Below are 71,943 nucleotides of genomic sequence, written 5' to 3'. Positions count from 1 at the left end.
GGCCAGAGGGCTCTAGTTTGGTCTCATCTGACCAAAGGACATGCTTCTAGTATCAGAATCTGTCTCAGTCTGGCTTGAAGGTGTCTCCTCTGCAGAAGTGGACTTTTTCTCTATCCATTCCTGTGCAGGGCTCTAGTGATGGTCTTCTTTGAGACTACAGTTCCTGACTTGGCCAAGTCCTTCACTAGTGTCTTGAATGTGTGTTTAGACACACCTCTCTCTAGTTTTCTTTCCAGTCTTTGAAATCTCTCTCTCTCTCTCTTGAAAGCTGCGTTAAAATTCCTTGCTCACTTGGGAAATACTTTGGGAAAACAGTTTGTCTTAAGGGGGCTGATAATTTCATCCTCATCTGTGTATTTAATGTAATGCATATTTAGTAAAGGCTGTCTGCCTCTGCTGTGGAAGGCCTGTTTGTTGTTGCAAACTGTGTCAAGTGCCTCTCTCTCAGGGGCCCAGCTGGTGTCTTGTTAAAGTTAAAGATAGGGGTCTTGTGTTTCTGTGTTGTCCTACATCTGGAAACAAAACCAAACAAAAACAACCCCCCAAAGACTGGATGGATAACATCCCGCCGTCTCCCTGGGTGCCAGAAAGTGAAACGTCAAAGATGCTGTGGGTCTCTAATGCTTCATCAATCATGCAGATTCAGCTCTGCCCTAACCAGGTCAAACAAGTGCTTGTTAATTTGTGCATGTGTGTATGTGTGAGCACGTAAAGGTCTGCATGACTTAAGGAAGCTTAAATAATTCACCAGGTGGGGCAAGGTGCCTGAAGAATCTCAAATGGCCCCTTTGCACTCAGTGTGATGGAAAACACTCAAATCTGATCAGTCGGATTTGTTTTCACACACAGGAGCACACACTCACACAGGAGGAGGAAGTGGTGTTGGGTTACTTATGAGTTTTCTTTGGGTACAAGTCTGGGAGACACAATTGAACGATCATATCAGTGATATTCAGTCGGCTACACCGTCAATAATCCGTCTTTCTTTCTGCTACTACAGATCCTCCTGTTCCATCGTTGAAGCATGCAGGAGGTCAACCCCAACCATGGCCTCTTCACCCCCACCCTAAGGTACAGGTCCTGAAGTCCCACTTCCCTCCTCCTCCACCTCCTCGTTCTCACCTCCCTTTTTTCCACACCCGGCACGCAGAGGAGAGCGCTGAGAGGCCACGCTTGGTCACTATCGTCCGTCCCTGTGGTCAGAGTACACTACGAAAGGTGAATTTAATATTTGGTATCTTAAAATGGACCCATGTGATGATTTATTTCTTTACTTGATGGGTAGATAATTTTCTTATACTCCAATAAAATAGTCAGTATTTGGTTGAGAGCTTTACTCTGAAGTTATACACAGTTCATTCATAAAGTATTCAGACACTCCACCTTTTTCAGTTTTCTTATGTTGCAGCCCGATGCTGCGTTCATTAAAGTTCATTTTTCCTCATTAATCTACACTCAGTATCCCATCATGACAAAGGGGACACAGAATTTTAGATTTCTTTTTCAAATTTATTAAAAATATAAACTGAAATATTTAGTTGAAGCACCTTTTGTTGCAATTTCAATATGAAGCAACAAGCTTTGCACACATGGATTTGGGGATTTTCTGCCAACCTTGCAAATCCTCTCAAACTCTGTCAGGTTGGATGTGGACTGTAAAGGTTTCTCCAGAGATGTTAACTAGGGTTCAAGTCAGGGCTCTGGCTGGGCCCCTCTAGGACAGTCACAGAATTGTCCCTAAGCCACCCCTGTGTTGTCTTGGCTGTGGTCCTAGGGTCATTGTCATGTTGGAAGGTGAACCTTTGGCCCAGTCTTCAGAGAAACACCCCCACAGCATGATGCTGCCACCACCATGCTTCACTATTGGGATGGTATTGGGCAACAGTTGAGCAGTGCCTGGTTTCCTCTGAACATAACATTTAGAATTGAGGCCAAACAGTTCAGTCTTTGTTTCATCAGAGCAGAGAATCTTGTTTCTCACAGCCTGAGAGTCCTTCAAGTGCTTTTTTAATGAACTCCAAGCAGGCTTTCATGTGTTCTGCACTGAGGAGAGGCTTCCATCTAGCCACTCTGCTTTAAAACCTAGATCAGTGGAGAGCTGCAGTGATGGAGAGCTGCAGTGATGGAGAGCTGCAATGATGGCTGTCCTTCTGGAACTTTGTCCCATCTCCACACAGGATCTCTGGAGCTCAGTCAGAGTGACCATCAGGTTCTTGGTCTCCTCTCTTACTAAGGCCCTTTTCTTCTCATTGTTCAGTTGGCCAGGTGACCAGGTCTTGGCAGAGTCCTGGTTGTGCCAGACTTCTTCCATTTGAGAATTCTGGAGGCCACTGTGCTCTTGGGAACCTTCAGTGCAGCAGAAATGTTTTTGCAGCCTTCCCCAGATCTGTGCCTGTCAACAACCCTGTCTCTGAGCTCTGCAGTGTTGCTGCACCGGGCCTGAATACTGATGTCAATGTGAGATTTCAGTTTTTTTTCTTTTTCATAGGTTTGCAAAAAATTCTTAAATTCTGTTTTCATGTTGTCACGATGGGTTACTAAATGAAGATTAATGAGGGGAAAGATGAATTTAAAAGACAGTAGCATCAGGCTGCAACATGACAGAACAGAAAAAAGTGAAGGGGTCTAAATACTTTATAGATGAGCTGTATATTTTTTACATGTCTAATAATTTTATTGAATTTTTACTAATTTACTTATGAGTAGGGCTGTCAAGAATAATTGCATTAATCATGATGATTAAGATCTGCAATTAGTACATTAGTTTAAATTTTGTTTAAGTGCATGCTTTATTGTCTCTTTCAACACTCTTTAATTGATGTACATCAGCATCTCCCTGCAGCTACAGTGATGTTAAATAAGTCCACCACTGCTCCTTAATGTCTCATTTCACTTTAAAAACTCAAACAGATCAGTGGACAAGTCAGAAGTCGTCAAATATTTACTTTTTTACTTTCCCCTCATTTCCTGTCAATGCATATCAAGTTCCTTTTTTCTGTGGTTAAACTCACATTATAATCCTAAGTTGACCTATGAAAGCAGGTCTGTATCCAAACAGGAAGTCTTTAGTTTAAGCCAGTAGAAACAAATCAAAAATGGCACAAAAACAGTTTCAAATGCTAAATAGTGGAATTTTAAAATGTAATACTTTTTTTTTGTAGTCACGTGATTTTGATGATGTGGACATTTCCATTGGGGGGCAGGAAGCGTGGGACAGCCATTAGGAATGAATGGGAATGGTGAAAAGTTTGTACTTTACAGCTCTAAATTGACCTGCACTCTGCAGTTATCATCAGAAAATTCTACATACATTAAGTATCATCCCAACTCTTCACTAAAAGTTACCTGATGAGTAACACGAGCAATATCACAAACTACTCAGTCCTGCAGACCCACTTGGGGTGTCTAGCAAGATGAAGGGAGTCAAGAGTCCAGAGGAGTCTAGTACTGAGCTAAGAGGCTAGCTGAGCTTCTTTAACATATAAAAAATTCCTAATTTTTTCAAGAATTTGTTTTTAATTAAAATGGTGATTTGCTATCAACTGGGCTGAATGATTTGCTAAAATAATCTAATTGTGTTTTTTTTCCCAATATTGCAATTGCAATTTAATATGCGATTCTTATTAGGCTCCTCAACTTATGCAGTTTCAACAAATTCAAGCAATAAATCATTCTATACCATAACCTACAATCAGTCAGGAACACTCATCATACATTTAACCATTTTATTGCAAAATGGATATGGATTTTGACTTGGCGGAGAAGGCTCTGCTTTAAAGACACTCCCTGGGTTAGTCAAGCAGCATGCTCTGACTTTTCATGGCTAGAAACCCCCATATGAATAGATACATAAATGACAATGTGCATTGAAAACAAAGAAGTTATTTTAGAAACAATTAATCCACAGTAGCATGAATCTAAATATGACGGTGCAAGAAGCTCTATACTATAAAGGAGGCGGCTGAGGTGGGGGAGGAGAAGCTGGCTGTAAGCTGACCGCAGCTGAGGGTATGAACTAATAACAAGCTTCATCAATATTAGACAGAATTAACTGGTTATTTCTGCTCTTATTGCAAATTTGATACCTATTGCTTTATTGAATGGGATTATCATTTTAATGTCACTCATTTTGACTAAAACAAAAACATACGTAAAACACAAAAAGGAGGATTCTTGTAAACCATTTTTTAAAAAACTGACACTTAAATTATTGCATAATGTACACAAAATCTCTGCTTCTACAAAAATGAATGTATTAAACTGCTATTTTGACAAATTTTAAGTTAAAGTAATATTGCAACTTCTGCGATTTGTAAATTTCAGCAGGCCATACTGCGAGTTAATCTAATTTGCGATTAACTGCCTAGCCCTACTATCAGCAGAATAAAGCTTGTAGGGTGAGAGACCGAGTAATGATGAGCCATTCATGAACGAGCCTGTTCTACTGACCGCTCTTTTACGTTAGCCACTGTAGCTAGCTCCTGTTTGAGTGCCAGTTTCCTTTCCTCCTTCCTATGATGCTATTTAATCCACATTTTAAAAGCCAAACTGGTACCAAATGATGAGCCATTTGGGAGCCAAACAACCAGTTCTACTGAGCTTGGCCAAATGATCTGGATCTCTAAAGAGCTGCTGAAGAAACATGGGTAAGATCAAAGTTTAATGAGCTAAACTATGAAGAAACTATTCTGAACCAAACTGGACTGCTTTGTGAAAACGGACCATTCAGAGTTGTGTGACATCTCTCACCCAGGCTTCAGAAGGAGACTTTTTAAATTCCTGCTTGCTGCCATGTCTCTAGGTGTTTTTTTTTTTTATTTAAATTTTTGCCTGAATTCTTCACTACTTTCAGGATACAAATGTAGCTTAAGAATGAGAAATAATTTCAGTTTTGCAGTATAAATGCTTGGCATTGTCATAAACACCTCTAAATATGGCCTTTTGATGGAGTTTTTCTATGCAGAAATCACTACTTGCCCCCCATCGAGAGTTCTCTGCTTCTACCTGATGTCATCTGCAAAGAACCTATAAAAAGTATGTGATTAATCGCAATTAACAACAGAAATTCTGAGATTAATCAAGATTTTAATCCTTTGACAACCCTACTTATAAGAAATGTTTGGCCATTCATTAACTGAGGTTTCTCAGCATGACAAAAGACAATAGGTAGTGGGATTTTCATAGTTTGGCCTTTATTGACTATTTATGAAAACATTTTTACCACCCAAAAACCTAAATAAAGGGTTCTTATCAGAAAGGGCTTCTTACTTAAAAGAGAGGTTAAAATTTATGGGAAAGAATTGCACAAGAGTGAGAATAACTTTCTCCTTTTTCAAGGTAACAGTCCTCTTGAACCGCAGAGGTGTGGTATCCTTTGAGCAGCTGCTATTGGATATCTCTGAGGCGTTGGGGTTCCCTCGCTGGCACCGAGCCAGAGTCACACGCCTCTACACCACCCACGCACGAGAGGTGAGCTTCAAACGAGAGACACTAAAACATGCTAGTTAGCCTCCGGGGTAAAAGATCCACTCAGAGGCTCCTAATTCACCACCTTCATGTTACTCTCTCTCCTTCTTCTTTGCATGCTGGGATGGTCCCTTGGGGCGAAGTGTTAGGAACGTGAAACATGTATGCACAAACTACAGTAATTAAAGCTGTTGACCCCCGTCATGACAGGACCTCTAGATTACGTAAAGAAGCAGGACACACCCTCGGGCCCTCTTCTGACAGTTAATGATGTGCTTTGGGGTGCTCCCATGCAAATGTTCCGTTAAATTTGCTCAAACAAGTCACCACATGGCACACCTGGGGCTTCAGAGGCTCCTGAAGTTATTTGGCCCCCAGAGCTAAGTCCTATTGTCCCATTGAAGATTTAGGACTGTCATTTTCCTGTTTTGCATGCAAATACTCTCCAAAGCTCTACAAATCAAACTAACAAGCTGGGACAACTACCAAGAATGGTCGTTTCTTCTAGCTTTAACACTTGACAAGCAACAGTGTCATAATCAGTTTCAACTGAAGGCAAATATTTTATTTTTAATAACAGTGAGTTCTGGTTATATTCCAAGCAATATATGTTGGTTTCAGTTTCTTAAATGTATGAATTTGCTGCATTTTATCGTTTGGTTATAAGTCTTTGGAATTTGAATGGTTGGTTTAACTTAGAGGAGTTTTAAGCTTGTTATAAAATAACATTAACTACTCTTTATGAGCTGTAAAAGCTCACAAGACGATCAGCAGAACATCATCGTTTCATTATAGTTATTTTAAAAACCAAAACTGTTGCCAGGGGTGGGTTTCAGACAGTCATTAACATCAAGCCAGAAAAATTGGCTTTTTTTTTTTTAACAACAATTCATGAGCGAAATGTCTGACTGTGAAAGAGAGCAGGAAAGAATGTACAGAGCATATGCATGTGGCAAAATCAGTAATGAGATGGGCAGATTTGTCCACTGGGGGTGCCAAAATCCTATAAATAATATGCAGCTTAAAAGACGACTGTAGCTTAGTAGGTAGAGTTGGTTGAAGGTTCGATCCCCAACTTCTGCACTCACATGTTGATGTCACCTTGGACAACATACTCTATATGGACAAAAGTATTTGGCCACACCTGTTTATTATTGACAGCAGGTTTTCATTCAGACTTGTTGCCACAGGTGTATAAAATCATCACCTAGCCATACAATCTCAAACATTTATGATCCTAAATGGGCTGTTCTGAGGAGTTCAGTGATTTCAAGCGTGGTACTGTGATGGATGCCACCTTTGCAAAAAGATGGTTTGTGAAATTTCATACCTGCTGGATATTCCACAGTCAACTGTAAGTGATATTCTTAGGAAGTGGAAGTGTTTAGGAACACCAGCAATTCAGCCATGAAGCAGAAGACCACGACAAATCACAGAGTGGGGTCAACCACTGCTACGGGGCGTGGTAGGTTAAAGTCACCAACACTCTACTGATTCCATAGCTGAAGAGTTTTGTGCAGCAGGATCTTCATGAATGGGTTTCCATGGCTGAGCAGCTGCATGCAAGCCTCATATCACCAAGTCCAATGCCAAGCGCCAGATGGAGTGGTGAATAGCACTCTGACACTGGACTGTGGAGCAGTGGAAATGTGTTCTGTGGAGTGACCAATCCCACTTCTCTGTTTGGCAGTCAGATGGGCATGTCTAGGGTTGGTGGATGCTGGGAGCTTTACCAGTCTGACTGCACTGTTCCATCTGTGAAATTTGGCAGAGGAGGAATAATGGTAGGGGGCTGTTTTTAGGGTTTGGACTAGATCCCTTATCTCAAGTGAAGGCTAATCTTAAGATATGACTACCAAGACATTTTGGACAATGCTATGCTTCCACCTGTGTGTCAACAATTTGGGGAATGCCATTTTCTATTCCAACATGACTGTGCCCCAGTATTCAAAGCAAGGACTATAAAGAAATGGTTTGATGAGTTCAGTGTGGAAGAACTTGACTGACCCCACTGAGCACCTTTGGGATGAACTGGGACAGAGACTGTGAGCCAGGCCTTCTGGTCCATGACCTCATAATGGCTCTACAGAATGAATGGGCACAAATTCCCACAGAAACACTCCAAAATCTTGTGTAAGGCCTTCCAAGAAGAGTAGAGGCTGTCATAGGTGCAAAAGGGGGCCAACTCCATGTTGAAGTACATGGATTTGAATCCAATTCCATTACAGTCCCTGCTTTTAAAGGTTTAAAACAGACTTCTGTTCCTTGAAAACATTTCCAAACTCAGGTTGTTCATGACTCAGTCTGATTATTCATTCATATCATACAGATTTGATTATTGCTGGACTTCCAAGAAAAGATATTAAGCACTTTCTTTAGTTGCTTTTATTGTATGTTTTTATCTTCTGTGAAGGACATTGAGTTTACCATTGCATGAAATGGGCTATATGAACAAAACTGATATGTACTGAATTCCTTCTCTTATTTTACAGGTTAGGGGAGTCTGTGATTTCTTTAGAGGTGACGTGGCCTTCCTGGCTCTGGGTAAAGCTCGTCCTGATCTGATAAGTGTCCAAGAGGCTCTTGAGGAGTTGTTTCCAGAGCATTCTGACTTCTGCGCTGACGCACTGAGAGCCTGGGAGAAAAGACTGCGTCCAGCACCTGATAAAGCAGCCAAGGCCGACAGCGGCTACAGTGAGGGGACTGACAGCAGTGAGACACAAACAAAACAGGAGTCGGGCCACGACACGAACATACACGTCAAAAATAAAACTAATACAGACGCAAATACAAAACTGTCTCATCATGTAGAGACACAGCAGCCTGAGAAGAGTCAGAAAAAGAACTCTAGTAGGAAACCTGCTCACAGACCAAACCACCTGCAGAAACTATGTGTGAGAGGAGGGGTCAGGACGAGAGCGCCTTCTGTCATTGGTCCATTCAAACATGAGGTAATTCTGAGAGAAGCAGACATACTAGCTCCTAATCTGTGTGAAAACTGCTTAGCAAGGAGAGCCAAACATCAGGCGCCAGAGCGGCTCAACGGAAAGGTCCCTCTTCCTCCTCTGTCCAGGAAGCAGAAAGGAAGTTGTCATACAGAACAGGAAGTGAGAAAAGTGTATGTTCATATAAGCCCTTCTTCTACTCCTCCTCCTCCTCAGCCCATCGGCAAAGAGGAGAAAGTAATTCCTCAGTTACAACTCCTAAGTCCTCTTCCAAATGTGGGGGAGACCTTTAACCTTCCTTCAGACGGCAGTGATGTCACTCTCACTGATATCGAACGTTGCTACGAAATCGGACGCGTTGTTGGAGACGGCAACTTTGCAGTGGTGCGGGAATGCCACCGTCGTGACAACGGGCAACCCCTTGCTGTGAAGATCATCGAACGCTCCAAGCTGATTGGTCGGGAGCACATGATGCAAAATGAACTGAGTCTCCTAGGAAGCCTCTGTCACCCCCGCATAGTGCGGCTGTTCGCACACCACCACACTAGCTCTCACTCCTACCTGGTGATGGAGCTGGTGAGTGGGGGGGATCTGTTCGAGGCCATTAGTGAGAGGGGGAAGTTTCCGGAAGCAGAGGCAGGAGTGATGGTGTCGGACGTGAGCGAGGCCTTGAACTTCATTCACTGCAAAAGTATCGTCCACAGAGACCTCAAACCAGAAAACCTGCTGGTGAGTGTCAGTGCGTGAAATTTATCTGGGAGTAGTTCAGCTTTAAAAGGGCTCTGGTTTTCTTTGGTTGGTAAAATTACATCTTTTTCATATCACCACTGGAGGGCGCCAAAGTTAGTTGTCTAAAAAAATTAGCCATACAGTAGCTTTACATTTAAAAAATTACTTACAATTCATTTCTAATTTAAACAATAATCTATAGCTAAAAGTGACTTTAAAGAAAGAACTTTTTTGGTCTTATTTCTTCCAGATTCACAAGATACACTATGCGGACAAAAGCATTTGGCCACACCTGTTAACTGAATTCAGGTGTTTCAGTTGGGGGGATTTTTCTGATTCTTTGGAGAATTGAGGACAGGCCAGGGGCACATATTTTTGTTAGAAAAGTGTATTTTGTATATGTCCCCTTTAAAAAGGCAAAATAGCCGTAGACCTCTAAGGGTTAAACTTCGAAAATAAAGGATGGCTGTGATCAGCCAGGATTGCCTGGGCCTTTTTCAGGGTCCTAACTGTGTACAACTGCGTTAGATCGCTAAGGGCCAACCCTGAAATTTTACCACAGATTCTTATAATGCCCTGCAATCTGTTACGATTTTTGATACAGAGGAACCCGTACTGAATGATAAAAAATAAAGTTAAAACATTCAATATAATAAGAGTAAAAATTCTTCATAAAAGTATTATCAAATTCTATCAAATGTTCAACAACTTAAATGTATTTCATGAAAAATTGACAGTTTGGAGTATAAATAGAACAAAAGAGATCTTACAGAAGGACAAATATGCATTTGTTTATTTTACTTCATTTTTTTCACAAAAAAATATGGAAATTTGGCTAATTTTTGAGGAATTTCCTAGTTATCTTGGGTAAACCAGCTTTGTAATCCAGGAAAAGGAGACAGATGAGTTGAAATCTTTAGAAAAAGACTAAAATTTACTCGCCATCACAAGAAAACCGTAAAAAAAAGTATAGATGTTCTGTATGTCCACTTGTGGCTTTTTTATATCTTAAACTTTTTGCATGTTTTTCCTGACACTCATTCATGACCTACTGGAAACAGCCATGCGACCCACTTTTGGGTCTTGACCCACCAATTAAGAACCACTGCTGATTGGGCACAAATTCTGACAGATATACTCCAAAATCTTTTACTTTCCGAAAAGAGTGGAGGCTGTTGGCTTTATTTTAAAGTACATGGCTTTGAATAAAATGTCATTACACTGCCTGTTGGTGTAATGGTCAGGTGGCTGAATACTTTTGTCCATATAGTATACTATTAGATGTGATTTATTCCTAGTTGTTCCTTAATTTATGACATAATGTTTAGTGTATTTATCCCACTCTAAGTCATAGTCTTTCCAGACCCTCTTATACTTCAGCTGATCATGTCACATATGACAGTGACACACATTCATCATTCATTGTATTAAAGTGAAGCGTTGTTATGAATGACTGAGCGAGCATTCATTGTGCTTTTAGAAAAAAATACTCCAGATGTGTAATATACAGTCTGTAGTTCCTTTTCTGATTTTGTGTCTTGTTCCCCTCAGATAGAGCGTGTCGGTGCTGACATCTGCAGGTTGAAGCTGGGAGACTTTGGTCTCGCCATGGTTGTTACTGAACCGGTCTTCACCATATGTGGGACTCCCACATATGTAGCCCCAGAGATTCTCTGTGAGTCAGGTCAGTGCAAAACATTTTCCCTTTTAAAGTCCTTATGATGAGATTTAAACTTATAAAACAGACTGAAATTAATGCTGCTGCCTCTGTATGACCTACAGTCAGTGAGTGACTAGAGTGCTTAATCTATAATGCTTTTATTAATTCCAGAACTTGTTGTTGTCACATGAAGTGACTGACAGCATGTACTTGAAACAGCCATTGTTTATCTTCCAAGACATTCCTGATGAGTGATATACAGTATTTGACTGCTTAATGAAATCAGAGAAAGTAAGATAAGATAAGAAAAAATTTTATTGTGAGACAGAAAGACAGAAACGAGCAATATTCTACAAAAGTAAGAAATACAATGTGCAAATGATACTTAAATACAATATAATCAAAATTCAAAACAATAATAACAGTAACAACAATACTATTTACATGTATACACCTACACTTGTGGAAGGACTAAGACCAGATTATAAATAAAAAAAACACACACAGTGTGTATGGTGTTGATGTGAAAGAGGGACCAAAAATTCAAGGGAAAAATAATAATAAAATAATAACAAATTTAAACAAATTCAAAATTGAGTAAATTAGTAAAGAAATAAAAGGTGCTACTTTAGCAGCGTTTCCACCAGGTGGTCCAGTTTGATTGGGTGTGGTTTGGTATTACTCCCAAAAATAGTTGGCGTTTCCACAGCAACCTGCACCCGCACTGGGGGGGAAGACTGTAGAGGTTGGTAATCAGTAGGGAGCAAGCAGGATGTCTCAGCCGTCATTTTAATAACTCCATTTTAATGATGTTCACCATGGTCAGTCTAGATCCTCAGCTGATAGAATCTGTTTATAGAAATGTGTTTATAGACACAACATGAAGCTGGGCTATCACAGCAGAAACAACAAGAATTCAGTAAATGATGAACATAAGAGTAACCTCATTCCATTCTCTTTCCTCTTATCTTAAAAGGAAAATTAGGACCGTAAATTAAAGTGTACAGTAAAATAATATCTAAGACAGTGGCTTCCACACTTTTTCTGTTGGGCCTTTCTTTGGCAGATATGAATACATTTACCCCCCTCCACCATACAAAGCAATGTGAAAAAATGTAAACATACAACAACATTATCAGTCATGATTGTCTCTTACAGACTTTAAAGGGAGTTTTAAAAATTGGACCCCCTGAAGAAGAACAATTTCCTGAAAGTTTTAAGCTTTATATCAAAGTCGCCCAATATTTTCGGTGACTGCTGTGGGCTTGTTTTGTGCTACAGATCTTCGTGAGTCAAGGTGCAGCTGTGAGTTTGTCACTCTGTTCATTTTCAGTGCCCTGGTTGATCTGTATGTTGTCTTGATTGAGGCAACAGCAGAAAAAACTATCTCACACAGGTGAGATGTTGCAAAATGGAGAAGTAAGCCCAGGGGTTCATTTGAAAAGTCAAAAAATACCTCCTAAGTCCTTTCCTGTTCACTTTCCCTTAACCCCAATGAAAAACGTTTCAGGGTTAAGGAAAGGTGGGAGTAAGAGGATAGGAAAGAAGAACAGCGGTGATTAGGGAATCCGACCGCATTTTCCCTAGGCAGTTGTTACAGATGTGTGTCATTCGTTTAAGACTACAATTTAACGTTGATAGTAATAATGAATAATAGTCAAATATTTTCATTTTTACGACTGTATTAAATTTTTTTTTTTTTAATTCCCTACGTATCCATTTTTCTTTAATTCTCTCGTCTCTGTTACTTTTATTAGTCTACTCTGGTTCTGTCTGTCTTTCACCTCATTATGTGAAAAGCTCTATAAACTGCTTCTTGTGTAATTATGATGATAAATACAATAATCACATTATGGCAACATGCCACCTTTATCGCTTGAATTGGTTGTAATTTAAAAAATTTTATCACATTTACTCTAATTTTTCAAACGGACCCCAGGGCTCTCCTGCCCCCTCTCCAGCCTGGCTGAGCAGTCACTGAAAGTAACAAAACCACCATTCATGTCAGTTATTTGGGACCTTTTCCAACTTTTGATCATGGAAACACAAATAAATTCATACTGTGCTGTACCAAACTGAACCAGACTGCTCGGTGGAAACAACCTGTTCACAGGGAGCCACCAAGTTGGTACAAACCTCAAGTTCCCCTACATGAATCTATCATGTTGCTAATTTAATTCTGTTGTGACTCAACAGGTTATGGTGTTGCAGTGGATGTTTGGGCTCTTGGTGTTATTCTTTACATCCTGTTGTGTGGATTCCCTCCATTCCGGAGTCGGGATCGAGACCAGGAAGAGCTGTTCCAGCTAATAAAACAGGGGCAAATCCACTTCCTGTCACCCTACTGGGACCCCATCTCAGAAGGTAAAGAGTACAGAAAGTGTCTGCATAAAGACTGCTTTAAGAAAGCCCATGCAGTCTGACTTATCCGACTTCTTGGGATATGGTAAACATTTTCAATGATGTAAACCTCTGCCCTGTTTGGAGTTAAGATGATGACTAAACAGGACGTTTTTTGGCACTTGATTGAAGATGTAGTGTTAAAATGACAAACTCAAGGCTTTAAAAGAATAGTCTAAGAACCAGTGGATGAAATCATGTTGGCAACTGTCCTCCTCATAAATACAGTTTATGCTGCTGATATGTTGCTTCTTCTCTTGTGTGTGCAGAAGCCAGAGGCCTGGTCCGAGCTCTGCTTCAGTCTGATCCCACAGTGAGGCTGACAGCTCAGCAGACCTTGCTACATCCCTGGGTAAAAGCTATGGTTTCAACCTGCAGGCAGGGGGAGCTCTCAGACAAAACTCAGAGGTGCAAAGCTGCTGCGGGAGCAGGACCAGACAGAGACCAGGGACATGTCCAGACCAATCCAGCAGAAGCTGACACAGAGGAAACACCAAGACGCAGCATCAGTGATGGAAAAATCCCACACGAAGAGATCAGCGAGAGACAGGCTGACATCAACGCAGGAAAAGGAGAAGAAATGCAACAAAAGACAAGTGCAGTTAACAAAATATCCTCTCAGTTCAAAGTGCACACGATGTCAGTGGTCACACCTGATCAACAGAGACCAGAGAGCCCTGCTGAAACACCTGATGGGGGGCACAGCAGACTGGAAAAGCAAGATGAAAGCCCCTGTGAAACTGGCCTGGGTGATGAACTCAGTAAACTCAGTGATCCTAAAGATCAAACTGAACCTTCGGCTGAGATTAAAGGACCTTCAAGTCCAACCAGTCAGGAACAAGAAAACAACAGAGACCTTTAAATGCAGTTCTACCTTAAAACATCAGAACAGTTTTTCTAGGTTCAGATCTCCATCTCTCCTCTCACAGACTATCATAGCACTGTTAACACCCCCGTCCACAACAATAGACCTGACCTCAGTGTCAATCATCTGTGAAACTGTGTGATTATATCAGGATTGTTACTTTCATTGTCCCAGACAATAGCACTGATTTCTCTGCAGTTGATTCTTTGAATGACCTGCAGGAGATGGGATTTACTCTCAAAAGGATCTGATTAATGAAGACAGATACATCTTATAAACTAGTGTATATAATCGATCCTGTGATCATGAAGTGATGTAACTACATAGGTCTGAGTCAGACTAGGAAAGTGAGAAGTAAAGGTCTGTGAAATAGCACTGATTAAGATGGAAACATCAGTCATTGTTCTTATGGTTTAGGCCCTGCTTACAGGAAAACGTTCTGCTTAAGTTTTCCGTCTTCATTTGCAAGTAGTTCCACATGCAGACGGCAATGTTTTTAAAACAATCTCTGTGCACACGAGATCGCAGAACACACCAAAAAGACTGTAGCATACATCCCAGGCCAGTAAAAGGCAGTATGATTTTGCAATTAACCAAAACACGCGCCTGTGTAGAGACCCTTCCTTCCACATGAATTTGTGATAGCCTTACTCACGCATGTCAGTTGACTTCAACCATTGTGTGCAGGTGCGTTTTCAGAAAAGTTTTGCCTGTCTACATGGAGACGGAGAGGAGGGTGTTTTTTAAACTTTTCACTCTGGAGCTCATTTCCAAATTATCCTGTTTTCATGTAGGCAGACAGAAAAAATGCTACAAAAATTCTGAATGTTCACCTTAAAATATTGTCGTGTAAACAGAGCCTTAGTGCAGTGGTTCCTAACCTGGGGTCTGGGCACCTTTGGGGGGGGTCAACAAAGATAGGGGGGCACAGGGCCCTGTTAGCACTGACGTTGTCAAAATTAGATTGCATATATATCTTTTTAAATCATGATTGGAATCATAATATACAATGGCCTATTAGAACAGCCCTATAAGATAAAAAAAATAGGGAGGATCTGTTAATGTTTTTTAGAAAAAAAAAGTTTATTATTCTTAAGGAGAAAATTATGCATATTTTATGGAGTATAAAGTCATATATTTACAAAAAGCCAAACTCAAAATTTCTGAGTTGAAAAAAATAAATTGACATCATGAACTCAAAAAAAAAAAAAGTTTTTAAATTCATATATTTTCAGCATTCTAAAGTCAAAAATTCATGAGAACCTAGACTGAAAACAGTGGTTGGATAACCCCCAGTTCACAGGAATGTCTCTTCTTAGTCCAGGTATTAATTTTAATGTGGCGATTCTGGGATAAAATCACAAGTACTTTCTCATTGATCAGTAAGAAGTTTTATTTGACCAGGCTTACAACGTCAGGACTTGTGTACAAACATGACTTTTTCTGGTATGATTTTCTTCCACAAAATTAGCTATTTTTGACTTTATAATATCAAAATTCAAAGTTTTGGTTCACATAAATGTACAACTTTTATTGTCAAGAATGTAGAGTTTAGAAAATTGATCCTCTTTATTTTTCTATTTTTTAGAGTGGCACCAATACGTCGATGTTATAATGGATGGTTGACAGATATTTTTTATCAAGAACAAGTGTATGAAGGTCTTTTGTTTTAGGATTCTGTCAATAAAAACAACTAAATTTGATGTTTTATTTTCTAAGTAGGTCCCGGGGGCTTAGCTTTCCTTAGATATTGATGGGGGTCCCTAAGAAATAAAAGTTGGAACCACTGTTTTAGTGTATTTGTAAATCCATACCTTAGTATAGAGTGTTTTGTTGTGGTTGTACTCATATTTACCACTAACCAAATAGATAATATGTAATCATCATGTCCAACTTTAGCTTTTAGTAGCTATATTTAATTAGTTGTGTAATGAGACTGACCCCCCTTTTATACTCTTAGAAGTCCCTTCCTAGAAATCTGTGCTTGTATAACCTCGCTTACATCATGTTAAAAACACAAACTAAAAATATCATCAACCTTTGTGGTAGTCCTAGTAAAAGTTTGCCATACTCACTCATCGCTTGTGTGCCATCTTTGTTTATTTCTAGTATTTTGTTGTGATGTAATAAAATTAATGCGGTCAAAGAGTGAGCACATACAGCTGCTGGCTAATCTATGTGCATAGCTGAGGGCAGTATGGCCCCCATGTCATTCCACACAGACCAAATAAGGTATATCTATCTGTCCAATGGGAGGGGTTAATCCTGTCCCCACAAGACAGCTGACACTCTGACATCCTGCCCCACCTTATTACACTGAAGCTCACACGCCCAGCCCCCCATCCTACACAACCCCTATATGTCTTAGAGCTTCATATAACTCATATAAGCTTACAGAAGCTTCAGAGCCTGTATCTTAATGGTCTTCGATCACCCTGTTTTTCTGGCTGAATTATTCATGCATCCTTATCACACAAATACCTGGTCCACTACAACCAGTTTAACCACTTCACATGCATGCTACAGCAGGGACCAGATCAAGGCAGAAGAAACAGAGCAGGGTGGTAGTTACAGGGGTCACTCATTACATTTACTCAAAGTGCTGCAATTCAGTCGCTTTTTTGTGTACTTTGAAGTTTTAAAATCACTACCTTTACAAGGTATATTTTGGGAGAAGTTTTGGACTTCATTAAATTTTAAAAAGAATCAAGCACTGAGTTAAAATAAAAAACTAAACGCCAAAAACAAGGAGGTCCAAGCTTTCTGACACAAGAAAATGGCCTGACATTGGTTTTCACAACAATGACAGTCAGCACATAGAGAGAATGATCCAACTTATTGATCCATATTATCGTGTAGTTACTGCACATTAAGGAAAGGTTACTGCACAAGCTGTTTGGATACAGACTGGCTTGTACGGGTAGATGGAAGATACAGAGAAAAACACTTTTGAGAAAACTGTGAATTCATCTCAGCTAGGAAGTGTTTGTGTCATGTGTCTGTGTGATGTGCATATTTGTGAGTTTGTGTGTGTTTACAGCTACTGTGAAGTAAAACTGTGTGAACTGTCAACCCATACATCTCTGAGTCATTTTTGACCGTCAAAGACAACAAACACTATTCATTTTCATAAAACACCCATAATTTTCTGTCGGGATTGACAATGTATAGTTGGGAACCATCCATATTATTCTAAGGCAAGGAAAAAGAAGGAACCTGTATCTACTTAAACAAAACATTTGAAACCGAATCAAAAATTACCAGAGGACAACATAAAGATAAAATGGAATACTTACTTTTACTTTTACTTCTGCTTAGGTACATTTTAACCAAAATAACTGCTTTTAACTGTGCTTTTACTTGAGTATAATAGTCTGGTACTTTTCCCTGGCAAGTTTTTTTTCCTGCGTTTTTTTAAAAGACGTAATAGATGCAGATAAACTCCGAATATGTATATGATACACGTCCTCTGTTGATGTGTGGCCCTAAATTTGTCGCATATCAGGTTTTGGTCACCCACCCTATACTGACCCGCAGGTGCTCACTACGCATGCGCTATTATAAACTCTTTAAATACCCCAAGTCATCTGCCACAATAAAACATTCCGCTGTCAACCAACACACCGCTGAGCTGTTGTAATTGCTGGCACACAGAGGAAGCTACAGATGCAGCAGTAATATTTACTTTTGAATACGTCACTTCTGTCACTGTCCAACGAGAACCTGGTTGAGTAATAACGTATCTGACCCGGAGTCGTAAAGGCTGTTCAGGGTGAAGTCGGGCGAGACGGACAGGAAAAAAACAAAGATGGCTGTGTAGGCAGAGAGACGAGTCCCGGCTGAAGTGTCTCCCACCGCTGTTTTAATCACCGACAGGTCCCGGGGGTGCATCGGACAGTCAGCTGGTACCGGAGCAGGGACGGTAGACGAGCAGCCGAGCTGAGCCGCCGGTGTACACCGTTTGTTTCTGCTGTCATTGCGAATAACGGCGTCGAGAGTACAAGAACAACAACAACAGCTGAGAGCCTCCTGAGTTGTTTTTGTTCTGCTGGGCAGCGCGAGAGGACTGCTGTGTTTTTGTCAACGTAGCTAGCCGCATATCCGCTAGCCTCACTGTAAGTCAACAAAACTAGTCCACGTTTAATTAAGTCATCATTACACTGTGCACATGATCTCGTTATTACACAATCATTGGCTTGTTGTGTTCATAAGTGGAGGGTAGCGTTAATTACATGAAGTTAGCCTGCTTTCCTTTCTGACAGTAGCGTTAGCCTAGCTAGCGTTAGCCAGCTGTCAGCTGACCGTTAGCTTGACAGGTTGTAAGCTAGCCCTGAGCTAACCTGCTTATATTTCGGCTCAGCCTGGTCGCAGCAGGTACATCTCAGAGATTTCTAGACAGCCGTCGCCATGTCTTCACTGGAGGAGAGAGACGTGGGCGTAGCGGCCGCCCCCGGCTCCTCCTCGGCCGGCCTGGGGGTCGGGGCCGTGGGGGCAGCAGTGGAGGCTGTCGCTGGGGTGGCAGCCATGCAGGAGGAGGTCGGAATGCGGCGAGAAGGGCCCGAGCCTGACCCGGACGAGCCCCCCAAGAAGAGAGTGAAAGTTCCCGAAGGAGAGTCAGGAAAGCTGGAGGAGAGATTGTACTCAGTGCTGTGCTGCACCGTGTGCCTAGACTTGCCCAAGGCGTCTGTATATCAGGTAAACGTGGTGACAATCACAATCCTTCCCTTTGTAACCCTCAATCCACCGTCCAACTACAGCAAAACAGCTCGACCCCCTCATATTTGAAAACCCCCATGTGTCCAAACCCACAACCCCAAAGTCAACCTGTTGAATATGCAGGCCATGTCCTTTAATTGTAGTAATAACAGGCCCCTGCTGTCTATGTGCAGCTGGCTGAGACTCAGGCACTCCCAGGCCCAGCAGTCAGCTGTTCTGGCTCATGTTAAGAATGTGAATCAACCTTAAAAAAACACTTTTTAAAAAGCCACATACCTCCAAACCCCACTCAAGATCTGATAAAGAACACATAGTCTGTCACCCTTCAACCAACCCCCACAGTCTCCCCAATGACCTCAAAACGTTCCTCTCAATGTCACATGAGCACATTTCTAACTAATCATTGTTAGATGGTCCTAAACATTTACACACCCTTCTGAAACATGATGCACATGTGTTTAAACAGTTTATAGCATCTATACTGTAAAATATCATAGATTAAAAACTATAAAGCCCAAAAAAGTGATTCCAAACCATAACACATTCCTAAATCTCCTTTTTCTCTGACCACCGTTTCAGCAAGATAATTTGTCCACCATTAACAGTTATAAACTTCCAGAGTCCTTAAATGGTCCCAGATTGCATTTATGAATGAAAGCATTTACTTTAACCCCCTCACCCCCACCCATCTGATACAAATCATACTCACATTTTTGTCACAAGATTCAACCAAACAGGGCATCTAATTGCAATTTTCTGCCCGACTCCTTTCCAGTTTTTACTGGCTCCAATGTTTTTGACATCTCCCCCATCCTACTTCCTAAGTAACATCCACAGTGATTATTTTCTCCTTTCCTTGCCTGATTGTCACCCTAAACTCTCTCTTCACTGCAGTGTACCAACGGACACCTGATGTGTGCAGGCTGTTTTATCCACCTCCTTGCTGATTCTCGTCTAAAAGAGGAACAGGCTACGTGTCCAAATTGCAGGTACAAAAAGCTTCCTGTGACCATTCAGTTTGCCAAGACCTACTCACATAGTGCCACATTTGATAAAATACCAACTCAAGGGGCTTTATATTGGAGACAGTTCACATATTAGTACAAATTGGGATAATTTCTTGCAGGTATTGTACCAACTTAAGTTTATGATGAATAGCAGAAAGAAATGGAAAGGCCCCACCAAGATTGTAATTAATAACAAACGTGCAGTATCAGCAGTGTTGTTGCCAGCCTTTTGGCTAACATTCACCTTTTTGGCCTGGCTCTGATTACATTTAGGAGCTGACTGAAAAAAGTTTGTTACCAAGTTACTGCTGTGGTCAAACAGTGCAAGCCAACTCTGTTCTTTTCTTCTCCTTTCTTTTGTAGCATCCCAAATTTTTAATGGTCCTGGCGTGGCAATTCACAGTCCAAAATAACTTTTCTAACAGTTAAGTTTAACCAAATTAGACCCAAGGCTGCCTAAAAAAAGGCCTTTAAAACCCAAGTATTTCTTTGTTGACAACCCTTAAAAACCAGAGGGCTTTCTGCAAATATGCACAGAATTTCAGAGTTTACCAAAATCTTTATTTCTTGGCCTCATTAGCAATAGAGACAGCAAATAAAACACATTTAAAAGCTTAAATTCTTGGCTTTTACCATAAATAATTGCATTTGCCCCAATGTTTGTTAACATTTTTCAAAGCCGTCAGTTAAATCATCCTCCTCTTCTTCAAAACATCTGTAAACCTTTGAGCAAGGCTAGCAGGCTCATATTCACATCATAATCCGGGTTTTCAATAGATTCATCATTCTGGAGGTCTAAGATACTGTAGTCGCCTCAGTGTCGCTCAAGTTGTCTCTACTCAACTTTAAAACCTTTCTTTTCATCAGCTTTCCTATGCTGTGGCCAAAAAGGCCAAAAACAAAATTATTTGCATTTTTAGTGAATCAGGTTGCACTTCGACAGATGCGTGTCTTAAAAAAACAATACAATCATCCAAAACACACTGATGTCTCTTCAGGTCTTAAAGGTATAAGAGGTGTTCTTTTTTAAAATGAGCATTACTTTTTCTGAAGCAACAATAACTAAAATAAAATTGGCCTCTGTGCTGCCTTAACAAAGGATGAGTATTTAGGTATAAATACAATCTGGTTGTTACTCCTTAAAAGTAGAATGGACCATGTTTTTTCTAGATCTCTATGGGCCTTTTCATAGTACTGGGCCTCAGCAGGGGAGGAGTTTAGTAAGTATATTTTGGGGGAAGTATTGTACATTAGTACTTGTTCTTCTGCTGAAGTAAATTTTAACTGAGGAATGTGTTTTTACTTGATTACGTCGTCTTGTACTTCTTCCACCGCTAGGCCTCCTTCTTGGTTGGTAGCTACAATTTTTACAGGTTTTGAGATACATTTCTTTTAGCCAGATCATTTAGTTTATATACATTTTAATCAAATTACATATAATTTGTCCTTTGGATTTTTTAAAAATGTTTTTGCTAATGAAGCTGATAGCAGTTAGAACTTTGGAAATTACAAGTTTGATTTTAATTAGCAGGAAAAACACAACCTTTTCATGAATCAGTTCTATGAATCCAGTCCAATCTAGGAGCTGAACATTGCCAGATCCACTCGGCTTCTTTGATGGCCACGTCTGGCCCCTGTATTTGAAACACAAGAACATCATCAAACCCCTAAAACCAGGCTGTTTCCTTTCACTTTTACCAAAGGGGTTGATAAAAGAAGTTTCAATTATGCAGAAATGTTTCTCTTTGTCCCAGGATTCATATGATTTGTGGCATTCAGTCATACAGAAAGAACTACACATAACACACTCATATTTGAATGTAAGTAAATAAGTAAATAACCAGAGGTGTAAAGTAACTAATTAAATTTATTCAAATTACTGTAATTGAGTAGTATTGTGATTATGATTCAGTGTGTGGTTATTTTTTTAAGTTCCTTATCTTATGAATTTTTCAGGGAACACAAGCATAAATCATGAAGTATTATACTCAACACAATATAAGATAGATTAAACATAAACAGTTTTTTTTTTCCGGTAGGTTACACCTCTATGTTAGGTTGAAATTGAATATATGAATTTACACATCCCTAGTTATCTACTTCAATCACAGTAGTAAACTGTCTGATTTTTTTTAACTCACAACATTGTGAACAGACATCTTGACAACAAAACACAATTGTATGAAAAGTAAGGACATTAAGATTCTGTGCAAACTAGTCTATAAAACTGATGCTTGAATGCTTGCATGGCATTGTAGAGCAAAACATCTCTGCTGCAAAAAGTGTGTTACACTGATGTTTTGACGCATTTCAGTTCAGAGAAAAATTGCACCTTCTGCGATTTGAAAATTGCAAAAAATCTGATTAATGTTCCTTCTTTTGTTGCTACTCAGTACTGAAATTTACAGACCATCACTTTTACTTTTACTTCAGTAAAAATTCACCAAAGTAACTGTACTTTGTACTTGTACTTGAGTACAACAGTCCTGGACTTTTTCAGGACATTAAACAGAATGCATTTTACTGAGATGGCAGACTCATTTATTAAAAGTTGTTATTTTATTCTGCAGTAAAAAAGAAGAAATGCTTTGCAGCAGGACTGATTAATAAGAAACATTAAGTATGGTAAAATTTGCCTTTAAATTCTCAGATTATATTGTATTGTCTTTAACACCTAATTATCCATTTAATGAAGTGAAAACGATGCACCTGTTGCAGTGTTTTTGGCAGCTTTAATTTATTACTAAGGGCGTCAAAAGCTGACAGTTTTAACTGTAATTAATAGCAGAGTTTCTGTAGTTAATCAAGATTAACCACACCCTTTCATCACATTTCAAAATGCCACAGTTTGGCATTTTAAATTATTATTTTTTTGTCATTTTGTTGTTTTTCTACTAGCTTAACCTAAGAGTAATTGACTTCCTGTTTGGATACAGACCTGGTCTTAGTGGTAGATCCAAGATTTTAACATGAATCGAACCACAAAAAAGGAATTTGTTGTGGGGTGAAAATGAAACAAGACATCATGAAAAGATTCAGATGGCTTCTGACATGTCCACTGAGCTGTCTGTGAGTTTTTAAAGTAAAATAAGACACAAAGGAGCAGTAGTGGCTTTATTTTACATCACTATGGCTGCAGGGAGATGCTGACGTAGCTTAAACAGAGTGCACTGAAAGGGGAAATTACTCGCTATTAAAACTAATTAGTGCACTAATTGCAGACCTTAATCTAATTAACTAGATTAATCCTGACAGCCCTACTTTTAACAAAACAGCAAAATGTCCTGTATAAATTGTATGAAATTTCCTGTAAGAATTACAGACAGTGATTGCAAAACAAAGCATAACGTAACTTTCCTGGTATGCATTGTTCTCAAACTTGTTTCCACATTCTGCTCGTACCACAGATGTTGTAAAATGACTGAGGTTTGATTGCTGTGTCTGTGTCTGTGTCTGTGTAGGTGTGAGATCAGCAAGAACCTGTGCTGCAGGAACCTGGCTGTGGAGAAGGCTGTCAGTGAGCTGCCGACAGAGTGTACCTTCTGCTTAAAACAGTTCCCCCGCTCCAGTTTAGAGAGACACCAGAAAGAGGAGTGCCAAGACAGGTATACAACACTCATCCCTCTTTCATCCTGCATAGGAAATTGTCCAATCAGCCGAGGATGTGAAATTAAATCAATAAAGAACCAGATTGAATCATTTTCATTCAAATTTCCAACGATCAAAGTAAAAAAAAAAAAAAAAAAACACTTTGAAGGTGGAGGTTCTGACAGGAACATGAAAGAGAAGTTGTGCAGAGCGGACATGCCCAAAGCGACCACATCAGCAGCAGCGTTTTATGTACGTGTGTGCGTGCGTGTGGTTGCCAGCATGGAGTCACACTGGGTTAATGTGTGGAAGATGGAGCCGCGTGTGACCGGCTACTTCAGAAAAAACAGCTGATGATGTGATTACAGGCTGTGTGTGACGCTCAGGCCAGTTTGATTTGCATGCATGAAACCCTGTGGGGTTGTTACTATAGAAACAGGTGACCCTGCTCAGGACAGAGGGGCCCACGCAATTGTTACCATGACAACAGCAGTCCCTTGGTGGTTTTGGTTGGGTCAGGCAGAGAAATGTGCTCTAGTAAGGATCTTAGAGCTCCTTATGTAAAAATGATGTTTAAAGTGATGTAACAGTGATGTAGGAGCTATTCTGAAAGTACAGGTGTGAGTCAGGAAACGCTTTCTTTAATTGTTTTATTTGGAGGGGTCAGCATCACCAAGACTTTTCATAACTGGACTTATAAATCATTCCAAAGACGTCAAAAACTATTAACTTAGTTCAACAAAGCTATAAGAGCAAAACAGCAAAAAATGAACCCCCTGACACAGAAAATCAAAAATAAATGGGGTGGAGATGAAACACATGAATCAGATATTTAATACAGGTACATCTAAAAATATTAGAATATAATGAAAAGTTCAATATTTTTTGTCACTCATTTCAGAAAGTGAAACCCATATATAGACTCATTACACATATAGTGAAATTTTCAAGCCTTCATTTCTTGAAATATTGATGATTATCCTTGTGGAGGGTGTCAACGACTGTCTTCTGGACATCTGTCAAGTGTGCAGTCTTCCCCATGATTGTGTAGCCTACTGACCCAGACTGAGAGACCATTTAAAGGCTCAGGAAACCTTTGCAGGTGTTTGGAGTTCATTAGCTGTTTAGGATGTGACACCATGATTTTCCAATATTGAACTTTTTCACAATATTCTAATTTTCTGAGACACTGAATTTTGGGTTTTCATTATCTGTAAGCCATAATCATCAACATTTCAAGAAATTAAGGCTTGAAATGTTTCACTCTATGTGTAATGAGTCTATATGATATATGGGTTTTACTTTCTGAAATGAGTGACAACAAATATTGAACTTCTTCATGATATTGTAATTTTTGAGATGTACCTGTATGGTCATTTTAGATGTCAGCCAGTCTGTATATCTTAAATACCATGAAAATACCAAACACCATCACCTGCTTGAAGAGTCTTGATTGTGCCAAACCAAGACTTTCGTTTGAACCCATGGCTTGGTTTTTGCTCTGTAGAGAGATGTGTGCCATTCCAAATCACGTCCAATCAATTTAATATGCCACAGGTGGATTTAAGTCGGGCGGTATCTTCATTTTAATACCATTAAACCCCAAATTTTACCGGGGTGTGTTCAAAGACCACACTATGTAAGCAACTGCCCACGTTCATGCACAAACATTTAATACTCTAACCAAATGCTTGGAGTTGAGAAAAAACAACATTGATTATGGGGGAGCTGGAAGTGATTTATAGTTGAAGCGATGTTTTCTTACCTTAAGCCTTATTCAGTCCAACGGTTCGTGACACGACAGGACAGTTTAAGAACGTCGCTGGCGAGAGTCACAGCAGTCTGAACTGAGCTGTTGCAGCTTGAATCACGCCGTCTGATGAAGTCGCCAGACACTCAGCTTGACAAGTCACGGAGAGCTGATTTTAGAACATTGCAAGCCGATAAATGTGAAAAAGGAGAATATAAATCTTATTTTGAAAGGCTGTAAATGCCAATTTTGTTAGATAAAGTCATGCTATTAATTTTGGAGCTGATTACATCTTTTTTTCAATGGTTATCATCATAATCATTTGTCATTAACGTTGTTGGGTGGCTGCAAAATTTCACAGCATATGTAAACACAAAAATGTTTTCGCAGCTCAGCCATATTTTTTTTTTTACATTTATTTTTGGGCTTTTTCGTGCCTTTTATTAGAGAGAGGATAGTGGATAGAGTTGGAAACAGGGAAGAGAGCGGGGAGAGACATGCAGGAAATAGTGCCACGGGCCGGATTCGAACCTGGGTCGCCTGCGTACATGGCGCCTTTACCACTCGACTACCGGCGCGCCCAGCTCAGCCTTGTTTTAATAAAGATGTCTACTGAGAATAATTAATTTTCCGTGGGCAGATGTAGCTCCTACAGAGTTTCTCATAGGTATTCTCATAGAGAATAAAAGGGCGGCTTGAAAAAGGAGAGCCTTTTCAAAACAATGTTCCAATTTCCCCTTTTCACATTTATCTGATTCTTGGAAATAATTTGGCCAAGATATATATATTTTTAAATTTTAACACAGAAACCTCAGCCTGTCAAACTTCTGTCTCCTCCATCAGCTGTGCTTCGTCCTTAAATACACACTACAGAGACAGGAGAGTTAAGGGACTGAGGTTTACGTGTGAAAACTCAAACAAAGATGAATATAATCATTTCCAGATATATTTGAAAAAAGGGAGATAAAAATAAAGTTTTGAAAAGGTACAGGTACAGAGAGTTACATCTCCTTTTCCCCTCTAACTCTCTCTGTCTAATAGCTCATACGCTTTCTTCCTCCCATCATTAAGATGAAATATGAAAATAATAATCCACAGCTGTTGTCATCCAGTATCTAAGAATGTGAAGTAATGTCCTACGTGTATCTAAACAGATAATGATCACCCTTTGTCATAATTTCGCTGTACAGGATGCTTATAAAAAATGACTGTACTTTAGAGGCTTCAAACACCAACAGTCACCTATTAACTTTATCTACGTTTCCTATAGAAAAGGGTAAAGATTAGTTTTAAGTGTTATTAAAAACTGTTGATGGTTTAATTGTTCTTGACGTTGCCTCTGCAGCAGCACCTGTGGTTACCAAAAGCCTAAACTTCATATTTTCTCATCACTAATCTACACACAGAAAGAAGGATTAAGGTGTTTTTAAACTTAGTGTCACTATGGATCACATTACAGCCAGTGGCGCCGTTCCGTAAACACACCAACAGCTGGATTAAGGAAACCAGTTAGCTTAGAAACTAGTGGGCAATAACACCGGAGGAATTTTGCATGCAGTTCATCTAAAAGACTGTAGCATCAGGCTGCAACATAAAAAATTGGAAAAAGTGAAGGGGGTCTGAATAATTTCTGAATGAGCTTTACATACCAGTTTGATTCTCTTTTACTTGGTTTACCAAAGACATGAAACGGTACCTTTTACAAAATTATCACCTCAGTTTTACCGTAGGAAAGTTTGCAGTTGTACTTTAAAAGGCATCATGACAGAACTAAACTGATTCATGTGTTCTTTTCTTTGAGCTGTGCTCTTCTCTATCATCAGCACTGTGTTAATTAGCCTCAGTTCACAGCCGGGGTTAATTAGCACCTTCTGATGTTATTAATACCTTCCACTCATGAAAAGACTTCATCATCTTCATCATCAGCACCTGTTTTGCTTTGTCTTTGAATCTAATTCACACTTGTCTCCATGTTTCCAGGGTGACGCAATGTAAGTACAAGAGAATTGGCTGTCCCTGGCAGGGTCCGTTCCACGAGCTGCCGGCACACGAGAGTGAGTGCTCCCATCCCACTAAGACTGGTATGGAGCTGATGGGCATACTGGGAGAGATGGACCAGAGCCACCGCAGAGACATGCAGCTCTACAACAGCATCTTCAGTCTTCTGTGCTACGAGAAGATCGGGTTTACAGGTAAAACTTTACAGATCAGTCCTTTAATTCTTCATCAGTTTCTGCTCCACTCTTTCTGCTCTCCCACAGTCAGCCTTTTCTCTCTGATTTAAATCTTGTCGTCCACTTGTGTCTACCCAGAGGTTCAGTTCAGGCCGTACCGCACTGATGACTTCATCACTCGGCTGTACTATGAAACCCCTCGCTTCACGGTCCTCAACCAGACGTGGGTGCTGAAGGCCCGCGTCAACGACTCTGAACGCAACCCCAACCTGTCCTGCAAGCGCACGCTCTCCTTTCAGCTCATCCTCAAAAGCAAGGTACACACCACTCTGTTTATTTTTGAAGTTTTAAAAGTGCGTGCTTGTTTCCGAGCCCATGATTCATCACTCTGCACCAGAACGGGTTTAACAGAAAAGTAACTTGAGGATAAATTTTTAGAGACAGACTGGAGAGTAGGACTCAAATCAGCCATGCTTCCATACTGGGAGAGAGACCTTTTAACTGGTGGATGTGGCTGTGAGGTTAGCATAGACTTTCTGGAGAAAGAGGAAATGTTCAAGTCAAGTTAAGTCGAGTCAAAGTTTATTTATATAGCACATTTAAAAAACAACCGTAGTTGGCCAGAGTGCTTTACAGTCTTTGTCAAAACAGGGAATCTCTGGTTTTTATCAGCACTCTCAAAGGATTGTTGTTGTTTGACATTTCTTACAGTTTAATAAACACAAATCATCATGTGGTAAAACTGTATTCTGAAACAGGAAGTAGAAATTAGCTTTGCTTTGTTAGAAACAAACTATTGCAGTTTGTTCATCAGAGAGAACAGCCCTTCTTTAGCTCTAAAATGTGTCCATTTGTGTTACATTAACTAAATGTTTATGCTAAAATCACTATCAGTGCTGTCTTAATTAGGGGGACTATATCCATCTTTTGGTTACTGACAGACATTAACATTAAAGATCTCAACAATTTTCCCATAATGCACCATGTCAAAACATGACCACTGTTCATGTTTAGCCTATATATTTTTATTTTACCCATGACTTTTGGGGTGTTTCACCTTTTTATTTGATAGGACAGCTGAAGAGAGAGGAAATATGGGGAGAGGGAGAGGGGGAAGTCATGCACCTAACATGTACGACACCAAGAATCAATCCCACAACCATTGAACATGCCCCTACACATACAGCTAATGCTGTACAGAAATGGTTTAAAGACAACCAGGTGAATGTTCTGGAGTGGCCGAGTCAAAGCCCAGACCTCAATCCAATAGAGAAGTAGTGGCTGGACTTGAAAAGGGCTGTTCATGCCTGATCCCTGTGCAACCTGACAGAGCAGTTTAGCAATGGAGTAAAATTTCAGAGTCCAGATGTGCGAGCTTGATTGAGACCTATCCACACAGACTCAGTGCTGTGATTGCAGCCAAATGTAACTCTACTGAATACTAACTTGAAGGGAGTGAATATTTATGAAGTCACTTATTTTACCTTACATATTTTTATTTAATTGAAATTACTTAGTAGAAATCTGTTTTCACTTTGATAATAAGGAGGTTTTTTTGTAATTTTTTTTGCCAGAAAAGCCAAATCATATTGACCATGATTGATTTATAAAATCAGTGAAAGGGTAAAACATCCAAGAGGGTGAATATTTTTTTTGGCCCTGTAGTTTTATGTTTTGTGAAACAACCACAGCTTAAAGAAAATGTCTGGTCTTAGTTCAGCGACTGTGATGTCTGCACCGAACATGGCTCTTGAGCATGTGTGTGTTTTGTGTCTGTGCAGGTCAACTCTGCGTTGGAGTGCTCCTTCCTGCTGCTGAAGGGGCCGTACGACGACGTGCGGATCAAACCGGTCATCCACCACCACTCCTTCAGCAACGATGCCAACGAGACCGACTATGTTCCCCTGCCCATCTCCGACTCGGTGGAGTGCAACAAACTGCTGGCCGCCAAAAACATCAACCTGCGCCTGTTCATCTTCCAAGTCCAAAAATGAAGAGAGACGAGGAGGAGGAGGAAAGAGGGCGAGGGGAGAGGAGTAATGAAGATTAAAGAGAGACACCACTGAACCACTGATACCTCTTAACACTTACAAATACATGCATACACTGGTACATAAACATTACACAGGGTATACACACCTACACACACACACCACTAATCACACTTACCTCCTTTTACACCATAGTGACACCTGTTGCTCGGGGAGCTGTGAGTTGCTATGGCGATGGCTGGGCCTTGATATGGGATGGACAATGGAGGGTGGGGCTGAAACCTGCAGAAGGCACAGGTGGGCGTGTGCTGGGGGTGAGGAAGGGAGGGGGATTCTGGGATGGTTGTTGCGTACCTGTGGAGGCATCCAGCCAAAGGTAGCACACACACCGACACACACACGCCGACCAAAGCAGGATTTGCTGGGTGCAGTCGTTGCGTCCATGTTTGTATGTGTTGTGTGTAAATATCGAGACCTAGAGCGTGCTTTTATTCTGAAATGTCCCAAAGACGTGATAATGTGAAAAATGAGTGGCTGACTCTGCTGAGCTGCTCTTTGGACATATGAATGGATGTTACGTGTGCGTGTCTTTCCCGTCTAATGTTGACGTCTCAAACAGAAAAAGGACCCCCTTTCCTCCCAGTGACCCCCGTTACTCTCCAGCAAGAGGAGAGACGTCCCAGATTATTTTAGCCCTCCAGCTGTGGTTTTATTTAACCTTAAACACTAATAACATTTTATTTCTCTTAACCCTGAATATTTAAAGACCTGTGAACTTTTATTCTTTTTAGTCGGGTATTTAGCCTGTGACTGGTTGCCTTTATGTGCGTGTGTGTGCAAACAGGTGATAACGGTGAGATTTTGTCTCTTTGTTAAAAGCAGTACAATCTTTAAGGACATGAGAAGCAAGGATCTTCAGGGCCCCAAAAAGCTAAGACTTACTGCATGTTGTTGGTTTCTCAATTTTAGATTTTTATCCTTTTTATAAGAAGTTTTGCCCTTGAATTACAATGTCGTAATCTTACTTTGACATCTTTATTATGTAAGTCAGTGGTTCCCAACCTGGTGTCTGGGCACTCCTAGGAGGGTCCCTGTCAGCTCTGATGTTGTCAAAATTAGATGTGCATATATTTTAAAATAAAGTCATGATTGAAAACATAATGAGCGACGGCATATTTGAGCCACTCAGTATGAGCATTTGACCCTGGCATTTCTTAGTACAAACTGGATCCTTATCCCAAATTAAACACATGATTACTCCACCATCCCTTTGTCCTCTGTCACTGATCTACCCCCAAACTATAACGAAGTGAAGAAAGAAATACCATGCAAATAAAATGATGTGTATTCAGTCAGTTTTCGCTGAGGACCTGTTTACACAACATTTTCAGGTGTAAGCACAAAATTTAGTTAACATTTTGGAAACGAGCTCCAGAGTAAAAAGTTTTCAAAACAACCCATGCAAGGCTGCCCATAAGTGGGGATAAATGAGAGAGCTTTCTGGGGCCCAGCCAAATGGAGCAACAAGAATTTTATTTATTTATGTTGGAGTACAGTATTGCCTTTTCAAAATGTGAACCCATTTTCTTAAAACAGATTTACCTTCTTTGGTAATGTTTACAATGTGGATGGGCACGCTGAACTAAGCCATTTGAAAAGTAATGTTAGACTTCATAGCTAAGCTATAATGTGCTCAAACATCAGGATACCAGAGAATAAAGTAGGACAGATTGAGATCGCTTAAAGGGGAAAAAAAAAAAAAAAAGCAAAAGAAAGGTAAAAATGGGTTCAATGTCCAAAATTTGGCCAAAAGGGGCAAGAATGTGCAGCTAAAACAGCAAAAAGTGGCAGAAATAAGTGGTAAAATTTGGTCAAAAGTGGCAAAAATAAATTAGAAGGAGTAGAAAAGGGATGAAGCGGGACATATGAGATTAGAAAGTAAAAAATTGGCAAAAATGAATTCAAAATGGCTTAAAGTTGCAAAAATTGGCTAAAAGTGGCAAGAATGGGTTTAATGGAAAAACAGATGTGGCAAAATGGGCAGAAAAGGGGATAAAAACTGGTTAAAAATGGCATGAATGAATAGTTTGAACATCACAACCCAATAATAGTTTGCCACACGTTTTAGCTTTAAAATGAAGTAACTGTTACTTTTGGGTTTTTCAGGGGTTCAGTCGATTCTCCATTCTCCATGTAGACAGGCAAGACTTGTCTGAAAACGCACATGCACACTACAGTTGCAGTCAGATTTTACTCAGCCCACCAGGCAGATACCCCATTTGCCAGATTACCAGTCCAGTCCTAGAGCCCTTTTAGATAAAATAAGATTTTAGATTATAAAGTCTCTTCCATATCATTGGCTATTTTTTACTTTAAAATCTCAGAAATTGTACCTTTTGACTTTTAAACTAAACATCATTTGAGATTTTTCCTGCAAGTTTTCAACTTTTAAAACTTAAAGATAGGATGTTTTTTCCCTAAAAAATTAACAGATCCTCTTTATTATTTAGAGTATCCCTTGCATGCCATTTTGATAAAGGATACCTGACAGATCTTTTAGCAAGCACATGTATTTTTAGGCCTGTTGTTTTGGGGTTTTGTCAATGAAAACAATTAAAACTGTTGTTTGATTTTCTAAGTGGGTCCAGGGGGGCCTTAGCTTTTCTCGGATACAACAAAAGGGCCTTTATGAAAAAAGGTTGGGAACCACTGATGTATCATGTTCAATTAAGGCATTTCCTCCTATCTATTTTTTCCATTTTTTTATTTAACAATTTTGATTTATTCTAATAAAGTAGAGAAGCTTTTTAAAGCTGTATATGTAAGACAAGGGTTGTTTTTAGGTTCTTTTCTCTGTAACAAGAAATTGAAGCACAGAAACTCCCAGTCAAAGAGCGAGAGACGGCTGATATGATGATTTTACTGTTAAATGTCTCTTTAGTTTGCATTTTGATCCCAGTGTCTTAAAACAGATGAGTTAACAGTTTATTTTCAAGGCTGGGAAGTATTCATCATCAGGAAAGGCCTCAGAAATGCTCAAATGGCTGTTTTTAGTGATTATATAATTAATTTTCAACACAATTTCTGGGTGTTTCTTTGCCTTTATGTTTTTTTCCCCTTAATTGATCATTTTGATCCAATCAACATTTATACAACTCAAATTATAAATAAAATCACCAGCTTTGATTAGACATTTTATTACAGAGGCATTAAATTTTAGTAGTTTTTATTGATGAAATTTCCAAAAATTAACCAACATGGACAGAAGAAACCTGGTTTAGGTGAGACTGCAGTAAAAGGGTTGTTCCATAGTTGTCCAGATCTTTTTTAAAGGGCAACTGGACTCAGCTGACCACCCAGTCCATTAACAAGGAGGAGGCTATAAATTCCAACTTTGGCCCCAGTCACAGTAGGACTGAAGAAGCCTTTTGGAGGACAGACAAAACGTCTTCAGTAACATCAAACAAGTCCAGTTGCCCTTTTGAGAAGGATTTGGATGAATGAGAACCTACAGACATTTTGTTCTCAGCCATTTATAAACAAAACCAAGAAAAACAGCAGCAGCAAAGGGGCGCAGAGTGTCGAGGTGATGTGGACTGCTCCTTCTCTAAAGATGTTACTGAGGATCAGACTTTAGGGTGCTGTTGGAGTGTGTGTGTGTGTGTGTGTGTGTGAGAGTGTGTGTGTGTCAGGGGGGTTTTAACGTTACCACAGTGACATATTAGTGTTAGACTTACTTGAATGAGAAGATGTTACTTGCGTAGATTCTACTGTAAAGCAGATAGATCTCTCTCCTCCTGACCCCTGCGTCCTGTATTTCTGTGTTTTGATGCTTCGTCTCGATGCCGGTGGACTCACTCATCTCACTTTGGCTGTACATGTGCCTTTTATTAAAGATCATGGAACCTGCTGTCATCCCAGTGTCTCTGTTCATACATGATTTATGTTTCATTGAATCTGATCAGGAGAATATGAACCAAAAGTAGTTGTGAGAAACTTAAAGCTGTTGTGAAGATATTTTGGTTTGTATTGATTTTAGCGCCCCCTGCAGACAGAGCGGTTCCTTTTGTCCAGTACAGATTTTTCCTTGTGAGTGTTGAAGTACCATGAACTAGTGTATAAGCCGCACCTTCAGTACCTATTTTTTCATCTAAAAATTGTCTGCAGCTTACAGACCAGGGTGATTTATACACCACATGGACAAAAGTATTTGGCCACACGTTAATTATTGAATTCACGTGTTTCAATCAGACCTGTTGCTACAGATGTATAAAATCATCACCTAGCCATGCAGTCTGTATTTATGAACATTTGTGTTCCCAAATGGTTCATTCTGAAGAGCTCAGTGATTTTAAGTGTGGTACTGTGATGGCTGCCACCTTTGCAATAAGACAATTCATGCTGGACCAACTCAGTCAGCTGTAAGAGATATTATTAGAAAGTGGAAGAGTTTAGGAACAACAGCGACTCATCCACCAGGCACCATGTAAATTCACACAGCAGGGTCAATACTGCTAAGGTGCATGGTCTGTAAAAGTCACCACATCCTGCTGATCCCATAGCTGCACTGTTATTTTTGACAGCTTTTTTAAAATTTAGTCTTCTGATTGCAAGGCTTTAGTTTTAGTCATTTCTACCCTTTTTAGTCTTAGTTGGCAAAAACTCAAAAACATTTTAGTCTAGTTGTAGCCCACACAAAGCTCTCACATTTGCGTTTTACAGCTGAGAGGCAAAAGAGTTACAGATGCCCTTTTTTGACAGATTTATCCACAGTGGAGAAATATGGATTTTTAATGTCCAACTAAAACTTAATCACGTTTTAGTCTAGTTTTAGTCATCTTAACAAAATCTGAGCTTTTTGTCAGTTTTATTCATCAAAGATCTATTTTTGGCCAGCCTTAGTCTAGCTTTTGTCATGGAAAAAGTTTGTTGACAAACATTTTAGTCATAGTGTTAGTCGGTGAAATTAACACTGCATAGCTGAAGAATTCTGAACTTCCACTGGCATCAATGTAAACTCTAAAACTGCGGCAGGAGCTTCATGAACAGGTTTCAATGCCCTATGAATGCCTTTTTCTATTCCAACATAACTGTGCCCATGGCACAAAGCAAGGACTATAAGGACATGGTTTGATTAGTTAAGTGTGGAAGAACTTGACTGACCCGCTCAGAACTCTGACCTTAACCCCATCCAGCACCTTTGGGATGAACTGGAATGGTGATTGAGAGCCAGACGTTCTAGTCCAACATCAGTGTCTTACCTCATAGATGCTCTATAGAACGAATGGGCACAAATTCCCACAGAAACACTTCAAAATCTTGTTTAAAGCCTTCCAAGAAGAGTGGAGGCTGTTGTAGCTTCAAATGGGGGGCAACTCCACATTAAAGTACATGGATTTGAATACGACATGGCAGTCCCTGTGGAATGGTCAGGTGGTCAAATATGTTTGTCTATATTATCATTAGATTATCTATATAATGTATGTGAACTAATTGAATAAGCTTAAAGCCTACATCACAGCTTTCTGCTAATAGCTGACAAGATAAACAGCTGATTATTGATGAGATTTTGGGGATGGCCAGTTGGATTTAAAAATTCCTCCACAGTGATGTGAAAGACTCATTGCCAGCTATCACAAAGGATGGACCAAGTTATTAGGTGTAGGCAGTAATGACTTTTACATATAGGACATATAGGTAGGGGGCTGCACGGCGGCACAGGGGTTAGCGCTGTTGGCTCACAGTAAGGTCTCTGGTTCGCTTCCCGGTCAGGGCCTTTCTGCAGAGTTTGCATGTTCTCCTTGTGTATGCGTGGATTCTCTGGTTACTCCAGCTTCCTCCCACCACCAGAAACATGCCGTAGGTGTGAGTGTGAGTGTGCCTGGTTGTCTGTCTCTACATGTCAGCCCTGTGATTGACTGGCCAGTCCAGGGTGTACCCCGCCTCTCACCCAATGACAGCTGGGATAGGATCCAGCCTACGGGATAAGCGGTATAAAAAATGGATGGATGGACATAGGACCAGGTAGGTTTGGATGGCTTTTTTCCCTTAGTAAACTAACTTTTTTGTATTGAAATTGGTTTGATGATAAGAATCATTTAAGTTTGACAAATATGCAACAAAAGAAAGAGAAATCAGGACTGTGCACACTATCTCTGTTAGAAAATGTAATCAAATAAGATTGATTTTTTTGTGTATTTATGCTCTAATATGGGACATATTTCACTTTCTTTTTGGAATTTGCTGCAGGCTGATTAAAAATGGAGCATGTGTTGCTGTTTGGACACCCCTGTGTTAAGTAAATGAAGCTCATAGAACAATGGTGCGTAAGGCTGTATTGGCAGTGTTTGAGCAGCAGGGTGAGCTAAAGCTTCACAGTAATCCTAATCCTTCAGTGGCTTTATAGGAGTAACTGACAATGGTATCTGCTGTTTATATAATTGCAATGATTTTGTGCATCGGCATGTTTACATAAAACCTGAACATTACAGCTCCTCTTCTCAATTGACTAAATTTCGACTCCTGCTGTGTGAGCATCTGAGCTTCTTAATAAGACTTAAATTTTGAATGCTAAATCTTTCACTTGCTTGTTAAACAGTTATTCACTCATTAAGGCAATGACATTTATGATCTCAGTGGTGGGTTAACAACCCATCTCTGCTTCCCCACCATGCACACATCACCACTGATGTGAACAGAAGTACATTCTCATGTAAATTATTTTAATGTGTGTGCCGCTCCACGCCTGCACGCACTTTCAGCAGCTTCATCAACAACATCGGAGAAAACAAAGAGCCAGGATCATATAGAAATGTGACATCATCAATCTAGCCACAGCACTTTATTTTTTCACACAGTGCATTTCCTTAAAACACAATATATAATTTAATATCAATATAAAACTCCATTTGTGTATATAAATTATGCATTCAATAAAGCAGCTTTGATATATACTGTTAAGCTTTGGTACAGTAGGACATTAATTCATCAGTGTGAGAGTGTGTGGACATGCTTGTTAAGAGTGTGAACGACGTACCCTGCGGGCATCATCAGGAAGAAGGCGGGTGTAGGTGAGGAAGGAGTGTGAAAAAAGGAGTTTGTGTAAAGTGTGTGTATGCTTGTGAGTTCACACAGGAACTGAACGTATCATCGCTCTCCGTCCATGGAGGCACCATCAGAACGGCGCGCCCCAGGCCGTACTGCTGAGGTTGGTGCAGCTGGGAGGATGGCAGCTGCCATGATGGGAGGGTGGGGGCACCACACAGCAGTAACCCGCCTCTCCACCAACCGCACTCACAACTTTACTTTGGGGGTAGGACACTGAAACGCCTCCCTGCAGAGAGACAACAGCAGAAAGAAAGGAGAGTTGGAGGAAGAATTCGCCATCACAAGCACTTTGAGAACTAAAACACTGCTTTAGGGGAGGAGAGTTTGTTGAAGTCTGACACAGAACGAGACCTTTGGGTGCTCGTTGTGGTTTTTACCTGAACCATGCTACGCTGATGAGAGGCCATCGATGAGAAGGTTCCTAGCACAGCCTGGTTGTGCGAAGACTGCTGCACCCCCGCAGTAGGAGCAAAGCCTGCTGCAAACACACATGAAAAACATGATTAACAATAAATTTAACCACTGAAAGCTGTTAAGCAAAGCTACCGGAGATTTAGAGTTCTTTTAGGACATGCTGGAAAAGTTGTAAGAGGAGCAATGTGACCCTTACATATCAAAGAAACCATGACAGGTCTAATGTTTAATTTACTGTGATGGTAAAATAACATTCTATTATTTTCTATCACCAAAATATGACCATCTTGCATTTAAAACTTGAAAGCAGGGGATTTTAAACAGATTCACTGCTTTGGAAAATGGTGACAGCATCCCTCGCCAACACTCAACTCAGCTTATATCTTCCAGAAGGAGTAAGAGCTGGCCTTAAGATCAATTTTCACATCCTAACCACAGAAATAAATAACTGACTTAAAGTTAAACTATTTTAATCCAGAAAAAAACATCTTATTTCAAGATCAGGGTATATACAGAAAATCTAACATCAAATTTAATATTTTCAAGACCTTTTTCAAGACGATCTCGGTATGTTTTAAAACTCAGTTGCATTGATAGCACAGTTATGTGCATGTTCTGTGCTGATTGTATGATAAATGTGATAACATAGTCAAGAAAATGCATATACTGTAATATGGAAATACATCTTTTTTTTGTTGCTAGCTGAGCTAAGATTTACAGACTCTAAGTAGTACACTGTGCAAAAGCTCCACTGCAAAACTGTTTTTAATTTGCAGAATCCTGTAAAATGTTAATATAGTATTGGCCTCACCCTTAGCTCCAACCATTTACCCATCCCTTACATGCACACATCACTCAATCACAAAGCTACTTTACTCGCTAGGAACACAGCGGAACTTTAAAGATGCACTGATAGATAAACGAGCAGAACATAAACTAGCATGCAGACTACTGTAGAACCTGGCGGAGTTCAGAATCTCACTAGAGATTACAATTAAATGTAAAAACAAAAACAAAAGCCCACAGCTTCTTCTAACAAATATAAAAAATGAAAACTGCTACAAAATTTAAGACCTTATGGTCTTATATTAAAGACTTTTTAATACTTTTCCAAAGCCTTCATTTTTGCTAAATTGATTTATATACTTTTAATTATTCAAAAGACCCTGCATATACCCTAATTAAAATTATTACAAACAACAAATAAAATGAAATTTGATTTAATGTATCAACAACTCTGTCTGTTGCACTAAAAACTAATTTTACATTACCAACAATTCAGGTCTAATTTTAAGCTTTCAATATCTTAACTTTTTCTTTTCATCTGGACTCATCAATTTGTGTGTGGAGAATATTTTAATCAGAAATCTGATCAGAAAACTCAGTAATCTATGAGATTTAAAACACTGGTAATAATAAAGTAAACATGAAAAAATATTGAGGGGGATTACACTTTTGGTTTCAGCTCTGTAATTTCTTTTATTTTTTCAGTTTGTGTGTAATGTTAACTAATGCCTTGGGATGGAGAATGATCACTTTTATTGATGATACCCTTATTGATACACCTTATCGATCTCAATCCTTATCAATAACACTTTTGATGCATTTCTTTTCTATTGTTGTTTTCAAATGTCAAAATCTTTAACAGAACTGGTGTAAGCAGAGTTAAAATTTTCAAAAAGTCATGATTCCATCCGTCATATCTATTTCATACTGCTAAAAAAACAAACATTTCTCATTTCACATTTCTCACTGCTGTATTTATTCGGGTTTCCCATACAATAATGATTTATTTCAATTTTACACGTCAGCCATTAAGCCCGCTAATTAACTTTAATTCTGCAGTTTTCAGCACAGATTTCAACATTGTATCGATACTTTAAGTAACAGGACTTCACAGAGCTGATCTGAGTAGATAAGGAGGGGAATTTTCCTGCAGCAGCTCATAAATGGTTCAGTTTGATGCACAATTGTGATGTGCTTCAGCTTAGTTCTCCTTGTAAGAATTCATGTATGTCCACTCATCTCTGTCTCTGAGGATCAACTATCCCTAATAAAGGTATAAAAAAAATACATCTTTAAACAAACAAAACTGATGTGACAAGATAAAATAATGTTACATCTCAGAACCCTTGAGACTTGATAGCAACATCGATCAGCTCAGACACTGTTTGTTTTTGGGTCCAAAAAAATAAAGAACCCAGCCCACCCAGATGCCAAAAAGCTCATCTTGTTTGTTTTTCCAGTTGAATAGAAGCAGCAGGAAAAGAGACCGGTTCACTGTGAGACCCTCAGACTACATCTCTGACAGTGTAACGGCCCCCTCCTCTACTGCCGCCGTCAGTCTGTCTCCATCACACACACAAAACACAAACATGTATATATAAATGCATGGGTGGAAAGTACCTGTGGGTTGTGCTGCCTGGCTGTGGATGTGCTGGCTGGGTGAGACAGGTTTGCATGGGTGCTGAGCTGAGGTAGGGTACTGGCCGTAGAAATATACAGGCACCTTGAAGAGAAAGAAAAAGACCAGCTTTATTGTAACTAGAACTTTCTTTGACCTCTTAGACTTGGCATGTGTATATGGGGGTGTTATATTCTGGCTTCCCTTCAAAACAGTAATAATTTCTGCTGTTCAACTGTTTTTAGATAATAGACCAGAATGTCCACTAAAGTTTAAGGAATTTGCTTGAAATGTTGGGAGAATTTGTTCTGAAATTTCTGTTCTGGAATTTTCATGGAAATTTTGGGGATGGGTTTGTAGACTTTTGGAGTTTCATTAAAAGTTTTGGGGAATGGGCGCCAGTTTGGCTGGGTTGGTAGGGCAAATGGCTTCAAATGCCATAAATTTGTCTACCATTCATTGTTTTGTTGTTTCTTTTGTCCCTGTCCTCTTCCCACTTTTCTCCCACCCCTGTCCCTACTTCTAGTCCTTTCCAACCCCATTGCTAACCTTGCAAAGCAGATGGATACACCCGTTTCCATGTTTCTCACTGGCATATCCATCTTACAAAGCTCCCGTCTGAACCGTTTGGGCCCGTTAGAAAGTGACAGGACCAATCAGCGACGAGGGGCAGTACTTTCGGGCGTGGCGGAGTCATGACGTAAGCAAGCAGCAACAAAAGGCTGGAGCAATTATGGTGGAAGACATTAGTGTGGATGCTACTTTTATCAGAACTTGATGACATTTCTTTGTTAAAGAAGAACAAAGAACAGCAGTGAGTTGTTTTTTCAAAAACAACAAAAGTCATGTACTGACATGTCTACAGTCGCCATGGTTCGCGTTATTCCTCGGTAGGTGCGCATGCGCACCTCGGTCGTGGCTACGCCACGTGTTTTGTTGCTCTAACTGGCCCTTAAAGATGTGACAGACAGAACGTTCAACCAATCACACTCCAAGAATTTTTCAAAGCCTCCCGAACGCATAGTATTGAAGGTTTTCCAGATGGACATGTGAAACAAATCAATCTGGCGTGTCAGGTTACCCCATTGCAGCTTTAGCAGATGTCTGTCAACATGGGTCTGGTTCTGCTTAAAATTTCTGCCCCTTGAAGAGAAGGTTTTTCTCGCTTCTGTAACGGGGCTAAATACTGTTAGTGCCGAGCCCATGGTGATTAGTGCTAATCTTAATTCAATAGAACAAAGAGTATGATCTAAACCTGCCTTGTTTATAAATTGTCTTGAGATACCTGTGGTTATCAATTGGCGCTATACAAACAAATATTGACTGATTGGCTGGCTTGCTGAATATTGATGATTTCTTTTATGCACACTCTGAATTGAAGTTGCTTTCTAAAATCCAAAAGTTTGCTTATGAAACCTACCTCGAGATTATCTGAAAGGTGTAGGTCTATACATAGTCCTAAGTTTAGTACATAGAATGATTTTAAGCACAGGTGTACCTGAGGTGTGGGTTGGCAGTAGCTGGGCGGGTTGGGAGGGGGAGGAGGAGGGGGAGGAGCTGCATAGATGAAACCCTGACTTGGAGGGTAGAGGGATGGGGCTTCACCCGTTGACTGGCAGCTCACGTGAGCAAACTGCGAGGAGAGATCTTCAATCTGTTCAATGAGAGAGAGAAGGTCAGTGCAAACATAGACTGATATAAACGCTGAGATATTGTAAACACACATATGTAAAGCAGCTGTTCATTGCACAGTGATACATACTGTAGAGTATGGCTGTGAGGGAGAGACAGGCAACATCTGTGGAGCCGTGTAAGACACAGACGAGTACTGAACCACCTGAGAGACACATGGAGACACACATACACAGTTATGTATTTCTGCTTTTGATGTGTTGCATGTCTTCCTGCTGTGATTGTGTGTCTGTGAAATGCTGACTTGACTTTTGCTGTGTGCTACCTGCTGCTGCTGCTGAGGGGGAGAACCTTGCAGCTGTGTCTGGCTTCTGATTGGCTGCTGATTGTCTGGAGGGTTGTACACAGCAGGGGACCCGTCGGGGTTGAGGAAAGGCTGCCCTGTGAGGTCAAAAGGCTTGGTGTTATAAATGTGTGTACAGGTTATTTAGTGTTACTGCCATGCGTGTGAGTTATGTACCAGTATGGGGGTTGACTAATATGCTTCCAGGCGGGATCCCGTTCTCCATGATGTAGGCAGCAGGTTCGTCTATAGAAGGAGAGGCAGGGTGGGTACAGGTTGAGGGTAGTCTGTAGAGAGAAATGGAGCCTGGAGAGAGAAGGAGAGATGAGAAGAAAATAAAGAAATTTTGTTTTCATGCCTCAAACTTCACTAAATCTGATAAAATTCTCAGCCCCTGCCTGTGTTAACAAACTGTTTGTAGAGCGCACTCTGATGTGTTTTTCTTCCTGAATATGTGAAGACGACTGGAGGTGTTGTGTGAAAATTTACAGCTCTGGCGTGAAGGTTCAGAGACTGAGTTAAATTTTCACACCAAAAGAACTTGTGCTGCTTTTTTGTTAATTAGATGCTACTGAATAAAGAACAGGCATCATTTATAAACAGCGATTTTCCCGTGTGAAATCTGCGAATAAGTTTGTTGTGCACACAGGTAGAGAAGAGAGAAGCATCTCACCCTCGGTGCCTGAGTTTACACTTTTACGGCAAAGCAAAGGCTGTTGAAAAAGACACTGAATGTTAATCTGACGCACCTGAGCCACGTGAATCCCAGCTGGAGTTGGCAGGTTGGCGGTGTTTCGGAGCCGGACTTGTCCACTGGAAGGAGGAATCCGAGTCCGTGCTGCTCCAGGGACGGGGGTCGTTGCTGTAGCGGCAGTCAGTCTCAGTACTGCTCTGCCTGCTGCTGCCTGTCCAGCTAGAGCCTGAGCTGTCACGGCTCCCCCTGTGGGTCACATCAGAATTATCCTATGAGCTCATCGCTGCATCAGAGGAATTCATTCATGTAAACCAGTGGTGTCAAACTCAATCACAGCAGAGGCCAGATTCTGAATTTAGGTCCAACCTAACAGAGTCAACATTTAACCATAAACTGTCAACTTCATTTTCACCCGTTATTAAATATAATTAAAAAAACATAGCAATGATGATAAATGATTTTGAGATATGTTTAAAGGCTCAAAATCTTAGATTAAAAGTCAAACGTCTGTGTTCAAAAGGTCAAAACACAAAATTAGAAGTCAAAATTCAGTTTATAAAAGGCAAATATAAAGTTGAAATCATAAGATTAACAGGTCAAAATATGAGATAAGAGTTGAAATCATGAGCTTTAGAGGTCAAAATAGGAGATAAAATTTGGAAACATGAATTATGAGTTTAAATTTTAAATGTAGAGTCTCAATTTCAAAATAAGGAATTTAAAGTCAAAGTTAGGGGTGCAGGTGGCCTAGTGGTTTAAGGCATGCCCCATGTAGGCGGACGGCTCAGGTTCAAACCTGGCCTGAGTTCTCTGGCCTCTCCCCTGCTCTTGTCCCTGTTTCCAACTCTATCCACTGTCCTTCCCCTATCAAATAAAGGCACAAAAATACCCATAATATAAATCTTAAAAAAAAAAGAAAAAAAAAGAAGTCAAGTTAGAAGTTCAATTTAGTCAAAACATGAGTTTAAAATATCAAAATATGTCTAAAAAATTAAAAAATGTCAATCTAAAAGGTTAAAATATCAATTAAAAATCAAAATCATTACTTTAAGTTGTAACTGTGAGATGCAAAATGAATAATATGAAATGAAAACACAAATTAATTTCTTTAACCACATTCCTGACTTCTTATCTCATTATTTTTAATATTTACTTTTTTAAAAAAAAATTTTTACGACCTAACACAAATATGTTAAATCATTAAGGTTAAGTTTACACTTTTATACTGGAGGAAATGTGCAGACCACATTCTGGTGGGCCAGTTAAAATAAAAACATGATACGATCTTGCAGGCCAGGTATAACAGTACCATGGGCCGGGTTTGGCACCTGGGCTTTGAGTTTGACACTCCAGATAAAGGGTGGTAAGCTATGCGGGGCTGAAGATTTGTACTGCAACAAATTTGTCTCTCAGAAATCTGATCATTTTGTTCTTTGATTCGTTTGCAAACTTACTTGGCAAAAAGCTTTTGACTAAAATTTTATTATCTATAAAATACCCCTTTAGTAAGTTCTTTTCAGAATGCAGAAGACTTCCAGGAATCTTTAACTCTGTTAGCACAGGACAGAAAAAAATCCACTCCTTCTTTTGTTTTCACAGCAGACTCTGAACAGCTCTGTTGCAGCCGGGCTGACCAGATTAAGATGATAAATGACTTTGCATGAGTGCAGACAGAGCTCTACCTGAAGAGCTGCCTTCTCCTCTGGGTCTCAGCATATGGATTGTACTCCTCCACAGCCCTGCACACACAGAGACATATATTAATGTCCTCATCTAAATATAATAAGCTGAAAAGGCACATGGAGAGAATACACTGCAGGCAAGGTTACCTGATTTCTGCCTGGGTGCTCTCTTGGGTGCAGGGTGGCTGTCAAAGTACAGCAGAGAAATGAGTGAGTCTCCTATCTGTCTCCACGTTGTAACTTCCTGTCTGTCACTCTCCACCTGTCTTACCTCCTTGAAGATTCGGTCTCGTACTCTTAGGTACTCCTCCTGTCTCTCTTCCATTGACTTGCTTTGCTTCTCCTGTAAGGGGTGAAGTTTGATCTGCAAGGAAGGAAACAAGAACGGGTCGAACCACTGATAGGATGCGATCAATGTCAATTATAGAGGAGGCTCCAGAGAGACAGGAGGACAAACAAACCTGGTCATCTGAGCTGTTGTCCCTCTTCAGAATAATTTTCCGTTGATGGATATCTTGTACTTTGTCCTTATGCACCTGGTCCAGAAAACACTGCTCTGGTCTTTTGAAAAATGAGACAAAAATGTGTTTCATGACAACAAAACACAAAAAGGAAATGATTTAAAGGTACATACTCATTGACACAACATGCATGCTTACATGCGTGTGCTGTTCGTCCTGTTGATGATGACAGACTTGCCTGTCTGGTCTACATTGTGCTCCATGCCAAAGTAGGCCGCCACCCGATGGACCAGCATACGGTGGTAGGACGACATGTGAGGGAACTTCTTAAAGGGACTGAGGAGATAAAGACAGGAAGGGTGAAGATGGGGGAGGGAGGCAAGAGAAAAACAGGGAGGGTGCAGCAAAAAGAAAAGGGAGGGAGACGGAGACAGAGCAGGAGAGATAGAGGACAGCAGGAGATAGAAAGAGGCAGATTGAGACTGGTTGTATTTCTGGCCTAAGTCCAGCTTCATCCCTGGTGGCTCAAACACACCCACGCTAACAAAACTGACTCAATATATTGATCTGTGTGCTAAATAAGCTGTATGGACAGAATTATAATATATGAGCAGAAAACATCTCTTTAATAAGCATTAAACTGTATTCAGACCTTAACAGGGTCGAGCATGCATACAGTTTTTCCAGTGCAAGAACTCTAGGCTTTGAACTGATACACACCTATTGCTGGTGATGAAGTCAATCATGTCCTGCTCCAGTTTAAGCAGCATCATACGGTCTCTGGGGTTGCTGTTGAGGGTGTCAACGATAAACTGGTGCAGGTCTATGCCAGTGGAGTCTGTGTACTCCACACTGGACTCTGAGAGCGAAACAAGCAGACACAAAGACACACAGGCAGGCAGGAGGGTTATAATACCAGATATTAAAGATGAAAATACAAAGAAGCACACTGCAATATCTAAAACCCCAAGAGAAGTACATGTAAATAGTGGCACTGAATCCCATTTTATTACATTTTATTTGCTTTCTGTTGCATCTCTTTTTATGAGATACCAATCAAACACCCACAAACACACACCTTTGGACAGTGAATGCTTCTTTGGATCTGTGCTCTTCTCTTGCTCTTCCTCCTTACAGGAAGTCCTCTCGTTGTCATGGCAGCTTGATGAGATGTTTGCTTCCGGAGATGCCTGTGAGGGAAGAAAATAAAGAGTAATAAGAGGGTGGTGTAATGAGTTGGACGGCGATCTCAGTGTGTAGTTTCTGTGTGTGTTTTACCTTGGTGTCCTCAAAGGGTGAGGAATCTTCGCAGACAGCCACACTCCGAACTAACTTTCCTTTGGGCTACGATATGCACAAAAGCAAGCCATATTATAAATTCATAGAGTTTAATGCAATCGATATTTCAGTGAGAATGAATAATGAGAGGCTTGAATTATTTTAGCTTACCTTCACTTTTTTCTTTGGGTGCACCTGGTTGCAGAGTTTCTGCAAGAGAGAACACAATTTGTCATAAAGAGAGCACATGAAGACTGGTGTTAGTGGTGATGGGGCAAATTAATAATGTGATAAGTAGAAGTGTGTTTATCTAAAATCACTAACTAACCTGTTGCTCAAGTTTCTTAATGTCATGTTGACATTCCTCGTCCTCCCTCTGATTGCAAAGAGACGGACATGGTGGAGGGGAGGAGTCGGTGATGATGTCACATGATGTCACATCGCAGGATTTTAAGAGGACATCTGTGCTTTCTAGAGCTTCAGTCATCCTTCTAAAAAAAACATCAAAATCAGTGTTCATTATGTCAACAAAAGCTCTGAATCTAAATGTATCCTGACTATTTCCTTTTCAAGAGGCAGACAAGATTTAGACAAGCCAAAATAGATCTTTGGTGACAAAACTCTGACAAAAAGTTTTGTTTGACATGGAGACTAAAATGAGACTGAAATGTTAGTGATGGACATTCAAATCCATAATATTTCTCCACTTTTCATAAAAGTTATGTCCGTTTTTTCAACAGTATATCTAGAATTAAAATATTGATATGGCATTAATGTGAGTGTTTTATCTTTATATTGATTTTATGATTTGGCTGATTAAATTAGTACAATGAAAAAATAAAATGCCTTGACTAAAAGTAATGACTGAAATGCAAGGACTTTATGGACTAAAACTGCACTAAAATGAGTAAAGCTATAAAGCCTGAAAATGACGAAAATGTTTTTGAGTTTTCGACAACTGAAACCCCACTTAAAAATGCTCGTAGACTACCCTTTTTCCATTAGGATTGCAAGACTATTGCTGTGTTCTATTTGCCTCCAAAGTTGGATGTCAGAACAAGGAATGACGTCACATCCAAGTTGAGTTTGTTCCATTTGCAGCGAGTTCGTAACTAGGGTTAATAGGGGTTGCTCTAACTTTGGAGATGGAGTTACTAGTTTAGGATACATTTATGATGATTACATCTAGGAATTTCTGAGTTCTGAAGTGAAATGGAACACACCACATGACTAGCTAAAAATGGGTATTATTTAAAAGATAAAAAGTATGTTTAGTTTTTATCAAGGAGACCAAAACTAAGACTAAAATGTTAGTGCTGGACTGTTGGACATTCAAAATGTTTCTCCACTGTGCATGGATGGTATGTCAGTATTTTTCAACGGTATGTTCTAAATCAAATAGGGATATACGATGTTATAGGCATGATATCGACATTGGCAGATATGAAAATTGCTGTCAATATTTAAAACTGATATTTTGGCTATAAAAATCTGCTTATATCAGCTGCAAATATTTGCTGCACAAATAAAAAAGTTAGTGTAGTTTTGGTCTGGACAACCAGACCTATGTCAGCTGAAGACATTTTCTTTAATGATCATGATTCCTTACCTTTTAAAGTCTGCTTTAAGGTCTGAAATGTAATAATTTGTTTAACCCCCAGCATTAAATTGTATGTTTTCAGGACTAAAGTCATAGGACTGAATTACATTCAAATACCGGTATCAGCCACAACGAATCTATAAACATCTGCATATCAGCAAAAATCCAATATCATGCATCCAACTAAACAAGTACTAACAGTGCCTTAATATAATGTTGCTGTCAGGACATAACCTCTCATCTCCAACAGTTCTTCTTTTAAGGAAATTAAAAAAAAAAAATCATATTATCTAACAGCAAATTGCCATAGTCAACAGCATGATACTTTCAATGATTTATGAAAGACAAGAATCTAAATCATGACTAATGGAGATAAGAGGTGTTTAACCTTTATATTACCTTTATATTACTTTTACTATTTGGCTGACTGAATAAGAAAAGACTCAAATGTCAACACCTCTAATAGACTAAAACTGGACTAAAATGTTTTTGAGTTGTTGTCAACTAAAACTGGACCAAAAGGTTAAAAAAAAAAAAAGTGACCAAAACTAAAAGGCATTTCAGTCTCAAATAGCAGCCAAAATTCTGCAGGTATGTTTACTCAAACAAAGATTGGATTTGTGTATTTTGCATTTGCATCAGCCTTTGTGTACGAGTGTGCATGTGTGTATAGCACTCCTACCTATCTGGAGTTGTTTACTGGAGAGCCTCACAGGTGAATGATGAGGTCATATATCCCATGTTCCCACGGGGCAGCCAGAAATGCAATTATCCTCTCCGCCCGTGCTGGCTTTTCTCTACTGTTCGTCTCTCTGCCGGCTCTTAACTGGTCAACAGAAAATAGCCTGAAGAGATCGAAAAACACAGGAGAGAAAACAGTGTTAGTGGTCATTGTTCAACAGAAGCGCCGCTACACTCTTTCACACAAACACACACTCATATCAAACAGCAGCAGAGCATAAAAGCATAGCTGCTGGAAATGACATCAAGTAGCTCAGCTTGTGTGGTTGTGTATGTGCTCTCCTGGCTTGGGGGTTAATTGATGCATTAGTGTGTTACTATATGTTTGAATTTGCATGTGTGACTGTGGCATATAGAGCTGCTTTTTGCATGTGTGTTTACATGTGTGCAGCTCATGTGGACTGTGTGTGTCCTCAAGCTTTTCTTAGAAACAGCAGCTGTGGAGAGTATCATCCGATCCGCCAGCACTGATATTCCCAAAATGCCAAGCTGAGTCTCTGATCCTAGTGGTGAGAACAGAGCTGAGACCAAAGACGTCAACACACGCACGCTCGCTCACACAAACCCAAGAGGAAGTGGCATTCCACCATCTTTTCCAAAGGGCCAACTGCATTCAGCAGGGACACATTCTACTGGTACACAGCTCAAGGGGACACTTATTCCTGCAACACCTGGGACAGAATAACGAGCTCAGAGGACGCCGAGTCCCATAACATGGTTATTTAACACCCGACTGGAGATAATAGCAGTTTAAAAAAAAGGGCCCTGTCAGTCCAAGTGCAACCAAAGTGGTGTTTACTTCCCCTACCGCCTCAATGAAACACAATACATGACAGCAGTGATTCCACCCAAGAAAAATATTCTTAGTGTGGCGGAGGGACGTCTGAATTCTCAGCATTCAATCTGAAATTTATTGGGAATATCACTGTCAAATTTGAAACCACATGAGATCATTTATAGCTTTTACAATAATACACATGCAATAGTATCTTATTTAGAGAGTGGCAGAATACCCATGGATTGATGCAAAATCTAAATTATTGAGTGTAGTCAACCAGAACTGGCAGAATTAATGTTTTTAAGTTTCTATATGAAGCATCTCTGCTTTTAATAGAATAAAATAGAATATATTTTCATTTTTGGTTGTTTTCAGCAGAATATGCACCCCAAAACATCCTAGGTGCTAATGTTTTGCTATTTCCTCATATCAAACCAACATGAACATAGTATAACAAAATAATCTGCAGCTTTGTTACAGCTCTTTAGATGCAAAAGTCAATCTGAATCACTGTCTAAGCTTGGCTGGTTCCTGTATATTGCCTTGGGAGAAAAAAGGAGATAACTAAACACTCTCCAGGACATAATGACTTGTGAGACTCCCAAATGTGCTGTTGGTGAGTTCTTGCTGAGATGTCTTTTTGCAAAGCAGACAGGCTCCATGTGTACAGCGCTGTAACCGACCCTGACCCCAGACCTCACAGAGCAGAGGGATGAGAAAAAGACAACAGAACCTCTTTAATAGTTACAATAAAGGTGGTTAAAACAAGAGAGCCTGCAGGTTGAACTGTATTGTAGAGCCTTTGTAGAACAAGAACAGGACAGAAGTGTGCCGAAAAGGAGAAGAAGGATGTGGAGCAGATGTACTGCAGGGAGAACAGAATGAATGGGGATGCAGAGGATGAAGAGAGATGAGGGAACAGTCTGCAGGGACTTTAAAGGTGAAGAGGGGTGAGGGAAACGATGGAGAATGGGTGAAGTGAAGAATTAGTGAATGAGAGGCTTGCAGCGCAGTCTGTCTCCGGGCTTTTCAGTCGACGGCCGTGAAGAGGGGATTTGAGCGGTGTTACCAGTTTTTGAGCTGAGCGCTGCAGAAGCGGCCAGCCGCCCAGGGAGAAGGTGTGACACGATCATTAGCGCGTGACGGATGGCGACGGGAGGCAGGGAGCGCCAGTACCCGCTACATCATCATCCATCTGCTGCTCTCCCCGAAGCCTCCAGCCTCAGAGCCACCTACTCACCAGGAGACCTTTCTTCTGCAGCCAAAAGCTGCCTGGCTCATCTACACTGATATACAGACAGGCCAGAGGGAAAGTATCCAAAAGCTACTTTAGATGGCCATTGTCAGCTAACCCAAGTTATATTAAGTGCTTAAGCCCTGAGGAATCCTGTTTGTAATTAAGACCACTGAAAAATCTATCTTTCAGTACCAGGGCTGTAATCATGAGCAGCTCTCATATCGTCTGACATTGACGTCTACCATCATGCTTTGCAGGCTTATGTCCTTTGTACTGCATTTTACCACCTCTAAAGCACACTGCTCTGCCATCTTTTTCAAACAAAATATAAAAACCATCACTGCCTATGGCCCCACAACGCTGTTTGTGTTTTGTCTCTGAAGCAGCAGCTGAATTTAAAAGGGGATTTCATGTTTTCTCCCTCAGCCCAGAGCTCATTAGGAAATGATTCAGCTAGAGACAAAAAAACGAGAGAGCAGGTCTCCCTGGTTTAAAATAATAATTGAGAATTTTCAGACAAACTCAGAGCCTTTGACGCTGTGTTTATCCATAATCTCTACAGGCTTTGCCCTGGAGCTTTAAATTGGGCTGCTTTTAGAGTTTTTACTTCCCACATTTTTTATGTTTGTGCATACTGAGTGCGTGCACCTTTTGCATTGAAAGCTGAATGAAACTCCATCCTCAGCAGCTTTTATTCCATCCCCATTTCACATCAAATAAAAAAAGGACATGAATTATTTCTCCCTCCACTTTAAAACAAGCGCAAAGCAGAAAGTAGGCTGCACACGTGAAATTTAGGTTACATTGTCCTTTGAGTCACAGACACCTGGGCAGCCACAGCGGTCCTAAAACCAAAGTGACTTGTGGGTGCGACAGCTGCGCCGCTCTGCAGCTGAGATGGGGAAAATACCTGCATACATAACAGACAGCAAAAGGTGCGACATGGTGTCATTAAAGGGCTTCATCACACAACATACAAGCCACACAACTACTCTCAATTTAAAGCTTAAGCATGTCTACCCTGTCACAAGTTCAACCTGAGGATGCGGCAAGTACAAACAGGTGTCATCTACATGCACAACTTTGTAGCATCCTGTTGACCCACATAACAGGACGAACCAATAACTGGCATTTGCGATCTTCTTTCGAGACGGGGCTCTTTCTTGGGTGCAGAAAAGCGATGGGAACCGTGTCTGAACGTAAGTGTGTGTGTCGCATTACCGTGACCCAGGCTAAGCTGACACACCGGGCTATTTTTATACACCCAGGGCAGGGAGCAGACCTCCTGCTCCGGGACTTCACCGTACTGTCAGCTGCATGTGAACAGCGGTAGTCGGTCGGGAAATGATAGCAGCAGGGGCACTGACATGAACTCGGTTTAGTAGCTGCGACCACCGAGTGACTTCAAGGCAAGTTAAACAAGCTGTAGGCTCACATTTCTACACTTAAACACGAATAAAAAGACAGTAAACAACTCTAAAATAACAAGTTAGGAACCCCTTGACTCTTTTTTAATCAAACAAACACATGAGAATGGAAATAAAACATTAAAAAAGCAGTCCATGTCTCCTAAACTGCCGCTGTCATTCATTCGATGTCGCTTGAAGACCCCGGGAAGGAGCGACGGAGAGCGGAGCTTCGGGGAACAGTTAGCCACTTTTACCTCCTCATTAAACCGCTTTCACAGTTAACTTTGGGACAAATTTAGCGTATTTCCTTACATTTTACACCTTTTTTATCCCAGTGATAAACGCCGTAAAAGTATTAGTAAGATGTAACTGCTGAAGAAGACGTCCAACAGCGTCGACGTCTACCTGCTGAGTTGACCGTTAATCAAGCTAATCGAGGGGACGTAGCGTCAACTGTCAGCGCGAGCATGACCGTTGTCTTACCGTTAGCTGAAGTCTTCTTCCCTCCGTGGGCTTCTGCCGGCTACCGACCGACCGACCGACTGCTGTACACCCCGCGTCTGTTGATTGTGAGGTCCGTTGCTCCTCCTCCGCCTTTTGCCTGTCTCTGTCGGAGCACCGGGGGGGAGGGAACGAAGCGCTGGGAGGAGGAGAGAGGAGGAGGAGGGCCGACAGCTCTGAACCTTGAGCCACGCGCCCACACACACGCGAGGAATGCACGAGAGCCAGCCCTTCAACCGGCAGCCCACTCAGCTCTATCCCTGTTACTGTCTCTCGCTCGTTATGCCGTCTGTCTCTTTTTGTCTTACATTACTGTCTTACATTCCGTTAAAACTCAATCAAATCTCCTTTACTATCGCAATTACCGCGATAACCGACTGGAGGGGAGAAATTCTCTGCTTTATCTAAGCTCAAATACTCCCCCAAAGGAGAATACATTTTACTCAGGTAGGCAACCTACAGATTATAGAAATGTACTTATAGTAATTTTATTTCCATGTTCTCCAATGCAGTTCGTCTGTTTTCAATAGGCCTGCTGTTTAACTTACAGTTTGATGGGATATTTTGGTATTTTTGAGGTTGTATAAGGTACCGGGCATAATGGCATCATCCTCCAGAGATTTCAGAGAGCGTTGGGCCTTTGACCTCGTAAGACCCTGCATATGAGGACATTACATTTTGGCTTTAGTTTAGTACAACATAGGTATAACTCCTGCATTAGAGCCCAGGTTCTTCAACAGCCAAAGCGTTATGCGAGAGTGGCAAACAGAAAGCCACTGTTTAAGAAAACTCAGATTAAATCTAGACTAGAGTTCACCAAAAGGCATGTGGGAGACTCCATGGTCAAGTGGAAAAAAGTTTTTTGGTCTGATGTGACTAAATTGGAACTTTTTGGCCATCAAACAAGATGCTATGTTTGGGGGACACCAAACACTGCACATCATCACAAACACCATCCCTACTGTGAAGCACCGTGGTGGAAGCATCATGCTGTGGGGATGCTTCTCAGCAGCTGAATGTGGCACAATACAGGAAAAACCAGGTGGACAATCTTATTCGGTCTTCAAGAGGACTACAGCTTGAAAAATTTCGGGAATTTACGTGGAACGTTTTGGTGAAGTTTTTACTGGATTGTTTAGGCTTATGATAAAGTTTCACTGAGGCATTTTGAGACTATTTAGAGCTTTTTCAAAATAATTTTACATACGTATTAGGTAATTCCTTTGAAATCTTTGGCAATTCGGGTGTAGTTTGGAAAGGAAAATTTCCAAGACATTACTGTTCAAAGACAAGGCTGGTGTTTTTATGTATGAAGTCCTACTCATCCCATATATAGGATAAACTTAAAATGCTTTCCAAAGAAAAGCTTGGGTCTCAGGAGGTTAAATATGACACGATTGGAAAAGCAAGGCTGTACAGAATAGCAGATGGGTATAGCAGCACCGCACAATCAAGGAAGTTTAAGGTAATAATAGGCCAAGAAGACAATGCTGGCTCAGTTGCTCACTATACTGAAAAATTTTGAAGGGTTTTATTTTCACCTGTAAAGCCTCTGTGATTGGAACTATTGTGCAATGCCAGCTTCAGCTGCTGGCAATGTGCTTTTCTTCTTCAGTGTATCTTAACAGCTGTTTGGGTCTGTGGGTTTTGTCAGAGGAAACAAGAAGTAGCTAAGCTACAACAACACTAAAATGAATGATTTGGCGGGACAATGATGTGCCATTTACTGTAGCTACAAGGGGTGGAGACTCAGCAGAAAGAAAGAGAGGACAGAAACTTAAGTGGAGACTGGTTAGCAGGAGAGATTCTGAGTTACCTGGCATTATAGGTATGGAAACTGTGAGCCCATGTCCACAAGAGCCAGTGCTGTCACGAGTGGGACTTGTCAACACTCCTTCAGGACATTTCTGATAGAGGATAGCGTCTCACAGCCTGTATCACTCCCCATCCAGAGTTCCCTGCCTTACAGAACGCCAATGTTTTACCGACCTTCTTCATTTTGCTGAAGATAAATCAGAGAAACCGACCCGACCAGAAGAGTTGAGTGAAAATTTATAAAATAACTAGTTTTAGATTACTGACTTAAAAAATTGTTCAAATATGCTGAGGTGGAGGAGCATGTAGCTGGTAGCTGAAGCTTGCATTGCAAAATAGTGTCAAACACAGAGGCTTTCTAACCTGACTCGCCAGATGGATGTGTGAAACACATCCATCTGGGAAAGCTTCAATAGGAAACGTTTGAGAAAAGGCAGAGGCTTTAAAAAAAAGTCGAAGTGTGATTGGGTGAACATTCTGTCTGTCACATCTCTACAGGCCAGTCAGAGCATCAAAACACGTGACGTAGCAGCTATCAAGCTGAGCGTACACAGCTACCGGGGAATAACGCGAACCATGGCGACTATAGACATGTAAGCACTTGACTTTTGTCGTTTTTGAATAGAAATCAACTCAGTGCTGTTCTTTGTTCTTCTTTTAACAAAGAAATGTTGTCAAGTTCTGATAAAACTGGCACTGTAGCAGTATCCACGCTAATCTCTTCCTCCATAACTGCACCAGCTCTTACTGCTGCTTGTTTACGTCACAACTCTGCTGCGCCTGAAAGTACTGCCCCTCGTTGCTGATTGGTCCTGTCACTTTCTAACCGGGCCAAAACGGTTCAGACGGGAGCTTTGCAAGATGGATTCGCCAGTGAAAAACAAGGAAAGGGGCGTATCCATCTGCTTTGCGAGGTTAGAGGCTTTCTGGGTGGATATAAAGCTTCATACATTTTTGATATAGTGTACAATTTGTGCTAGGATTGTTTTCGCTGTACCCATCTGCAATGTTGTATAGTCTAACTTTAGCAAGTGTGTCCAGTTAACAGGGCAACACTCACTGAAATCTCTGGAAGCTAATGGTAGTAGTTTTGCTAAGTATCTTATCCCAACCAAAAATAACCAAAATATCACTTTAAAGCTCCCGTGAGAAGTTTTTAACTGGTTATGAAACATTCTGAAATTAACAGGCCTCTGACACCTCTTATTATAGAGATAGGGCAGCGGATAGAGCCAGAAACAGGGAAATGAGAGAGAAGGGGACCACATGCTGGGAAAGAGCCTCAAGCTGGACTTGAACCTGGTCCACCCGTCCACATGAGGCGCAACCCAACCACCAGGCTATTTGCACCACATGTCTTGATTAGCTTTGACTACCGAATGGTGTCTACACACTCTCAAATGCAGGGCTGGACTGGCATGGGATGGAATTTTCTTGGTGAGCCGACACACTTTGGGTCCTGTGTGATTTACCTCTGTTTTGTTTATTCTGTTAAGCACTAGCCCTTAGAGCAGGGGCAAAGGCCATTTGGTTATTTTGTTTATAATGACAGTTTATTCAGCCATTATCATCTTGTTAAAGGCCCCATCCCCACTCTGCTCCAACTTAGAAAGAATCAGTGAAACTAAAGTGTCTGGAGAAAGCAAAACAAGCATGAAAACAATCCATGGGATATGTGAATAAACATCAGAAAAAAAATGTCGCTCAAGATGCTGCAAAAGCTGCAACAACTGTTGCAGTGGTTGTTTTCTCTGAGTTTTCTTCAGTCAGGTTGATGCTTAAGTGACACATCAATATTGTTGTTAATTGACCCCTTTACTAAGCCCTGCCCCCCTTGGTCACTGTTTCTACATCAGGCAAGTGTTCAGATTCGTCTTGCTGAATAGCTAGTTTTCCACTGTGTAAGTAGAGGGTATTCTGAAGGAAATATTACCAAAATTGTAGCAAAAAGTGTTCGAAAATATCAGAGAAGGAGACAGAAATATCCACAATGCGCTTGCGAAAGCTTCATTCACACTATCATTAGTTGATGGAGTGTATACAGATATGTTAGCATTAGGCTAAAAACCTAACAAGTAAGGCCTTGTCCACATGGAGACGAAGACGGTATATTTCTGTTTTGTTTTGAAAACATTTTCCGTAAACACAGGATTGTTTCAGGAAATTTCCGCCTATGCATGGAATCACTGAAAATGACTGAAAACACAGTAGTATATATGCCTTGCCTGTTAGTGGCGCTGTAACCTGCGCATGCGGCAAGTGGGCTATGCTATGTATGTCTTCATCTTTTTAAGAAAGATGCGGTTGACTGTCCACTCTGAGACAAAATGGTAGGCATATACAGATTTGTTCAACTCTGGGACCAAAAGTAGCGTTTACGGCCTCCAAAAAATGTTTCTGTGTGGATGAAACAACCATACAACAAATAACGTTGGCGTATTCTCCTGAATTTGTCTCCGTGTGGATGGGGCCTAAGCTAGCATATGGCTAATTAAGGCAGTGAGTATTCATGAGATCGACACAGGACATCATGCAAAATATCTTTGTTGACTTTAAAACTACAGACAATTATGCAGGAAAATGACAGTATGGATGGATTTTGATCATCGATGGCGGATGTAATGAAGCTGAAACCTGGAGGACTGCAGACAGATAAGCAGCATTAACATGAAGCAGTGGCCAAACCTCTGCTTCAACGGAGTAGTAGACTAGAGAACAGTATTGAAGCATTCACAGTGGACGTTTGTCTTTCTCTTATTCACTTTTATTGAAATGCTAATGTTAATGTGGTGTCTGATGAGAACTAACTGCTGGTTAGCTGTTTGTTGTGATAGTTTGTTGGTGTTTTCTATGGAGGGTGTTACTTGGCTGTTGTATGGTAGTAGTTAACGGGCTAACATGAAGCTAAGTGCTGGTGTGGCAACGTGTGCGTTGTAAAAAACTGTATTTATACAGATATACGTACAGATTGCATGCATACATGGAAATTTCCTGAAACAATCCTGTGTTTATGGAAAACGTTTTCAAAACAAAACAGAAATATACCATCTTCATCTGCGTGTGGACAAGGTCTGTAACAAAGAAACAAAAGCTCAGGTCTACTATAAGGCTCGGTTTTTACGGTCTGTGAGTCGGGTAAAAACTCGCACAGAAATACGAGACCCATTGGAACAGCAAAATTACTTAAGATATGATTACATTTTAAGCTAATGTTGAGTTAGCTTATAATATACATGTGTTAGCGTTAGCCATTTGCTAACTAAACTAAGTCGCTGCTGGTGTTGATGCAGTCTCAGTCTTCCACACTGTTTTATTCATATCTCACATTTCTCCTCTCAGCTTTTGGCTTTGTGAGCTCTAGTTTACTTAACTGATAGGTAATTTCTCTAACCTGACACACCAGATGGATTTTTTTCACACATCCTTTTGGAAAACCTTCAATATACAGCGTTTGGGGAAGGGCAGAGCCTTTAAAAAAAATCGGAGGGTGTTTGGATGAACGTTCTGTCTGTCACATCTTTACGGGCCAATCAGAGCAACAAAACACGTGACGTCGCCGCTACCGAGGTTCACGTGTGCAGCTACCGAGGAATGAACTCCATACAGAACTGCATAACGCAAACCATGGCGACTGTAGACATGTCACTTTTGTCATTTTTGAAAAGAAAACAACTCAGTGCTGTTCTTTGTTCTTCTTTTAACAAAGAAAGGTCATCAAGTTCTGATAAAACTGGTGCTTTAGCAGCATCCACGCTAATGTCTTCCGCCATAACTGTGCTGGCCTCTTGTTGCTGCTTGCTTACATCACGACTCCGTCGCGCCCGAAAGTACTGCCCCTCCACACTGGTTGGGCCTGTCACTTTCTAACAGGGCCCAAACGGTTCAGACAGGAGCTTTGCAAGATGGATTCACTAGTGAGAAACACGGAAACGGGCGTTTCCATCTGCTTTGCAAGGTTATACTTTCTCTATTTTAGGCAGCTATACTAAATTTAGGTCTGTTTAGTTTGGAAATATAAGGCATTCTAGCAGAGATTTTTTTAAATGACTGCATACCTTTAATGTACCTCTACTTAAGTAGGAATAATGTGTCCATCATACACTTGCTCAAACTTGTCAAAACAGAGTGAAAACATGCCATTAGCCTAGACGTGTCTATGTTACGTCTGAGCTTGGTAAAAGTGCGCAGAAAAATATTTTTTTGGTTATTTACGTATTAAGGGGGACAAAGGAATTATGTGTTACAGTTACGTCATATTTGACCCACTTTGGGGGGTCTATTTGAGCCAAAAGTGTCAGGGCCGTATTTTCCTCCCAGTCCAGCCCTGCTCGAATTTAAACTAAATAATATTTATTGGGGCCATTTTATGTATCATAAGTAGGGCACTTTAAATTACATCTGCGAGATACTTTATGTACACTAATGCATTTATAGTGTGCTTAACCTCATGTGAATTGTTGCTCCACTATTGCCTGTGAACTTGTCATCACCCAAGCTTTAACTGAATGCTGCATGAAAGCACCAAGTTATAATTTAAAAGAATTATTTTTCTGATTAATAAAAGATAAAGTCTGAAACACTATTAAATATTTCCTCTTGGCTCTTGTTATGCTGCAGTATTCATGCTTAACCGTTCAAATATGTTGAAAATAAAATGTCTAATGGATTGTGCGGTTATATAAAAATCTGCAATAGTGCTGCTTTATCCCATTTAAAACTGAATTATAATAATGATGCTAAGTTGAGCGAGGAGTGGGAGATGGTGTGATCCATTCAGTGTCAAGAGACACTGGTCTCCTTCAACCCCACGTCTGCTCACACTGGCCATCAGAGGAGGAAGTTGGTGGAGCTAATTTTAACCGCTTTATACACTAGAATAAAAAAATCCCAGATTTTATTTGCTGATGCTGGACCATAATGGAACTAAATGTACAAATCAGCCCTGCTGAATTTAACAAACATGTCAGAAAGATTTTACAAATACTGCATCCAAAATCCTCCACTAGAACACCAACAGCCTGAGGAAAATCTGACCAGAAACCAGACTGGAGCTTTTTATTTAAACATCCTTTCCCTAATTTTGAATTTAACAATACAAACAATAGTTTTTTGCTGGTTTGAGCTTCTTATATCATGGAACAAAGTAAATGTTTCTGTAGACTGACAATGTTAGTTACTCAAGAGGAATTTGGTTTAGCTTTAATTTCATGATTTGTCATTCCTCAGGGTCAATTTTAAGCTCTGCATTCTGTATAAAACCCAAAGTATGTGTTACAAAAGACAAGATTTACTCTCCTGAGAGAGCTGAGGGCCTGGAGAGTATTTTTCATCCTTTGAATCTGACTCATCCTGTCTCTACTGTCTTTGGTTTCACCAAAACACACACAAGTAATCAGATCGCCTGCAAGGATGACGTTTTGGCAAACGATAAGCTTTCCATCTGTATCACAGCCAGGTCTGATTTAAAAATAACGTGGTCAAACTGTGTACAACTGCAGTGATGACTACAGCCCTCATAGCATCCATCTTTGTATCCTACAAATGTTAGAAAATGTTACAAGACCGAGCAACAACAACCAATAAGACTTTTTAAACTTCCATCTGCTTCTTTTGAAATATTCATTTTCTTTATTCCAGGCGTTTATTTATTGGAACCCTTTGTTGTTTTTAAAGTCCTGTCTTATCTTATTATCTGTAGAAAATGACAATTGTCTTGTGACTGACAATCTTAAAGTGAAAAAATTAGGTTCTCCAAATATTAAGGCTGTGTTTGACAAGAGTAACACCCTGGTTTTTGGAGATGAAGTGTAGTTTGAATATGCAGGGTCTAGTTTATTTAATCAGACTTTATTTTGGTCTTCAAGATCACCCTCACGACTGTCTGGGTTATTTCATAACTGAAGATACAGACTGGTCTGAATGTTTTCAAAGACATCTTTTATTTTCTTTAAGAGTTAAACCTTTTTGAATCACTGTGGAGCTCAGTGAAGGTTTCTTTTAGATTGGATATTTTAGCTGAAAACAGACAATTGTCAAAAATATCTTAAGATTACATTGGTAGATTTCTCCAGATAACCAAATGTTTCAGCGATAGGCTACATGGACAAAAGTATTCAACCCCCTGACTGTTACATCAGCAGGGACTGTAATGACATTGTATTCAAATACATATACTTTAATATGGAGTTGTCCCCTTTTGCAGCTATAACAGCCTCCACTCTTGGAAAGATTTCCACAAGACTTTGGAGAGCTTCTGTGGGAATTTGTGCCCATTCATACTGTAGAGCATTTATACAAAACAGTCTTGCTCCTGACCGGACATCTCTGATGCTGTCTATTTCAGAACAGAAGAGCTGTAATTTGCTATTTCCATCTTTAGATTTTTTTAAATTTCTAGAAAAAGATCAGAGGTCTAATCCAGCAAAATTATGTCGAGATCCGTTTAGAGGTAGTTACACAAAAAGTGTTAGCTTTTACCTCGTTAGCTTTGGCTAAATATAACATAACTAAGCTAGCTACGTTATTTATGTTTCAACATTAGCTATATTAGCTTTAGCAAATGTAGCTTAGGCTGCATAACTACATGTAGCTTTGTTGCTCATAGCTATGTTTTCTACATAGCTAACAAAGCTACGTAAGCTTAGCTACACTTACTGTGTTAGAATGTTTCATGGACGATGAGCTTTATTCCTGTAGACTGCCAACTCGACTACATTAGACGATATGTAATCAGGTTTAACAGGTCAGGTTTTCAACCTTCAACTTTTCCTACTTTTACCTTAACCCTAAAGGAAAGTTCAATCTGATTTTATTTTGAAAGTTTTCGTGTATCCCTGTTTTGAAATAGACAGCATCTGAGATGTACGGTCTGTGAGAATGGCCATCAGAGATGTACACTCCACAGCCAGACCCCTCTACATTTATGAGGTCAGGCACTGATATTAGACCAGAAGGCCTGGCTCACAAACTCCTTTCCAGTTAATCCCAAAGGTGCTGGATGGGGTTAAGGTCAGGGCTCTGTGTGGGCCAGTCAAGTTCTTCCACACCAAATTCATCAAAACACGTCTTTCTAGTCCTTTCTTTGTGCCCTGTGGCACAGTCATGCTGGAATAGAGAAGGGTCTTCCTTAAACTGTTGCCACACAGTTGGAAGTATAGCATTATCTAGTCTTGGTATGTTAAAGCATTAAGATTTGCCTTTACTGGAGATAAGAGGTCTAGCCCAAACCCTGGAAAACAGCCCCGAACCATTATCCCTCCTCTACAAAACCTCACAGTTGGCACAATGCAGTCAGGTATAAATCTTCCAGCATCCACCAAACCCAGACTCACCTATCTGACTAACTTACAGAGAAGTGTGATTGGTCACTCCACAGAACACGTTTCTACTGCTCTACAGTCCAGTGAAGTTCAGATGGCCAGTGATAGTTCAGCACTCTTCAACTATGGAATCAGCAGAGCTTTTGAGACTATAATACACCATTCGCCTTAGCAGTCATTGACCCCACTACGCAATTTTACATGGTCTTCTGCTTCATGGCTGAGTTGTTGTTCCTAAACTCTTCCACTTTCTAATAATATCTCTCACAGCTGACTGTGCAATATCCAGAAGGGATGAAATTTCACTAATCATTGCAAAGGTGGCCTCTATCACAGCACCACACTTGAAGTCACTCAGCTCTTCAGAATGAATTCAATAATTAACAAATGTGGCCAAATACTTTTATCCATATAGTGTATTTTAATAATGCTTTGAGAGACTTTCTTTTAACATTGCACAAATTTCAACTCTGTCTTAAAGATAAACTGAGTCCACTTGGAAAACGAAAGTTCAGATGTCAATCATTAGACGTCACGTTCTTCCATTGCTCACACATTCCTATCAACCACACAGACCACAACAGACCGTGTTCTTTTGAGCTTGCACTATCACTTTCACTTTCTACCAATTGTATATGTCATAGAGATGTATGACCAACGAGTTCAGTCTGAACTACTTCAAACAAGACTCACATTGGTTGAAAAACAACGGTTCCCTCCCACATGGGTGCTATTACAATCTGTTTCCTGGAAATGAGAGAGACATCTTACTAGTTTTACCAAACAACTTCCCTCATCTCTGCAAGAGTCTGAGAGCAAACTGAGGTCAGGCCCAGGCTAACGCCATGCTAATTCTTACACCAGTGAATGGAAAATAGTCATTTCCGTCACCCTCACTTTGTCATGACTTCTCACAGTTGAAGTTCACTGAAGTCAGTAACCTTCGCCTGAATGTGACTTTGTCAGAACATCTTTATGTTTTTGCATATCAGAAATTTCACAGCTTTTTGAACGGCTTCATGTTCTGTTTTTGACACAACCAGGAGAAACAGATCTTTCAGCCTTATTTCTAAAATGTTTAATAATTGTTCATACCAGAGTAACTGAGACCAAATGGGAGACTGAAGTGGAAACACAGATCTGTGCAGAGATAGTAGCACCAAGTGTGGAGCAGATCCATCCTTATTCCATTAATTCTCTTCTCATTCAGTTCAAAGTCATTCACAGACTCCATTATTCAAGGCAAAATTACACAAGACATAACCCGAGATGTGTGATAAATGTAGCCTGGAGGAGGCAAAACCACTGCACGGCTTCATCCTTTGTCCCAAGATAATAAATGAAAGGTCTGAACTTTTTAAAACACCTCCTGAAGTAGTTAATATCTGTACCAAACTCTGCTTTAATTGTTATGGGAATCTCAGAACTGATTTCAGCACTTAAGAAAAGACAACATATTATATCACTTAATCACCACTGTGATTATTATTACACTGCAGGAAAAAAGAGGTTTGTCTGATTAAACTGTGAGTCGATGAATAAACCAACAGTGTAGAAAGTGAAATGTTCTTGTTAAAGGACAGACTTGAATGAGATCTGGCAGCGTCTCATTTGTTATCCACAGACCCAACGTTAATCCTGGAGATCTGTAACTGTGTTGTTTGTTATTCTTTATTAAAAACTGTGAATGTCACTTTGCTTTCAGCTACCACTTCGCATAACAATGCAAAAGAGAAACCAGCTGCAATATACAGGACTGTGAAAATGTATTTGCCTGCTTCCTGTTTTGGATTTTTTGCATATTTGTCCCATTTAAAAGTGTCAGATCATCAAAAGATATGAATATAAGGCAAAAATAACCTGAGTAAATACAAAAATCAGTTTTAAACAATTTTTTCAATTATTAAGGGAAACATGTCATCCCAACCATATGTAAAAAGTTAAAAAAGATAGTTTCACTATCTACACCCAGGTCTGATTGCTGCCAGACCTGTTGAATCCAGAAATCCCTTAAATAGAACCTGTCTGACAAAGTGAAGTAGGCTAACAAATCTCAAAAAGCAACACACCATGGCGCCATCTAAAGAAATTCAAGAACTGATGAGAAACAAAGTCATTGATATCCAACAGTCTGGAAAGGGTTACAAAGACATTTCTGAGGCTTTGGGACCCCAGCCAACCATGACGGGAGCCATTATCCACAAATAGGGAAAACTTGGAACAGTGGTAAACCTTCCCAAGAGTGGCCCGCCTACCAAAATGACTCCAAGAGCACATCGACGACTCATCCAGGAGGTCGCAAAAGAACCCAGGACAACATCAAGACCTGCAGGCCTCACTTGATTCAGTTAAGGTCAGAGTTCATGATTCAACAATTAGAAAGAGACCGGGCAAAATGGCATCATAGGAGAGTTCCACTGCCAAACCACTGCTGCCTAAAGAAACACTAAGGCTCGTCTCACATTTGACTAAAAACATCCCGATGATCCCCAAGATTTCTGGGGAAAATATTCTGTGGACTGATCGGACAAAAGCTGAACTTTCTGGGAGGTGTGTGTCCTGTTCCATCTGGAGTAAAACTAACACAGCATTCCATCAAAAGAACATTGTACCAACAGTCAAACATGGTGGTGTTTGATGGTCTGGATCAGGACCTGGACCACTTATTGCAAATGATTAAACCATGAATTCTGCTCTCTACCAGAAAATCCTGAAGGAGAATGTCCGGCCATCAGTTCATGACCTCAAGCTCAAGAGTACTTGGCTATGTAGTAGGAAAATTATCCTGAACACTCAACTAAAAAAACACTAAATGAAGGTTTTGGCGTGGTCCTGGCAAAGCCTGGACTTAAATCAGATTGAGATGCTGTGGCATGACCTTGAACAGGCCGTTCATGTTGGAACCCCTCCAATGTGGATGAATTAAAACAATTCTGCAAAGAATAGTGGGCCTAAAAATCCTTCACAGTGATGTGAAAGACTCATTAGCAGTTATCACAAACACTTTTGTTGCTGCCAGTTACTAGGTTTAGGGGGGAATGACTTTTTCACATAGGGCAGGTAGTGTTGGATGGCTTTTTTCCTTTAATGACTGGAATCGTTTCAATCAGAAGAGGCTTAATGTGACTTAAAGAATGGTTTATTTTACAAGTTTGGAAATATTTGAAATTGTAAAATGACTTTGGTAAATAGACTTCATTGTGATGTCTAGTGAGGCCAACAGCAGGATAGGAAACCCCCCCTATGGAGTCTAGACACTGGTGGTGGTGATGGAAATTGATTATTTTATTATTATTTAACCTTTATTTAACCAGGCTAGTCCCATTGAGATCAAAGATCTCTTTTTCAAGGGCGACCTGGCCAAGAATGGCAGCAATACAGTTTCAAAATCAAACACACTCAAACTCAAACAGTTCATAATAGACAACAGGTACAGTAATAATAAACATCAGCTTGAACATTGGCATACAGACAGTTTGATTTCAAGAGTTTTCACTAAAGATTTAAAAACATTCAGAGATACGAGGTTCTGGAGCTTAAATTCAGTCTGCAGATTGTTCCATGCAAAAGCCTTTTTTTCCCAGCTCAGTTCGGGCTTTGGGAACAACAAACTGCACAAAGTCAAACAAATGCAAGTTGTGCAATCCATCCTTCACGATCAACAGAGAGAAAAGGTACCCCGCAATGTTGCCAGAATGGCTTTATAAATTAAGACATACCAATGTTCAAGACGACGTGTGCTTAAAGAAGTCCAGTTGACTTTAGAATATAAGGTACAATGTTGAGTAAGAAATCCACAGTTAGTGATAAATCTCAGAGCTCCATGTTACACACTGTCCAACATCTGCAGACTCTGAGCAGAAGCATTCATGTACAATACATCACCATAGTCAAGAACAGGTAAAAAGGTAGACTCAACAAGTCTCTTTTTGACGATAAAAGAGAAACAGGACTTGTTTCCATAGTAAAAACCAAGTAAAACGTTCAGCTTTTAAGCAACATACTGAATGTGCTCCTTAAAAGACAAGTTTTCATCAAGCAAAAACCCCAGATATTTAAAGGAAGAAAGTAACTCAATTTCTTGACTGTCCTTTATAACAATTTTCCCAGGCAACATTCTTTTAGCTGCTCTTGAGGATGTAAAGAACATGAGTTTAGTTTTATCTGCATTTAGAACAAGCTACAGCTGGCTAAGCTGATCTTGGACTAAATCACATGCATACTAAAGATATGCAAAAGCTTGTGCAGGTGAAGGTGCACAGCAGTAGATTACCGTATCATCAGCATAAAAATGAAGCAAGGAATTGGGAACATTTTGTCCAAGCCAATTTATATATATAGTAAACAACAGGGGGCCCAGTACAGACCCTTGAGGCACCGCTTCTCAATTTTTAGTACTTTAGAGGTAGCACCTTCTAATTGAACAGCCTGGGTTCTATCAGTCAGATAGTTAGAAAACCAACAGACAGCATGTTCTGAAAACCTAGTAGCTCTAAGACGGTCCAATAAAACACTGTGAGAGTAGAATAAGATGAGGAATTGACTTCTGACTGAGTAGCTTAACCCAGACACCAATGAGATGACTTATGTTGTGTTCACTCTAGACAAGAATAAAATCATTTTAGAGGCGAGTTTGCCTCGGGCAGCGCAAACACTGTGAATGTGTAGCGTGAAATGCGCAATTTGTGTTCAACGTGCCATTCCCAGTCCAGCCCTGAGTTGAAAGAGTTGAAAATCTGAACTCAAGTAAATAATTCACTGTAATCACTCTACTTCACATATGTCACAAAAATGAATAAGGAGGTCAGATTGCCTGGTAGGTTGTGAAAGCATTTTTTAAGCAATTTTTTTAAAGGATTCTTTACTATTGGGAGAAAGGGCTAATGGCGAAGGTCTGCGCTGTTACCACTTTACACCAGGAGATGGCAGACATGAGTAACTTCAATCCCAGCAGCATGTTTTTGGTGTGTTTCTATTCAAAGTTTTGGAGTTGATAGAGTTTGAAAGACGCACAAGTTGGAGCATAACAAAGAGAAAGACAACGAATTGTAGCGAGAATACTCACAATGCCGGGAGGAATAGAGGAAAGTCTGCTTTGACTTTCAATCGTCCGGTGAGACCATGCGTGCTTCTGCCAAAGCCAGTGCTTTGCCTCACCCTGTCTCCACCCTACCGGGAAGGGGAGTAATCGGCGAATTAGATTTTGGGAGTGATCCGGATCCCTGTCTGGATCCACAAATGTTTTTAAAGGATTCTTCGCTATTGGGAGATAGGGCTAATGGTGGAGGTCTGCACTCTCTGAGTGCTTTTCTAGTAAAGTAAAAGTACTGGTCGATAAATCTACTCAAGTAAAAACAAAAAGTTTCTTATTTAAAGTTTACTTTAAGTACTGAGTATCTACTGAGGGGTTGTACAGTAAAATATGATCTTCCCTTATTGACAGAAACAAGAGAATAGATCTCCAACCAGGTTGTTCAGGTAAAGCCACACCTCTACAATAAAATAATATAAACAGGAAATTGACCGTGTTAATTAAACTTACACAGAGTTCAATTTAACAATGAAAAAGTTTCTTTATTCGTCCACATTACATATAGTTAAACTACACTTTTGAAAGTGTTCAGTATTTCACCATATGACAAAACTGCAGTAACTCTTGAAAATCTGTGGCAAGGCGGGTCTCTTCTGGCACAAACAAAGCACAGTGTCAACCTGTGTGTGTGTGTGTGTGTGTGTGTGAGAGAGAGAACTCCAGCTCAGTGGAAAACTTCGCTCATGGTGCAACAGTGAGGAGTTTTAGATTGTGATGTGGAATCATTCTCTTTATGTGCTACTGTGTAGTCAACAAAAGTGAAAAGTAAACAAGTGTAGTACTCTAGTAAAACTACAGTTACTCTGGTTGAAACTCACTAACCTGGAAGTAAAAGTACTGATTTCAAAACGTACTTGAAGGTACAAGTACCCCAAAAAGTACTCAGTTACAGTAATTTGAGTAAATATGATTAGTTACTTTCCACCCCTGCTGAACCTGAACACATATGAGATGTAATGGAGGTAGCTGGGGTGGAGGAGGTTTGCAGTGGTTGCACTGAAACAACAGAGGCGAGGAGAACAGATTGAAATATTACGACGAGCACAGTGGATTCAAGAGAGGTCGTGGCAGATTAGAATTGGTTCAGAATTTAAGTGAGTAGATGCCCATATCAGCTGATCACCACATCAGTAAAACTGGAGCGGGAAAAAGGGAGACACATGAGTGAGTGAGTGATTGTAAATGAATGAAAGGATGAACGGAAATGACACAGCCTTCCTTCTTGAATTTACGCTAAGCTTCATTTAATAACTGCTTTTGTATTTACGCAGGTTATTTTTGGCTAATAATAAAATTTCTTTGATGATCTGAAACATTTAAGTGTGACAAATATGCAAAAAATTAGGAAGGCGCAAATACTTTTATAGCACTTAATAGATAACTGAATTATTTGAAAATAGGTGCAAGAAAAATAAATTGTTTATTGAATGTTGGTAATATATTTTGGCATAAAGATGATAAAGATAACAGTGTGCATATCAGACATACTATATGACCTAAAAGAGCAAAACGGTTTGACTTGATGTAATAACCACAAACTCCAGAGATGACTGAGCACAGGCCTCAGGATGTGCGTCATCAGAAAGCAAGCATTGCTATGTGAGTGCATCACAACTCTCTCTCAGCACACACAAGTTTGTCATGACGCTTCACTTACTTACAAGGGAAGATTTCACATCAAATGTAGCCAAATCAAATTAGGAGCAACCTTTTATCACTCATCCAAAGACAACTGGTGTGCAGATAATCTCAAATGTGTTCTGAAAAGAGGACTATAAAGGACAGGCACGCTCAAACACACAAACAGTCGCACCTGCTGTCTGCTGGTTTTGGCAGTGAGGCTGGCATGTGTGTACTCTGTGCAGAGACTAAATGGCGCTCGTTTCCCGTCGCGCGTGCACGGACATGCCGGCACAGTTGTGGCTCGTTATATAAACCCACCTTATTAGAAAGTGCACAGCTGACTGTGTGTGTGTGTCATACTGTTACATCAGTTCCAGTGCCTCACTGAGGTGCAGATATGTCTGTTTAAAGATCTTACTGGAAGTGGGATTAGAGAGGCCCTCCAATCAAGGAGGCAGTGGAGGGTAAACTCTATCTCTTCTGGTAGGCACATTAAATAAGCCCATAAAAGCTTACTGTAAATCCAAAAACACCAAACATTGATCACATAAGCCAAGAGTCATTACGTTTGTGTTATGGCTAAGAACATGTTTGTTAACTGTCTTTCTGAGTAACTACAGGAGACGTTTCCATTTGCCATAGTTCACTATTTTAAGGCACAGTATGTTATCTGTTTTTGTTGGGGTCAATGAACAAAAGACAAGTTTGATGAGGTTATGAGGTCCCTGACTGATCTGGAGGAAATCATGTTAACAGTGCCTATAAAAAGTATTCACCCCCTTGAATGTTTTGCCCTTTTATTGATTTTATAAATCAATCAATGTCAATGTAATTTTTATTTAAAAAAAAAACTCATTAATGTCAATGTGAAAACAGATTTCCACAAAGTAATGTCGATAACATAAAAATATGTAATGTACAGTAAGTGACTGTATTAATATTCACCCCCTTTAGGTCAGTCTTTAGTAGAGTCACTTTTGGCTGTAATCACAGCACTGAGTCTGTGTGGATAGGTCTCAATCAGGCAAGCACATCAGGACACTGCAACTTTTCTATATTCTTCTTTGCCAAATTGCTCAAGCTCTGTCAGGTTGCACAGGGATCAGGAGTGAACAGCCCTTTGCAAGTCCAGCCACAAATTCTTTATTGGATTGAGGTCTGGGCTTTGACTCGGCCACTCAAAACATTCATCATGTTGTCTTTCAACCATTTCTGTGCAGCTTTCTCTGTATGCTTTGGCTCATTGTCTTGTAGGAAAATAAATCTTCTCCTAAGCCGTAGTTCTCTTGCAGACTGAATCAGATTGTCCTGCAGGATTTTCCTAGATTCCTTTTACCCTCTACCTTTACAAGCCTTCCAGGGCCAACTGCTGAGAGGCATCCCTACAGCATGATGCTGCCACCACTGTTCTTCACAGTGGGGATGGTGTGTTTGTGGTGATGTGAAGTGTTTGGCGTCTTGTCTGATGGCCAAAAAGCTCCATTATGGTCTCATCAGACCAAAGAACTTTCTTCCACTTGACCATGGAATCTCCCACATGACCTTTGGTGAACTCTAGTCCAGATTTAATCTGAGTTTTCTCAACAGTGGCTTTCTCTGGCTTTGACTGGCAAAGAACCCAGCCAACAGCTGTATGCAAAGTCTCTCTCATCTCAGCTGCTGAAGCTTGTAACTCCTCCAGAGTAGTCATAGGTGTCTTGGTAGCCTCTCTTACTAGTCTCCTTCTTGCGCAGTCATTTAGTTTGTGAGGACAGCCTGATATGCAGATTTACACATGTGCCATATTCCTTCTATTTCTTCATAATGGATTTAACTGAACTCCAGGGAAATTTCAGTGCCTTGAAAATGTTTTTTGCTCCATCCCATGACTTATACTTTTCAGTAACCTTTTCTCTGAGTTGTTTTGAGTGTTCTTTTGTCTTCATGGTGTAGTGGTAGCCAGGAATAATGATCAACCAGTGACTGGACCTTCCGTTTTTATACCCATACACCCATCCTCCTGAGGCTCATTTCAATCACTTGAATCTCAGGCCCCGTCCACACAGAGACGAAAACAATATATTGCTGTTTCGTTTTGAAAAAGTTTTCCATAAAGACGGGATCGTTTCAGGAAATATCCACATAAGCATGGAACCGCTGAAAACACTGTAGTGCATATGCCAAACCTGTACATGGCGCTGTATTGCTGCCACGGAATTGCACCAAAAGAGAGAAGAAGATCACAGAAACCAACACAACTTTCCTCTAGTTGCCCTTCTTGTTGTTCTCAGCATTGGATTTAAGAATATATGGTGTATGCATTTTGCAGTAGTGATAAAGGAGCATCAGATTTTGCTGTAAAAGCCATAACACTGTAGCTTCTGCAGCACGAACACAACCCTGCAACCTGCAATTGTTGTTTTGGCCGGTCCCGCACAGACGTCTTAAGAGAGCTATGCTATGTGTGACGAAATCGTTTCAAGAAAGATGTGGTTGGCTGTCCGGGACCCGTTTTCAAAAAGTATCGTTTACAGTCACCCAAAACGTCGTTTCCGTGTGGATGAAACACCAATACAACAAAAAACTTTTGCATATACTCCTGAATTCGTCTCTGAGTGGACAGGGCCTCAGTTTTTGGTAAGTACCAAGAGCTAATGACCAAAGTTGGGGGTTAGAACAAAGATTGACTGGTAAAATGAAAACTTTGCCTTCCAGGTCAGCTCCCTCTCTGTGGTCCAGGAAAGTGCCTGCAATACTGCTAATGCTGCAAACCTGCCTGTCAATGTCACAGTTCATTCTAACTAATGAGCAAGACCCCGAAATACCTCCTCTGGGCAAAGACTCACTCTCCACCTGGAGAAAAGCAATCAAACATTTTCTGGTTGTAACACAACTAACCCCTCTCTGAGAAGTTTTCCTCCAGCCTATCAAACATTGGCCATGAGTTGGTTACATATTTCAAAAGAGCTAGTTTTTAGACAAGAGGTTTTCAACCTTTTTTCTCTCTTTTTGCCAAAGAAACACCTGAGATCAAACCAAAATCTCAAGGCAGATCATATCTCTAGTTATACAAAAAAGCCTTTAAAACATGCTACAGCAATTTAATTTGTTCTATGGTTTACTAATAATGTATGGTTGTACAATTTCCCAATTAGTCCCCCGCTCATCCCTCTATCAATTTTTAAAGACATAATAAAGATAACCCTGCCTTAAGACGCCATTATACACCTTATTTTGTCAGTACCAAAAACCGTGAATCTTCACTGGCTGCCTTGCCATAACATTATTTTTAGAGAGATCTATTTTTGTGGTGATAATTTCAGAGGTAGAGGTAAGGTAGCTCTTTCTGATAGCTGCTAGCACAAGCTAAGCTAAAGTGCTTCATTTTCACCGGTATGCCTCCTCTCCACTCACATTCACCAACTAAACCGGGTAAATAAATGTTATCACTGTGTTACTGTACGTGTTCAGGCTGTAGTTTGAATACTAACAGAAGGTCATAGTTGTTATTTACCATGACATCACAGCGCCACAGTAAACCACACCATCACTCCTGAATGTGCTGCGTGTCGACATAGCTCTCTCCTCTGATCATCAGCGTGAGTAAAAGTCTGCGTGTGCACGTGTGTACAAGAGATCGAGTGACACCTCAACAAGTGAAGCTCATAAATATTAATGCCAGCCTCATGAATATTCAGAGGGCAGGCTATGAATATTTAAACTATGATGGAGCATGTGGCCGGGTGACTAGACAGCCACAGACAAGAAACAGACAAATAGACCTCCTCCTTTGCTTCTTCACCCGACTGAGACGCCGCGGCACAGCCTCTTTTTTTAGGCTTCATTAATTCTAATTAAGAATACATAATTTTTATGATTTTGTTTTCATGTGAACTATGGCTCAGTGAAAGAAAAATTGCCTTTATGATGTTTTGCAACAGACTACCAGCTTCTCTATTCAAATGAAGTAATCCTGCTGAGTGTGAGGGTTTCTAATTCAAAGAGATACCCACAGGCAAAAGATATACAACTAACAAAGAAATACACTCAAAATATAGTTCCCTAATGTGGTCATTACAAGTTTATTTTTATAAATAATGTATTTATTTGTAAAGACAGTCTTTTTTCACTGTCCATTCTCACTACTTGTACTCTTTATCACATAACTAGACGTTATAGTATTTTATGAAATATTGTCTAAATTATTTTAGCTGTAAAATAATACATGCATTTACTGCTGATAATACACTATATGCATTAAAATATTCAGCCACCTGACCATTACACCAGCATACATGACATTGTATACATTGTATACAAACACATGTTCTTTAATGTGGAGTTTACCCCACCGTTTACAGCTATAACAGCCCAACACTGTTCTTGGAAGGATTCCCACAATGTTTTGGAGTGTTTCCGTGGGAATTTGTTCCCATTCATTCTGTAGAGTATTCATAAGTAGGCCTGGCTTGCAATCTCCCTTCCAGTTCAAACGGGTTGAGGTCAGGGCTCTGTCAAATTCTTCCACGCTGAACTCATCAAA

At 40.2% G+C, this 71,943-nt stretch overlaps 3 protein-coding genes across 5 annotated transcripts in view; 2 read left to right on the top strand and 1 right to left on the bottom strand.

The window, feature by feature from the left end:
* dclk3 (doublecortin-like kinase 3) overlaps positions 1-14,062 on the top strand; it is a 15,115-nt gene extending 1,053 nt beyond the window's left edge. Inside the window, exons 2-7 of the mRNA XM_041809469.1 lie at positions 1,001-1,218; positions 5,338-5,469; positions 7,959-9,140; positions 10,692-10,824; positions 12,997-13,164; positions 13,470-14,062. Of these exons, the coding sequence (XP_041665403.1) occupies positions 1,001-1,218; positions 5,338-5,469; positions 7,959-9,140; positions 10,692-10,824; positions 12,997-13,164; positions 13,470-14,062 (2,426 nt within the window). The remainder of the gene's footprint in view (positions 1-1,000; positions 1,219-5,337; positions 5,470-7,958; positions 9,141-10,691; positions 10,825-12,996; positions 13,165-13,469) is intronic.
* Positions 14,063-16,428: 2,366 nt separating this feature from the next.
* Positions 16,429-33,201, top strand: cyhr1 (cysteine/histidine-rich 1). Of its 2 annotated transcripts, XM_041808689.1 has the most exons (7): positions 16,432-18,180; positions 18,426-18,760; positions 19,676-19,770; positions 23,250-23,393; positions 27,107-27,318; positions 27,439-27,617; positions 29,082-33,201. In XM_041808689.1, exons 2-7 carry the CDS (start codon positions 18,473-18,475, stop codon positions 29,292-29,294), a joined length of 1,131 nt encoding a protein of 376 aa, XP_041664623.1. In that variant the 5' UTR covers positions 16,432-18,180; positions 18,426-18,472; the 3' UTR covers positions 29,295-33,201. The 2 variants fall into 2 exon arrangements, with proteins under 2 accessions (XP_041664624.1, XP_041664623.1); XM_041808690.1 differs by having other exon boundaries at positions 16,429-18,760.
* A 2,885-nt stretch (positions 33,202-36,086) lies between these two features.
* On the bottom strand, positions 36,087-51,702 carry arpp21 (cAMP-regulated phosphoprotein, 21). Of its 2 annotated transcripts, none has more exons than XM_041808094.1 (20): positions 51,555-51,702; positions 47,589-47,751; positions 45,635-45,797; positions 45,478-45,516; positions 45,307-45,372; positions 45,107-45,218; positions 44,749-44,887; positions 44,227-44,364; positions 44,029-44,128; positions 43,839-43,931; positions 43,715-43,752; positions 43,568-43,624; positions 41,941-42,131; positions 41,369-41,497; positions 41,174-41,289; positions 40,979-41,053; positions 40,715-40,870; positions 39,219-39,321; positions 36,776-36,876; positions 36,087-36,624 (listed from the first exon to the last, which is right to left on the bottom strand). In XM_041808094.1, the coding sequence occupies exons 3-20, from the start codon at positions 45,791-45,793 to the stop codon at positions 36,466-36,468; spliced, it is 1,971 nt and encodes a 656-aa protein (XP_041664028.1). In that variant the 5' UTR covers positions 45,794-45,797; positions 47,589-47,751; positions 51,555-51,702; the 3' UTR covers positions 36,087-36,465. The 2 variants fall into 2 exon arrangements, with proteins under 2 accessions (XP_041664028.1, XP_041664029.1); XM_041808095.1 differs by having other exon boundaries at positions 36,776-36,873.
* Between the last annotated feature and the right edge of the window lie 20,241 nt (positions 51,703-71,943).

Source organism: Cheilinus undulatus, linkage group 16, assembly GCF_018320785.1.
Source record: "Cheilinus undulatus linkage group 16, ASM1832078v1, whole genome shotgun sequence".
NCBI lineage: Eukaryota > Metazoa > Chordata > Actinopteri > Labriformes > Labridae > Cheilinus > Cheilinus undulatus.
Note: the sequence above shows the minus strand (reverse complement) of the source record. Positions and strands in the feature narration are given on the sequence as shown.

What these genes read in the sequence shown, in the direction of transcription:
- cyhr1 (XM_041808690.1), top strand. Translation starts at nt 18,473, where the DNA reads ATGTCTTCACTGGAGGAGAGAGACGTGGGCGTAGCGGCCGCCCCCGGC. An exon ending in CGAGAAGATCGGGTTTACAG is followed by an intron (nt 27,319 to 27,438) that starts GTAAAACTTTAC and finishes GTGTCTACCCAG; the next exon opens with AGGTTCAGTTCAGGCCGTAC. An exon ending in AGCTCATCCTCAAAAGCAAG is followed by an intron (nt 27,618 to 29,081) that starts GTACACACCACT and finishes GTGTCTGTGCAG; the next exon opens with GTCAACTCTGCGTTGGAGTG.
- arpp21 (XM_041808094.1), bottom strand. Translation starts at nt 45,793, where the DNA reads ATGACTGAAGCTCTAGAAAGCACAGATGTCCTCTTAAAATCCTGCGAT. An exon ending in GAAGCATTCACTGTCCAAAG is followed by an intron (nt 44,888 to 45,106) that starts GTGTGTGTTTGT and finishes TTTCGCTCTCAG; the next exon opens with AGTCCAGTGTGGAGTACACA. An exon ending in CTGGGATTCACGTGGCTCAG is followed by an intron (nt 41,498 to 41,940) that starts GTGCGTCAGATT and finishes TTCTCTCTCCAG; the next exon opens with GCTCCATTTCTCTCTACAGA.